The sequence below is a fragment of the Erythrolamprus reginae genome, chromosome 2 (assembly GCF_031021105.1).
Source record: "Erythrolamprus reginae isolate rEryReg1 chromosome 2, rEryReg1.hap1, whole genome shotgun sequence".
NCBI lineage: Eukaryota > Metazoa > Chordata > Lepidosauria > Squamata > Dipsadidae > Erythrolamprus > Erythrolamprus reginae.
The window spans coordinates 242370359-242442447 of NC_091951.1; the positions used below are offsets into that span (position 1 = coordinate 242370359).

Genomic DNA, 72089 nt, shown 5'->3' on the forward strand with positions numbered 1-72089 from the left:
ATGATCTTCAAATTAGATAGCATCCACAAATGAATTAAGGAATGGGAGAAAAGTTAACCTATGGGATTAGGGGTCATTTTTGCTTCAATTAATAAATCTAAGGCCTCCTTTTCAGGGGGGGGAAAAGTGGAAAATGTACTTACTTCTTCGCTTTTGCTTCCAAATCCTGCCCTGCGTGGTTTGCGCAGCTGGAAAGAAGAAAGATATAGATGTATGACTAAGTGATCACAAGAAGAGAATTACAAAATAAAATGCAACAAAATGTTTGCTTCTGAAATACTCACCGGACCAGCAGAAGACATGCCTACAAGGCATAGATATAGGAGGATTAGCTTCATCCTTCAACTTCTCCACTAAACAGAGATAAATACAACGAACGGTCCATTACACATTTATTTTACATAGTGGTTTTAGAGATCAAATCGGGAAAGAGTATCTTCACATATTCCTCATGTTATCATCAGATATAGTATTGTGCTTGAAACAGGCTGGGGAAAATGTTTTAATTCTTCTCACGAGTGCGACTACAACAGATTTTGTGCAAAGCAACCACAGATGACATGGGGAAATAGGAAACCAAGCCTTTAAATAAGCTATGTATTTATTGTGAAAAACTAAATTTACCACAGTGAGAAAACCCCAAAGGTTCCTCTGCTGTAATTTCTGCTGACACAATGCTTGAAATGTAACCTAGAAAGGTGTTAAATTAAGGGTATCCTATACAATTTTTGGCTGTTTCTTAGATCAACTTCAAAACCTTCAAAATTATTGATTGTTCAGTAGTCCCAGAGCCTTTGCTTTGCTTTCCAGATGTTTGCATGCATGGATGCGTTCATCCCCATCCCTTTCCCATATTTATTTTTTTGACACAAAAAACAGCCTTTTTTCTTCTCTTTCTCCCTGATTGTATCATTGTTTGTGTGATACAACAATATCAAATATATAGGACACAGGTTGTTCTTTTCTTCCTATTTTCCAAGGTAAGTCAACAAAAAACCACAATGGTGGTAGACCCAAGTGACAAAATTGGATTTTGAGGAGCCAACATTAGAATATCAACATATACCTATGTCAAGGGTTTTTTTCCTGCCTGAAAGAGTCAATCATTATGTAAAGCTCATTAAACTAATCTGGGTGTAGTATAATCTGAGCATGTGCAGGAATGAAGAGGGAGAAGGGAGGAGTTTAGCTCGAGTTCTCCCCCATTGCTCTTGATGTTTCTGATGAAGAAGGATTCTGTTGAAAGTGTTCCTGTAAATAGGGTACTGTAATCTTTATTTGTGCACTTATAAAGTTTGTTCTGAATCTCAGCCACATGCAGTCACTCTTTTCTCAAGCTTCTGAATTTAATGTACTCTCCGACAACCTAGAATAAAGAGTTATATGTATAGAAATGATCTTTAAAATAATGACTTTAGAAGAGACGTTTAGAAGAGAAGTTTAAAGATATATGGGAATATATTATCAGCAGGGGCAGGTTCCACTTACCTTTCACCACCAGTGTGCATGCACACGCTTGTTATACGTATGTCCTCTTTGGTCCTCTTCCACAATTTCAGCTCTCTGCGCATGCAATTTTACTTCTGGCATGCACAGAGAGCCAAAAATGTGATTTTTTAAATAAAAAAGATGGCGGTGCCCATGGCCCAGCAAAGCCGTTGTGTGTGAGAGTGCTGACTCATGAATGAGTCAGCATTTCTTGAATGATTTAGCATTTCCTGTGCTGAGTGTCTCAGGGGAAGAGGAGGAGCCTCTTCTGGATGCCAGAGTTCGGAGGGCATCTAGGAGATACAAATGGTTGGCTAAGAGGTGATTGACCAATGAGTAGTATTTCTGACTATTGGGTCATGCTCTCACACTATTTAAGGGTGAGCCATGCTTCACCTTATTGCAGAAAACAACCTAGTTCATTTCAAAATGAAGGATGTCTTGATTCTTGAATTCAGTTTGGGACTTTTGTAAATATTAAATCCTTTTATTTGATAGACAATTTGTGTGCATCTGATTATTGGGGCTCAAATGGCACTAAGGCAGAACAGTGCCCATAGTGGCAATGAGTCAAATAGAAAGTATGGATGTGCTATTTGCTACAAAGTGTTTTATCTTCTAGGTAAATATTAAATTGGGTAGCTTTTTAAAAAAAACACACCAGGGAAAGCACAAAGATCATGGTTTCTTTCCAAACCCTGAATAGTAGCTATACTCTGGGTCATATGACCTGAAGAGAGAAGAGAGGAGGTTAAGAATGAAGGTAGAGGAAGATTGGGAGAATTTCTTTTCCCTTTCATATGCTGTGGCAAGATTCGATGTTAACTTCCTTATGCTGGTTTCTTCTGCATACCAGATTAAGTCAAATTCATTTTTTAGAAGGCTTTGTCCTGCTGACAAAGAAACCTTTCCAACTTTCTGTTAGTTTTGAAGGAATTAAAAAGAGTGAAACAAAAACCTTTAAGAAAGAGTGGATGTGAACCTAATTGATACTGCATACAATTCAGTTTGCATTTGACCAAGAAATATTTTGCCTCAAATATGTCTGCATTTGACTGAGTTATATCTCATGGAAGAGCTCTGAACAAAAGTAAAAAAAACTGTACTATAATTATAGTTGCTTTGAACAAATGCCACCTTATGTTGCTACTCATTGTATTTTTAACTCTAACCTTTACAAGAAGTCCAGTACATGCATGTACTAAGAAAACTGGAAATTGTATATTTTATTTCAACTTCCAACTTTCTATGCATTCACTTTAATATATTTGGTTTCCTGGGATTTTTAGTCTATTATTGACAAATAAAAAAAGGAAAAAGATAGTTCCAGGATGGGTTTTTCATCCTATTGTTCACAGTGTCCAACCAGGTCCTGAATGTCTATCACAGTGAGTGATATGATCCAGAAAATAAACTTCCTAATATTAAAAAAGAAAATTTCATTCAGCTGGAAAATGACCATGGAGGTATAAACCAAGGGTCAGCAAATTATGCTCCATGGAAATCCACCTGTTTTATATTGCTCACAAGCTATGAATGGATGGGCAGGTAGAAGGCAAAGATCAGGGAAAGCACAAGTTGAGATGATGTGGCAACCTTACTCCAGTACTCTCCAATGGTTGCCACATTCCTGGACTTGCCAGCTGCAACTTTGGAAATGGAGTAAGATTGAGATCTGGCTTTTTAGAGAAAAAAGTTTGCCATCCCCTGGTATAGATTGCAACATTCTGTTCCAGTTTGGTTCAATCCAGTTGAGTTAAACTTCAGGAGATCTGCTAGTTACTAGGCTTGGGAACCTGTCTAAGATTCAATGACTGGATGTATGGCTGCATATCCCAAAGTTGAGCAGACCAACCAGATCAGATGTTACACAAACTCTATATAAAAAAGGAATGGGGGTGGGGAGAGAGAAGCCATATGCCCTAGCGTTATAAACCAGGGGCCACCAAACATTTGGACCTCAGGGACCACTATTTCATAATTTTAAATCTCGTGGACCACTAATATGAATTAGTGATGGGATGGAGTTTTTCAGGCACTTAAATTGGCCACCTGTTAGTGGAGAGAAGTGCCTGGGGTCAACCCTAGGTTTGCTGTCCATCATAGCTAGGAATCAAAATACAGCCAAGAATAAATGTTTGTCTTATAGCCAGCCTGAGTGCTAGATCAACCCCCTGCAAACTCTTGTCTTTCGAGGAGCTCGGCCAAAATTTTGTGCACCACTGCCTGGACTCCCAGGGAGAAAGAGAGAGAAGATCTGGAGCTACTAAACAGACAACCAAGCTAAGTACCTGAAGGACCCCATCAGTGAATAGAAGTAATTGCCATAATTTGAAAAAAATCAAAGATTTCTTTGCGGACCATCAAAATTTTCTCATGGACCACCAGTGGTCCATGGATCACCAGTTGGTGACACTAGCCATGATATCTGCAATTTAGAATGACTAGCAATGAAAAAACATGGGCATACCTGCTAGTGATTCTATTTTGCAAGTGTTTCCACCTTCTCCAAGAAGCTACCACATTACAATAGGCAAAAAGGTATCTCTCTAGGGTTGGGAAAATAAATTGTTTTATTTTCACTTGGGATATTCAAGATAACAAATCTTTATTGATTTTACTGATTCATTCATTATCTCAATTTATATATCTGTCCATCTCAAATACGTGACTGGGCAGCTCACAATAATTAAAATTATAGCTAAAAGGTATTGGAGGATAATACGAAATTTGATGCAGGAAATAGTAGGAACAATAATTGAGTATACACCTGAATTTTTCTTATTAGGAATCATTAGGAAACAATATCCTAAAAATATCAATTTTTTATTGCTACACATCAGGACAGTGGCCAGGATCACATATGCACAAAGATGGAAAGTCTCAGATACCCCAGGAGAAGGAAATTATAAAAAAGATGTATGATTGTCCTGAGATGGACAGATTAACAAAGCAGTTAAATGGATAGAAAGACTCTGAGTAGCACAATATATGGACACAATCTTTACGGGTCCTTGCTTGGACCACCAGCTTCAGCTTTACACTTTACACCACTAGAATTAGTTCAATCTAAATTTATTAGAGCAATTCTCCAGATGCCACACTGCGTCTCAAACGCACTTCTGTGCCTGGAGACTGGACTGATAAAAGTCGAAGCAAGAATCTGTATACTGTCTCTAAATATGTGGTTAAAGCTTAATTTTTTCCCGCAAGGTCTTGCTCCATTAATCCTTCACGATGAATTTTCCTCATCATGGATTAAGGCCATTGAGTTCAATCTTCACAAATTGGGCTTCTTCCCAGATTTAATACTCGAGATGAACTATGATCTAGCAGGATAGACCTTGCGACAAAGGGTGGAGGACATCGAGAGGCAGGAGGACTTGGGTAGAGCTCCGCTGTTTCTGGCCCCAGATGCCACTAGATATGTTGTGGCTCCTGCAAGATACCTGGGGCAGCTACAGTCAGCAAGCCATCGAAAGGCATTTGCTCTTGTACAGTGCCGTGCACTTCCATCTGCCATTTTGTACGGCAAGTACAAGGTAACTCCAGCCACTGAAAGATTTTGCCCTTGTGGCTCAGGAGAGGTGGAGACTGAGGGACACATGCTCCTGAGATGCTCCTTTTACACTGACCTTAGGAGAAAGCATATTCTACCACTTATTGAGGGATATCCTGGCCGCTCGGACGTTGCCTATCTCTGGTGGTTGCTTGGGGATGTGCAGGCCAGGATTACGGCACAGGTTGCCAGATTCTGTGCGGCAGCAGCGGGGATTCGTCGCAAATGTGTGCCTTCATAGCGAGATATGTACATCTCTTGTATAGTTACAATGGGTCAATCTTGGTTGCTCAGCCAAAAGTCCTGTTTCCTGTTCTTTTTCCTTTTAATTATTATTAATATTATATTGATGGTCTTTGACCGTAAATAAAATTTATATATGGACCAAATGGTATGAATGGATAAGGAAAAGAAAGACTAAGAGATAATATGAGATGGAAATGGACAAGGAGACAATAGGGAAAAGCAATGTACAGTATAATGTATAATTAATATAAATATTATGAATGTATATATGTGGATATAGATCTGCTTGGAAATGTTAAGACATGGAAAATGTGAAAATTAATAAAAATAAATGCATAATAATAATAATTAAATTTATACAAAAAAACACACAGAGAGAGTTAGTATAGAAACATTGTTTTAAAAAACCCTTTACAATACAACACTGAGGTTTAGCTAAATTATGCCAACAAGGATCAACAAAGCCACTCACCATGCTATATACACACCCAGATCACCAAGCTCAATGTAGACAGTATGCATTTTTACATGGAGTTTGAAACATGTTTTATTCAGAAATGTCCAAATAAGTGGAACAAATTAATTATCTGGATCATTTACAGTGTAATTGTCACCATGTACAGTATACATGTTTGCAGTACAGTGATCCCCCGATCGTTGCGAGGGTTCCGTTCCAGGACCCCCTGCAATGAGCGGGTTTTCGCGAAGTAGCGCTGCGGAAGTAAAAACACCATCTGCGCATGCGCAGATGGTGTTTTTAATCCCGCAGCGCTAGCGAGGAGCCGAAGATTGGGGTTCCTGTTTTAAAACGTCGCCGGCGGCATGGGCGGCTTGCCAGCACCCCCCCGGACCCCCAACCTGGGTTTGGGGGGCTGCTAGGAAGCTGCCCATGCCGGCGGCGACGTTTTAAAACAGCCGCGTGACTTTCCAATGAGTCCCGAAGACAAACGTCAAACTTCCGCGTTTGTCTTCGGGACTCATTGGAAAGCCGCGCGGCTGTTTTAAAACATCACCGCCGGCATGGGCGGCTTGCCAGCACCCCCCCGGACCCCCAACCCGGGTTTGGGGGGCTGCTAGGAAGCCGCCCATGCCAGCGGCGACGTTTTAAAACAGCCGCGCGGCTTTCCAATGAGTCCCGAAGACAAACGTCAAACTTCCGCGTTTGTCTTCGGGACTCATTGGAAAGCCGCGCGGCTGTTTTAAAACGTCGCCGCCGGCATGGGCGGCTTGCCAGCACCCCCCCCGAACCCGGGTGAGCAGCGAGCGAACGGCGGGTGGCCGGGCGAAGGGCAGGCGAGCGGGTGCTGGGGAGGGCTTCTCGCCCTCCCGCCAGCAAGAGGGGGAGCGAACGGCGTGGGCAGGCTGCGGACAAGCCGTTCGCTCGGGCCGCTTCCCAGCTGAGTACTCAGCTGGGAAGCGGCCCGAGCGAACGGCGTGGGCGGGAGAAGGGCGGGCGAGCCGCGGGCGCGCGGGCAGGCAGGCTGCGGACAAGCCGTTCGCTCGGGCCGCTTCCCAGCTGAGCAAACGGCGTGGGCGGGAGAAGGGCGCGCGAGCCGCGGGCGCACGGGCAGGCAGGCTGCGGACAAGCCGTTCGCTCGGGCCGCTTCCCAGCTGAGTACTCAGCTGGGAAGCGGCCCGAGCGAAGCGGCAGCAGCGAGGAGTTTGCGTGGGCGGTGGGGAAACTCCTCGCTGATGCCCGCCAAGAGGGGGAAGACCTAGGGAAGCCGCCCAGCAGCTGATCTGCCCGGCGCCATCTACGCATGCGTGCCCATAGAAAAAAAGGGCACGCATGCACAGATGGTGTTTTGACTTCCGGGTTCAAAAATCGCAAATTAGCCTGTTCGCAATGGTCGGGAACGCAATAACCGGGGGATCACTGTATATAAATTTAGGAGTGGGGGTGGGGAAGTCCCTGTAGTTTCAACCGTACCATGTTTATAGATACTTCTGTTCCCAATGTCTATTAGATAGTGATAACATCTAGCTGGCCTTGGCTGATTTTGAAAAGTTAAAGTAGAGTTGCACTTGTCTAATATTTGGCACATTACTAGGAAATCCAAAGTTATTTGCTAGACTGGAATACCAAGAAAACACCCCTGCACACTTTGCTGTTGTTGCCAAGAGAACCACAGTGTGCCAGTGTCACACATTCACCATAAGGTGAGGTCAACTTGAGTCTATCTTTATCGTGAACTCCTCCACCATGGAAAAGACTCTCCCTGAATCCATGGAACTTTCACCGTTGCAAGTTTTAAAGAAAAAGCAAATCAAAAGTGAAGCCTAGACTTTGGCTGATGGTCCATCTTCCACTTTAATTAAAAAGGATGCCCAAGAAGGTCACAGCAACATTCTACAGCTCTGCCTTATTATTATTAATCACAACAATGTGAAATCACAGCTGCCAGTTCTTTAGCAGATTTTGGCTTTTATACACATCAAGTTCTTCCCAAGAACGTAGGATGTCCTAATGTATTGGCCTAATATATGCAGATCCAAGCAGTTGGCTTTTTGCAATTGACAAATGGAAATTTTGTGAATGGGCATATTTTCTAAATTTTCTGGTGTGGTGCCCAGTTTACTGATGATCCCTGGAACCACCATGACTGGTGTGCGCCATAATTTTTAACTTCTATTTTCAGATCTTGATCTTCTTGATTAAGTATCTTGTTGAGCATAGTCTTCTCCAATTCTTTGTCTTCTTTTCTACTATCGCTTGGCATTGTACATCAATGACCCATACTTATTAGTTCATCTGAAAAGTCTAACAACCTCCCTTTAAAGTAAAGAATACTTCCTGGTATTTCAGTTATACATCTTCAGATTGTAAATTTTGAAATGGTTTATTTATTCATGATTTCTTAAATCAAATTAACTTCTGTAGAGATGATTAAACCCGTAGATTCTGCAGATGACTTTACATGTAAAAATCTAGGGAAAATTATTTTTGCTTATAACTTTCAATAATAACAAAAGTAGATTTTGCTATTATTGAAGTACACAAAGAAAAACTACATACAGTATACATATACATATGCACATACACACATACACATACACCAAGCGTTGGGCTGCTCCCAGTTTGGCCCGATCCTGCCAAACACGGAAGTCCGGAGGTAGGGATTCGAGGACTTCCGTGTTTTTGCGATGCTGCAATTTCGCTGAAGCTCCCCTGACTGGGAAACCCCACCTCCGGACTTCCGTTGCCAGTGGAGCGCCCGTTTTTGCACTGCTGGGATTCCCTTGCTGGGATTCCCCTTCAGCACCACAAAAACACGGAAGTCCGGAGGTGGGATTTCCCATGGAGGGGAGCCTCAGGGGAATCCCAGCAGCGCAAAAATGGGCGCTTCGGATGGCAAAAGGGGTGAGTTTTTGGCTTGAATGCATTAATCACTTTTCCATTGATTCCTGTGGGAAACATTGTTTCGTCTTACAAACTTTTCACCTTACGAACCTTGCCCCGGAACAATTAAGTTTCTAAGACGAGGTATCACTGTATACATATACATATACATATACATATACATATACATACGCACATACACATACACCAAGCGTTGGGCTGCTCCCGGTTCAGCTCGATCTTGCCTACCCACCCCAGATGCTTCTGAGCATGCGGAAGAACCAGTATCAAAACCATTTAGAATCCACTACTCAAACACACCTACACACACACACACACACACACACAGATGATATAGATACTTCAAATAACATATGAGAACATAATCATCTGTCTTCTTATTTCAATTTCCTTTTGCCTAAAACTTGCAGGAAGCATTCCATTTTTAAAATTAGCATTAGATTGCAAATCTCAATGCAAATAGGAAAATCTCACCAAGCAAAAATCAATCTTGCTTAGATTATTGAAACTAGTGTCTAACATTCTTGCAAGTTATATCTTACAAAATGGACATTAGGATGACCTAAGAATATGTAGTAGGAATTAGCAAAAAACATCAGATGACCAATCATTTTTGTTCTGTAATAACAGAAGAAACAAGAAGCCTATACAGCCACTATTAAAATGTCAATATTTGTTACAAATTTGGTAGGATCCGCAATGAAGAATTAATTTGCTATGCTTCGGCTTCATTTGCATATATCACTGGTTTACTAGTTACCTACTTCAAATTAATAATTAAACATTTAGTGTAATCATACTGAAGTTAAGCACATTCAGTTCTTTTCTTTATAAAATAAATGCCTGTATTTAAAGTTTATAGTTTAGAAAGTTTTTTAAAAAAAATTAAAAATTCAATTTTGGTTGGATTATGATTTAAATTTTTAAATAGAATGCAAAAAAACCAAAACATGGGATTGCAAACATATATATTTGCCAGATAGAAGAATCAGTTAATGCATATACTTGTTGAATAATATTTACACGCATCAGAATAAAGAGTAAATGTTTAGGTTAAAAATAAACTATAGAATAAAACTATACAATAAAAAGTAATATAATATAACAATATAATAATACCTCTGAAATGTGCAATAATAATCTTGGGATCTTCGGAGGAGTTGAGGAAAAAACCACAGATAAGAATGAAAAATCAAAGGAATTGGCTCTTCATTCTAAAGTCATTGGCAGGACAGGTTTTAAATGTTGTTTTAGAATCTTAGAACCAATCAAGGCTTATAAGACATTTGACGTCATTCTGAACTCTAGCCTCCCAACTGATACAGTCCATGTAAAGTTTTGGATATGTTATTATAAGAGCTGAGAGAGCTCAGTCTCTTATTATGTTTAATAACAAGTTGGGAGGGGGAGCTTACACTGCAATCCTTTCTGTATACCTCTATGTCACTCTCATTCAGCCAGGTGTTTTTATTTTTTATTTTACTTTTTAAAATAAGTATCAAATAAGGATTCATTTGAATCCTCCTTGTACTGGACTTGAATCTGTCCAGTTGTATTGGACAAACACTTTGAGAACTGTATTCACACAGGCTCTAGTATCTTGATGGAAAAATCACTTTGGTAAGAACACCATAAATGTATAACATCTTTCCTACAGCACTGCACACCAAGACAACTAGACACAAGAACAGTTTTTCACTCTACTAAACAAATAATTCCCTCAACACTGTCAGACTTTCTACTAAATCTGTACTTCTATTCTACTAGTTTTTCTCATCATTCCTATCACCCATTTCCTCCCATGTGGACTGTATGACTGTAACTTGTTGCTTATATCCTAAGATTTTTATTAATATTGCTTCTTCATTGCTTATTTGACCCCTATGACAATCATTAAGTGTCGTACCACACGATTCTTGACAAATGTATATTTTATTTTATGTACGCTGAGAGCATCTGCACCAAGACAAATTCCTTGTTTGTCCAATCACACTTGGCCAATAAAATTCTATTCTATTCTATTCTTAATATGATACTTTCTGGGTATTCACTTCATCCACCCACTTTCGCATGATCTGCCTCCATAGAATTCTAAAGATCTCGTGGCAGGATAAGGTGCCAGATACTGAAGTCCTCTCCAGAGCACCATTCAATCCACTCCCACCCTGCTGATGAAAGCCCAGACACCCTGGGCAGGCCATGTTGCTAGGATGTCAGACCATCACACCCATAAACAGCTCCTCTATAGTGAGCTGTCTAAAGGAAAGTGATTGCACAGGAGACAAAGGAAGCAATGCAAAGACATGTTGAAAGCCTCCTTTAAGTCCCTCAATATCAACACCACCTCCTGGGAAACCCTGGCACAAGATTGATCAACAAGGCACATGCTGATCCACCAAGGCTGCCAGATATCTGAGGACAGAAGAACAATCATAGCAGAAGAGAAGTGAGCACTCCGCAAAACCAGAGCTGCAAATGTTGCAACAATGGTGCCCACACATGTCTGCCCAATATGTGGCAGAACATTCCCAAAACCTGTTAGATGTCAAAGTCCTCTTCAAACATGATGGATGAATATCATCGCTTTCTGTGTGTTTAGATGACAATTCCAGACTGTTCTTGGTCTGAGATTTGTAAGAATTCCAACTTATTCATAGTGCTTTTACAGCCCTCTCTAAAAGCGATTTACAGAGTCAGCCTATTGCCTCCAACAATATGGGTCCTCATTGGAAGGCAGGATGGAAGACAGAGTCAACATTGAGCCAGTGGTGAGATTTGAACTGCTGAACTGTAGCTAGCAGTTAGCTGAAGTATCCTGAAGTGCTGCAATCTAACCACTGCACCACGCTGGCTATGAATGAATGAATGAATGAATGAATGAATGAATGAATGAATGAATGAATGAATGAATGAATGAATGAGTGAGTGAGTGAGTGAGTGAGTGAGTGAATGAGTGAATGAGTGAATGAGTGAATGAGTGAGTGAGTGAGTGAATGAATGAATGAATGAATGAATGAATGAATGAATGAATGACATACATTACATACTAAGAACATAAAATGTAATTGGGTGTAATGTAATAATACATGACATAATCCTCAATATGAATGATTGGCTATTCTACACACAGATTTGTCATATTTTAGTGTACCAGTTTAATTTGGAAGGATAGAAGTCAACCAGCTTTGTTTAGCCCTACAGAGAGAAGAGAAGACTCAGTGATATCTATGATGATTAAATTTAAAAGTAATGAATTGTGTTTTTTTCATGAGACAGTTTACCTTAAAGTTAATTTTGGAGATTCAGACTTCAGAATTTAGAAACTTTTGAAATGGAATAATCTTGACCACAGAGGTAAGCAAAGTAAGAGTATTTCACTCAGGTCAATTTTTACCATGCTTTCCACATATTATGCAGATCATTATTGGTGAGTCTCTCAAAAGAAAAAAGCAGTTTAATGTTTACATTTGATACACATATGTAAAAGATTGAAATGAAAGGAATGACGGCCCCGGACTTACCCGGCAGCAGGCTTTGCTGGAGGGACCGGGAGACACCGGACCCTCATGGCGGACGCCATCTTGGATCCCAAGCGAAGTCTCGCGAGACGAGACTTCGCTCGGGATTATGATGCCTGATTGGCCCGGCTGCTGATTGGTCCGGGCGGGGCCTGCTTGCCCTATTTAAGGGCGAGCAGGCCCGAGGCTCAGCTTCTCGCCCGGACAAGCAGCCACGAGCAGACACCCACCCACCCTCCCTATTTTGCAGTGTGCTTAGGGGTCGCCCTTAGGGGGCCGAATGGGAATTTTTTGCAGTTCTGCCTCTTAGCCGGGCTGTTTTTTCGCCCATTCCACACTGGGGAGATGGATGTGCGGTTAGGGGGTGCTTGCATTTATTAGGTTAATTGGCTTACCTTTGGTCATTTGGGTAGGCAGGTTAGGGGCGGAAAACTGGGTGGTGGTTTAGCAACCGCGCGTTCTCCCTTGGGCATCTTTGGGGATGATTGACAGGTTCTCTGCAAGCTCATGGAGGGAGCGACTGCCTGAGCAGCTGGGGGGAACCTGTCTTTGGGTCCTGCACCTTTAAATTCCCCGATTGGGGTTAGCCGGTGGGACCCCCCTCATGCAAAGCATGGCAGGGTCGCAGGTGATGGAGTGGTCCCTCACCTGGACTTGAATCGAGTTACGCCCATGAGTTGCCCAGGAAGTTTTTTACCCTAACGTCATTTCCGCCCCGGAAGTATTTGTTTGACCCTGCAGGTCCAGTTCCGGGTCATAGTTGATTATGCTAATATATGCAAATTTAATGAATAAATTATGCAAATTTATGTTAATAAAAATGACCCAGTTTTAAATCCAGCTCTTGTGTCCGTGTCGTTACTCCGTCTCTCCAGCAATAGATTTGTCTACTGAGACAGAATTCCAGAAAGACAGTTTTGTTGTCATATATTTCAAAAGAGATTTCATGATATTAATATTGCCTTTCAGCATCTGAAAATCACCATGCGCTTGACAATTACATAATTTGAAAAGCTATAGGTCCTTTGCTGAAGTTTGTTTCTCTTTGTCACAACAAAAATTAGGAGTTTCCATCAATACTCGGTACCCTTTAGCCAAGTTCTGTAGTCCTAAAGAAGCCCATCACTGGATGGAAATTCACATTGTTTTGTAACTTAAAAGATAATTTTTATAAAATGATGTACAGATGGTAGATGATGACAGGGAAAATAGCCAAGAACGTGTACAGTTACTTTGAGTTTGTGTGGGAAATGTTGCCAATATGTGGACAGTTTTATCATGCCTAATGGGCTTGTAAAAAAGCACAACGTTTCGGATTTAAATAGACAATGATAACAAATATACCGCCCCGAGTTTTCGGAGAGGGGCGGCATATAAATCCAATAAATGAAACTTTAAAGATCAATTGAAACCAGTTTTTCTTTTTGGGTTGGGATTAATGGAGAGTCAATTAGAAAGCCTAGGGTATTATTTTTAGATACGATATTGCTGCAAAAGTACTATATGCACAGAAATGGAAAAACTTTGAAATACCCACAATTGGAAGAATGGTTGATAAAGATGACAGAATTAGCAGAGAGGGCAAAATTAACTTGTTTGAAAGACTATACTACATTTATTACTGTCTGGAAACCTCTGATGGACTTTTTTGCTGAAAAAAGAGAGAAAAACGAACTTGTGGTTTATAGGTATGAAGATTGGAAAGAGTAGCGTACAGAAAGAAAGAAATTGATATAACCTTAGAGGGGTTAAAAAATAAAAATACACAATTACTGTTAAGAAGATTGCAAGTGATTCTCCTTTATGATCTTTCTTCTATTTATTTCTTTTTCTGTTGTTTGTCCTTTTTCTGTTTTCTCTATTTTTCGTTATTCTTTTTAGAGGAGGAAGCAGCTGTGTGTGTTCTTTGACAATTTATTTAAAAAGTGGCAAACCATCATGTATTTACTTGCACCAAAGTCAAACTATAATTAATAGTACAAATCTCAACGCATTCCACTCTTGTAGGGGAAAAAAAGTAGATGGAAGCTACCAAGATTTTTATGGTTATTTCATAGACTGATACTTGATGTTTCAAAAATTTTTATATGATATGAACTGTTACTATGTCTGTACTATGTCTGCCAGAGACATATTTTATGAGTTGGGTGGCTATATAAATTTGCTAAATAAATCATTAAATATTTATTTACTTACTTACTTACTTACTTACTTACTTACTTACTTACTTACTTACTTACTTACTTACTTACTTACTTACTTACTTACTTATTGGATTTGTATGCCGCCCCTCTCTGGAGACTCGGGGCGGCTAACAGCAGCAATAAAACAGTGTACAATAGTAATCCAATACTAAAAACAATTAAAAACCCATTAATATAAAAACCAAACATACATACATACATACCATGCATAGAATTGTAAAGGCCTAGAGGGAAAGAGGATCTCAATTCCCCCATGCCTGACGGCAGAAGTGGGTTTTAAGTAGCTTACGAATGGCAAGGAGGGTGGGGGCAATTCTAATCTCTGGGGGGAGTTGGTTCCAGAGAGCTGGGGCCGCCACAGAGAAGGCTCTTCCCCTGGGTCCCACCAAGCGACATTGTTTAGTTGACGGGACCCGGAGAAGATCCACTCTGTGGGACCTAACTGGTCGCTGGGATTCGTGCAGCAGAAGGCGGTCCCTGAGATAATTTGGTCCGGTGCCATGAAGGGCTTTATAGGTCATAACCAACACTTTGAATTGTGACCAGAAATTGATCGGCAACCAATGCAGACTGCAGAGTGTTGGTGTAACATGGGTATATTTGGGAAAGCCCATGATTGCTCGCGCAGCTGCATTCAGCTCACGATCTGAATTTTTCGAACATTTTTCAAAGGTAGCCCCATGTAGAAAGCATTACAGTAGTCGAGCCTCGAGGTGATGAGGGCATGAGTGACTGTGAGCAGTGACTCCCGGTCCAAGAAGGGTCGGAACTGGTTATTACGTTAGTTCTTTTATTCTTTGTTTATAAAATTTGTACACCACCGTTCAAACTCAGATTTTCTCCAGACAGCATCCAACAGTTTAGAACAAATGCCCAAAGTATTAGTTAATTATTTCATTGTTGTTTGCTGCCCAGAGCTAGTTTTGTGAGATGGTTGGCCATATAAATTTGCTAAATAAAATTTACTTTTATTATATAATTAAAATATATTATGACAACAGTGAATAAAGCAGTACACAGAGTATTGTGAAGTTTCCCATATTAACATACTAAGTGATTAAAGTGCCTCAGAGAATACATTTTATTTATTATTGCTCTATAAATTCCAGATTACCTTATGATGATAATAACTACCATCATAAGGTAGTTAATAACTACCATATTTTTCGAAGCATAAGTTGCACCTTTACCCCTCCCTAAAAGAGGGTGGAAATGTTGGTGTGTCTTATACATCAAATACAGCCATTGCTGGTCTCCTGAAGCCCCAACCCTGTGTCCTATTTTTGCAAAAAATAGACCTGTTTTTCACAAAAATGGAATGGACAGAGGGTCTGGGAAGCCTGCAGAGAACTCCTGGGGAATGGGGGAAGGCAAAAATGCCCCTATTTTGTGAAAAAAGGGGGCAAAAATGGGTCATTTTTCAAAAGAACAGGGGCATTTTTGCCATTCTGTACACAGGCAAGGATCGCACATGCACCACACACACTACACATGTATGTGTACCCTTGCATGTGCCCTAGCCCCCATATGCCTGCACATCTCCTGGCTGTGCCCTGTCTCTGCACATGCATATGCACCCCGCATATGCAATAATGGACAGCCAAACTTTTTACTGTCACACTGTGGGTGTGGCTTAATTTGTGGGTGTGGCTAAATGGTTATGTGACTGGATAGGAGTGGCTTGCCGGCCATGTGACCAGGTGGGAGTGGCTTGAAAAATCATCATCGTGCAAGTGAACTGTTAAGTCCTCGACTTACAACCTTACCAGTGTCGCTCGCTGGGGTGACAATTTGCTTCGCGTTTCCCGCACTCTCCTTCCTGGGTCGCCCACCACCACCTCAGGATGGATAGCTAGGCAAGCGGGTGCTGCCAGAAGCATAAATGCTGCCAGCTCCGCTTCCACCCCACCTTCTGCTTGCACCTCAGGCATGAGGTGGCCATGTGGGATGGAGACGAGCCAGGCAGGAAAGAGGGAAGCTTGTTCGAGGAAGGAGGAAAGAGGAAAAAGCAAGGAGCACAGACGCAGAGCCAAGCTGAGACCAGTAATCCAGGAAGTGACCGCTGCCGATCAGCTGGAGCTGCGCATACATCTTCATTTCCACCGGTGGAACTGTGTTTCACTCCATCATGCCTGCTGCCCACCCCTGCCCATACACACCCCACCCACTGTGCATGCACAGCAGAGATCTGCTGACCAGCTAGGAGGTGCACATACATGCACGATGGAGATGAACTGGGGTGACGGCTTGCATGCCCACAGAGAAGGCACTGCATGCCACTTGTGGTGCATGTGCCATAGGTTCGCCATCACAGGCATATACCACACCCCTCTCTCCTAATGCTTGTAAAACTGCAGAGATTTCTAGATAGACATGTTGGCCTGGAAATTTTCCCTAGAATTAAAGCTGTGGACATAATAATGCAACTGTTAGCCATGCTACCTGAGAATTATAGGCGATGTAGTTCAGGATTCTGTGTTGAGAGAGTTTGGCATTCTACAGTGAATAATGTAATACTTTTAAAAATCAGGTTTAATGACTAACAGATGTATTATGACATCGAATTTTGCAAGTTAGAGGTCTTATGGTTTATGTTCCTAAAACGTATATGATGAATTAGTTTGCATTTTAAGGCACAGCCAGACTGGGATCACATTTATTGTTTGTATAGTATAGGAAGTAGTAGCAGGCTCTACTGCAAAAATAGTAACGCAGCAGATGGATTCGGGGAAAAAATTAAATGGTGCATTAATCATTAACTGCTAACTATGATCAAATATTCACTGTCAAATATTGGACGTGAACTAAAGCTACCACTGGGAGTCAAAGCCAGGGACCCAAAATACAATTGCACAGTGACAAGGGAATATCCACTACGATCAATACAGCAAAATGTACCATCAAGGAAAGCAAATCTCTCTCAACACAACCCCAAGGGGTTCCTAAAATCAGCTACTTTGATATGCTGCCCCATCAGTTGCTCCCTTGCCCTGATCTTGCAGAAGAAAGCCAAAGGTGATAATTGCAGTGTCTGCCACGGATAGATATTACAGCACTGGTATATCATTTTGCTCTGCCTACTTGTGTAAAAAAAAGCAAACACCCTTACATAAACAACAAATCCTCCAGCCTTGAATGTGTTGGTAACGCTTTATGTAGACCACATCTTCTATAGTAACAACTCCCTTCAGCTTGTTAAGCCTAGGTATAAAATTATCCATCCAAGAACAAAGCAAAATAGAAAGGTTGCTGAACTGTAATGAAAGATGAAAAGCAAATATGGGAATCATCAGCAGAATGAGTGTAAACATAGTATTTCATGATTATTCCTTTAGGTTCTGGGGGTTTGGCACCACTTTTGGCCTGTCTGAATTCTATTCACGTTTTCTTTGTTTCGCTTCTTCCAACATATATTTAGAGCAAGGATCAGAAAGTTAAACATCATTGAACATTTTGGGGCAAGGTTCTGGTCTGGACTTTCACTATCATGTGATGTCTGGCATTTAATGGAAGGCTCAGTGTTTTGGGGGGGAAAACACGATTCACAGCACATTTTGATTGCGGGGGTTGCTTTCTTGTGAAAGGCAGAAAACAGCATGGAAGTAGACGTGCAGATCAGAGGTGGGTTCCTCCCGGTTCGGACCGGTTCTATAGAACCGGTAATTAACTTGGCAGCTTGGGTTGCTGGAACCAGCAGTGATCCAGGCCTGCCATGCCCCCGAGCCAGTTCTCTCAGCAGTGCCATAGGCACCACCAGCGATGGGCTCCTATCGGAATGGTCAGGAACGCAGTTCCAGTAGCAAAATTTGGAGCTCCACCCCAGAGCACCCAATTTGCACTGAAAGATGTTGAAACAAAATGCATAAGCCATGCCTATGGTGTGATAGTAAAAATTTTGGTAGCCCATCACTGGGCACCACCATCTAGTTTTTTGCTTCTGCACATGCATGGAAGTTTTGTTTTGTTTTGCTTTGTTTTGCTTTCTTTTGTGCATGCACAAAACAAATATGCCCATGCGGCAGTTCCTGAGCGAACCGGATGTGAAGAAAACGGGAACCTACCAGTGATGGGCTGCCAAACTTTTTACTGCAACAATGTGGGCGTGGCTTATTTTGTGGATGGGGCTTGCTGGTCATGTGACTGGGTATGAGTGGCTTGCTGGCCATGTGACCAGATGGCAGTGGCTTGACAATCATGTGTCTGGGGATGGGAGTGGCTTACCGAGTGACTGAGTGGGAGTGGCTTACCGATCAAGATAGGTTTTCAAATAGATGCTTGGACTCTTTTTCAGTTGATTAAGTCACATTATTTGAATAACCACAAAAAGGACAAATGAGAGACAGCATTATTTGTTGAGGAGCACAGTAACATTTTATGGTTTTGTATTGAACCCACAAGGTTCAGTATGATAACAGATTAGGCAAGTAGCTCAATTTTCTTTAGTTGCTATAAAAGTTCAGTTCTAGATAATGATTACAATGATTAAAGCATTTATGGGTGAAACATACTATTTAATTATTTCCTATTTTAAAAGTAATTATTTCCTATTTTAAAAGTAACTATTTCCTATTTTAAATGTAATTAAGTAATTAAGTACTAAGGTACTAGAGAAGGAAGGACAATAAAAATAACTATTAAATATTCAATAAATGGTGCATAAACTTACAACCACCATTACATACCCGCCCTCGTGGGGGCAGCAGCCCATTATTGGAACCTGCCCCTGGTGTAGGTTACCAGATGACTAGTTCAGGAGCTTCAGATTTGCATTCTGGAGAAAGATAGGGTCCTTCAATGAGAACACTTGTCCACTTGTGATGGACAGACTTCTTTACTGCCTTGGTGTTCCTCTGAAATAGGAAGACTTGGGGAGAATATGGAAGAGACCATGTCTTAGTAACCTTTCCCTAGTTACTCTACTGCTTGGGAGTGATAGATATTCTTAGGTATGATTTCTATTGCTTCTGTTAGTCAACAACTCAGTGGTTCTAACATATTTTAAAAATCCTTGGTTTGACCAGACTGGCTTAGTGTATGAGCAGGGAAACAAGAAACAAGAAGCTTTGCTAGAAGCAGTGATAGGCATTTTGTTTCAACATCTTTCAGTGCAAATTGGGTGCTCTGGGGTGGAGCTCCAAATTTTGCTACCAGAATTGCATTCCTGATCATTCCCATAGGAGTAGTGATGGGCAAACACAACAGTGTTCGGGTTCGGCAAGTTTGGACGAACTTTACGCAAAATTCGGCCAAACCCGAACTGAACCCAAACCCAAACGGGGAATCCCACCAAGAGATTCTGGGGGCGGAGCTTTGATGTCACATATACCAGCAGGAAGTGATCACCTTGGCGTCCTTAGCAACCTGCCAGTGACGTCAAAGCTCCAAACGCCGAATACGAACCTGAACTTTGCCTGAAGTTTCAAAAAATTTCGGGTTCGTGTTTTGCATACTGAACACTGCAAAATTCGGTACAGACCCAAATTGTGTGGGTTCGGTTTGCTCATCACTACATAGGAGCCCATCACTGGCTAGAAGTATATGTTTGTTCTTTGTTCCCAAGCCAAAGACTTATTTGCAGTTCTTTGCAGGAAGCAAAAGTTTTGAACATATAACCTAGGGATCATAGGTTTTTCACTCTTATAAATCAAATCATTAGAGCTTGAGGTTTTCACACCTTTAAATCAATTAATTGATGCTGTTCAATTATATATTTTGAATGGTAATTCTTCATATTAAGGGTTACATTACATTAAGGGCAGAGAGTGAAAATGTTTCTTTTTCATAGCATTTAAGACAAAACAATAAGGAATTATTTGGGGATAATTCATAGTGATTAGATAGAAATTTTGAAAGCACTATTTTCCATAAATAAGTATAGAGTATATAATGTATATGATCTAGTGATTAAGGCACAAGGCTAGAATCTGGGATAAAGTAGGCCTTATCTTAAGCATGAAAACTGGATGACAATAACAATAGCAATAGCACTTAGATTTATATACCGGTTCATAGTGCTTTAGAATTATTATTATTATTATTATTATTATTATTATTATTGTTGTTGTTGTTGTTATTGTTGTTGTAGTTGTTATTATTATTATTATTATTTATTAGATTTGTATGCTGCCCTTCTCTGAAGACTCGGGGCAGCTTAGTTCTCTCTAAGCATTTTACAGACTCATTATATTGGCCCCAACAATTTGGGTTCTCATTTTACTCACCTTGGAAGGATGGAAGGCTGAGTCATCATTGAGCCTAGTGAGATTCGATCTGCCAAACTGCTAGCAGAGGGTGATCAACAGCAGTAGCCTGGAGTACTGCAGTCTAAACACTGCACTATCGTAGCTCACGTAAGATGTAAGAGAAAGAAAGAAAAAACACAAAAGTCTCAAAATGTTACTAAAAATGTTGGAAATGTGACTAAGGTAATACATTTGCCATTGTGTTTTAATGAAAACATTTCATAATATCACCTTTGTTGATATTTGCTGGATTTCATGAGTCCGTGTCAGTATACAAAATTTCAATATTTATTTTAAATTGTGATGATGATATTTTCATACATGTATGCACACATACAGATGCACACACATAGCACATTGGATCTAAGATGGCACCGATGAAGGTATAATGCTCTCAAGTGTTTTTTTTAATTTTCCATTATTCTCTGAGATCCTCTACTGATTTCATATTCACAAGACCATTTGCTAAGAATTAAGGAATTTTTCTTTAAGGAGCAGCTCTCTGTAACCTCACCACCACCAGGAGATTCTAATACAGGAGGAAACTAGTTCCCCAGAACTATGGATCACCAAAAGCAAATGCACACAACAGAGATGAAGAGATAAAAGGGAAGGAATTTTAAATAAACTAAGTGAATTAAAAAAAGCCCCACTCCCTTCAATCTTTCTTACCAATTTACATTTACTTGCTAACAAGATAGATGAAATACTTCTTTTAAACAGCTGCAATTCTGATTTTTACAACGCATCTTCCCTATGCTTTATTGAGTCCTAACTAAATGAGAAAATTGATGACAATAACATGCATATACCAGGGTTTCAGACACTTAGAGCAGACAAGATTGTAGAACTATTGGGGGGGAGGGAGAAGGCTTATGTATATATATCAACAAGAGCTGGCCTCAAGACATAACCATAAGACACAATTCTGTGATGAAAACTTAGAGTATTTACTTATCAACTGCAAACCTTTTTATTCTCCATGTGAGTTCACTTCATTTCTCCTAATAACAGTGTATATCCCACCACAAGCCTGTGTAAACTTATTGCTTATTTGTACTATATGACAAACAGTAAGTGTTGTACCTTATGATTCTTGACAAATGTACCTTTTCTTTTATGTACACTAAGAGCACATGCACTAAAGACAAATTCCTTGTGTGTCTAATCACACTTGGCCAATAAAGAATTCTATTCTGTTCTGTTCTGTTCTCTTCTCTTCTAGTCTAGTCTAGTCTAGTCTAGTCTAGTCTAGTCTAGTCTAGTCTAGTCTAGTCTAGTCTAGTCTAGTCTAGTCTAGTCCATTTCATATCATTCTGGCTGTTCTTAGAGTGTTATTATCTAGTGAAAAGTATATGCTGTTTTGCCAAGATAAACTAAAATAATCATTAATATCAGATAGAGAAAATCATACAATTTTTATTCCTACATATCCTTATTTAATCATCTGAAAGGGGATTTGTTTGAAAAATTCTGTCAGAAAAGAGGTTTGGAAATATTCTATTGGATGTAATATTCATGCATTGACTTAATAATGAGAACTACAAGGGGATTGTATAGACAGTGAATGTTCATTACAAAGTCATCTTTTCAGTGAGTATGTCACTGAACGCCTTGGGAGTTCAACTGAATGCCAGCAGAAGAACAACATGAGGGAAATTTCATGATTTGTTTGTTTTCAATAATAATGTTAACAAAGAAGAGTCTGTCCTTCAGAATGTGTTTGGAAAACCTCTCCTTCCCTTAGGAAATTTCCAAGAAATCAACAAGCTAATTTCTCTGCCCACAGATTAGTTGGATAATTTTGAAAGGCCATCTGGGCCTTGCTCTACAAATTGCTATTTCAAGGAGCCCACTTAGCTGTAAATAGAATTGTGAGAGCACTTCCTGAAACAGGGCAATCCTTGGAATGAAATGAAATCTATCTTGATTATAGATTTCATTCTAAAACTTAGATGTTTTTATCTCACTTGCCTGAAATGACAGTGTATGCTGGCTTGATCCCACCAGTGACATGATTCGCTGCCGTTAAGATAGACAGTCTTATAAACTGTCCAAATAAATAATTTCCCAACTTGGGTACACTCCAGAAGTTCTGTATAACCTCCATCTAAGTTCCTCCACAGCCAAGAAAGACAAACTGATGGATTATTGAAGAAATCAACCCAGATTTTTTCATTGAACACACAAATTGGGGTTTTAAATTAACTTAAACTTAAATATTAGATTTGTTTACATTGTATTATTATTGCTGTGAGCCGCCCCGAGTCTGCGGAGAGGGGCGGCATAGAAATCTGATTAATTAATTAATTAATTAATTAATTAATGACCAGGCTGAAATTATCCTTTTTTGAACACCTTAATGAAAGGCGCAGCTCTCTGTAAAAGGCTCCAATTTGATGAAATGTGGAAGGAAAAAGAGGAAGAACTTGATCAGCAGCATGTCGATGGATTCAGTTGTGTTGTTGATGAGTGCACCTTTGAAAAACCTGAAATAATAGGTCATTGATGGAAGGGAATATTTGTATTTCAGGGTGTGAACTGTAGGGTCATTGATGCTCTCTAAGCTTGGTTATTTTCTTGCAGATGTTTCATTACCAAACTAGGTAACATCATCAGTGCTAGAAGGGAGTGGGTTTGTTCTATTTTTATATACCGTACTTGTTAGTCGAAGTTTTCTTGATGGTTCCTTGTTTGTTAGCTTGTTTGTTCTGAGTTTGTTCTTCCAATAGGCACATAAATATAAACATCTGTGTTCCATTCAAAAGAGACAATCAAAATGCCAAAAAGGAAACAAAACCTAAAACATCTCTTTACCAGAAATCAACATTCAGATGAGCAGTGATGAACCACAAATTTAGAACTAGACCAACAATCTAGAAATAAACAATACAGTAGTACCTCTAGATACGAGGCACTCCACATGCGAGTATTCCAAGTTACGAGCCACGAGGGGAGAGAAATTTCTGTTCCAGACCCGAGCTCAAATTCGGGATACGAGCCGAGCATCCACTAGGTGGCGCAAGAATCCTTGCTTCTGGTTATCTCGGAGGGGAAAAACAAAGTCTAAAGCCATTTGTTCCAGATAGGAGTTGTTCGACATACAAGCTCCCTTCTGGAACGAATTAAACTCGTATCTAGAGGTACTACTGTACTCCAATGAAATAAATATACAAGGGTTGCCCAGAAAGTAATGCACCACATTTTTTTCTTCAACAATTATTTATTGAACACAATGAAACTTACACACAAGAAAGAATGATGTTTCTTCTACACTCCCTATTTTTCCACATAATCTCTGTCCCATTCTATGGCCTTCCTCCAGCGAGACACAATGGCATGTATGCCCTGTCGGTACCACTCCCTATTCTGGTCACAAAGCCATTTCTGCACTATGCAAATCACCTCTAATGGCCTCACCCTCTGTGCTCAGTACCTAACCATAGTCGACTGCAGATTCTCCATAAACTGCACACAAACGTTTGTGAATGTTCCCAACAGTTTCTTTCTCCACATTGAGAAATTCAATGATGACATGCTGCTTGTAAAGTACATCACTTACGCTATCTGTCTTAAGAAACACAAAATTTACACACTCACTCCTAACAATTCAAGTAATGTATATCTAAAGTTTCACATTTATACCATTATTGTAGGCTGAGGGAAAAAATGTGGTGCATTATTTTCTGGGCGACTCTCTTGTTGGGGATGAAATGATCACTTACCACAAATTTATCTTCAGAGGCCAAAAGCAACGAGGAGAAGCTGACTTTTCAACATAAAATTGGTGCAATGCCCCACTCTAGATCAAATGAAAGCTCCACACCATGACCCATATCTCCTATTTTCTTTATGATAACCCATGTTTGAAATATAGGACTAATGTGATGTATGGCTTAGAGCTCAATATCAGATGCTGAAGCAAAATGAGGAATGACTGTAATTTTTATGTCTCTGCTTTGCAGAGGCATTTCCCTGGATTTTATTGGAAATAGAAGACATAAGAGATGTTGAGATAGTACTGATGCTAAATTCTGGGGAAGGGCAGCAGTTTTGGAGCTTTGTAATATCAGTCTTTACATCCCAGTTATAAAACTAGATATTAAAGGCAAAATTCATCTGTCCAGAGGGGGGAAGGCTGGGGACATGTCATGAGATCATTTGTTGCACAAGATTTGATGTTTCAATTTTTCAAGTAAAAAGATGAGTAGAGCAATTCAAAGCATATTTTTAACCATCCATTGTAGGGAGTCACCAGCTCCATAGTGAGTCTATGTTTGTATCCATCAGAAGATAAGAGCTGTCTGGGTAGAAACTACTTCAGATCTAATATACCAGGATCCTTGGGTGCCAAAAGCATATGTGTGTGTGCTATTGTGCATAAGCAAGTACCCACACCCATAATCCCAGCGACCGGTTAGGTCCCACAGAGTGGGACTTCTCCGGGTCCCGTCAACTAAACAATGTCATTTGGCAGGCCCCAGGGGAAGAGCCTTCTCTGTGGCAGCCCCAGCCCTCTGGAACCAACTCCCCCCGGAGATTAGAATTGCCCCCACCCTCCTCGCCTTTCGTAAGCTCCTTAAAACCCACCTCTGCTGTCAGGCATGGAGGAACTGAGATATTCTTTCCCCCTAGGCCTTTACAATTTATGCATGGTATGTTTGTATGTATATTTAGTTTTACAAATAACGGTTTTTTAACTGTTTTAGTATTGGATTTACATGCTGTTTTGTACTACTGTTGTTAGCCGCCCCGAGTCTATGGAGAGGGGCGGCATACAAATCCATATAAATAATAATAATAATAATAATAATAATAATAATAATAATAATAATAATAATTCAATGCCTGGGGAGGATGAAAATGGCCTCCCCCGCCCTCACCTGGAGGCCCTCTGGGGGCCGGAAATGGCCTGTTTCCTAACTTCTGGTGGGCCTTGTAGGCCTATTTTTTGGCTTCCCAGGCTCCAGAGGCTGTGGAGGATGAAAATGTTCTCCCCTGACCCCCAGAGGCCCTCCAGAAACTGAAAAAGCCCTCCCAGGGCCTTCATGTAAGCAGAAAATCAGCTGGCCGGTGTGTACTTGTGGGCTAAGGCTGAACTAGGGCAACGACTCATGTGACAGTAGATATGGCTCTGCTTGCCACCTGTGGCACCTGTGCCATAGGTTTGCCCTCACTGTAATATACTTTCTTCCTACCATATTTTGGGGGTTGTGTAGCATATCATGAACATTCCTCCTTTTGGTTTCTTCCCCACCACATGCCCATCTATTTTCTAATTAATAGCATGATATATCTATTTTATTTTTTAGCATTACTGGGGGTGACGTACAGGTGGTCCTCATTTAGTGCACACCATTGGAACTGGCAACTTGATCATGAAGCAAAGTGGTTGCCAAGAAAAACTGCAACTGTGCTTACAATTTCCGTTACTTCACAGGTTTGCGAAGGTCATAAATGTGATGATCGATCACCCAAAGTTCCTTATTTCATCATTGCTGTAACTTTGAATGGTTGCTAAATGAGGCATTTACTAAATGAAAATTGCCTGGAAAGATACAGCAGCAAAGCAGAAGAGGATTCCATAGCTGCAACCAGAAGAGTTATGAAGCTAGATCTTCCCACATCTAAATGTCAATGGAGATTCTCAGTCATTTTGTCATGTCCCAGAGGTGGGTTCCTCCCGGTTTGGACTGGTTTGCCCGAACTGGTAGCAAACTGCTTGTGTCATCATGATGATGTCATGGAACAAGTTCAGTTAGTATTGGTCCATGGGCACCACCAATTTTTTTAAAAAAAATAATTTTCTTTAAAATATTTTTTTTCTTTTGCGCATTCACAAAAGCCCAGTTTCCCATACTGTGCGTGCATAGCCATCTTGTTTTTGGATTTTTAAATTTTATTTTTCAGTACCATGTGCACACGCATGCCTCATGCGTGCCCACCCATGAGGCGTGGCCATGTTGTGTGGGAGGAAGCGAATCCACAACCAGGTAAGTTAGAACCCACCCCTGGGCTGCTTTTTCAAAAGGCAACTGGAGTTTGTTTTTCCTTTAATTTTTTTTTTTAAAAAAAACTTTCATAGAAACATAGAAACATAGAAGTCTGACGGCAGAAAAAGACCTCATGGTCCATCTAGTCTGCCCTTATACTATTTTCTGTATTTTATCTTAGGATGGATATATGTTTATCCCAGACATGTTTAAATTCAGTTACTGTGGATTTATCTACCATGTCTGCTGGAAGTTTGTTCCAAGGATCTACTACTCTTTCAGTAAAATAATATTTTCTCATGTTGCTTTTGATCTTTCCCCCAACTAACTTCAGATTGTGTCCCCTTGTTCTTGTGTTCACTTTCCTATTACAAACACTTCCCTCCTGGAGCTTATTTAACCCTTTAACATATTTAAATGTTTCAATCATGTCCCCCCTTTTCCTTCTGTCCTCCAGACTATACAGATTGAGTTCATTAAGTCTTTCCTCATACGTTTTATGCTTAAGACCTTCCACCATTCTTGTAGCCCGTCTTTGGACCCGTTCAATTTTGTCAATATCTTTTTGTAGGTGAGGTCTCCAGAACTGAACACAGTATTCCAAATGTGGTCTCACCAGCACTCTATATAGCGGGATCATAATCTCCCTCTTCCTGTTTGTTATACCTCTAGCTATGCAGCCAAGCATCCTACTTGCTTTTCCTACCACCTGACTGCACTGTTCACCCATTTTGAGACTGTCAGAAATCACTACCCCTAAATCCTTTTCTTCTGAAGTTTTTGCTAACACAGAACTGCCAATACAATACTCAGATTGAGGATTCCTTTTCCCCAAGTGCATTATTTTACATTTGGAAACATTAAACTGCAGTTTCCATTGCTTTGACTATTTATCTAGTAAAGCTAAATCATTTACCATATTACAGACGCCTCCAGGAATATCAACCCTATTGCACACTTTAGAGTCATCGGCAAATAGGCAAACCTTCCCTACCAAACCTTCCCCTATGTCACTCACAAACATTTCTCCACTTTTTCCACTTTCTCACATACAAATTAACATGTATATACCTTCCAATGTTGCAACCAACATACATAATTACACATTTTTATCCATTGTTCAAAACTCCATATCTTATTCCACCTTCTTCTTATCTAACATCAGTCTCTTCTTGTTCTTTTTTGCATTCCCCCTCTCTCTCTGTCTCCTCCTCCTACCTACATTTCCCTCACCCCTCCTCTATTTCTCTCTCCTTTTCTTCCTCCCTCTCTACTTCCTCTTCAACTCTCTTTTACCTTTCCCAGAATGTCTTCCATCCTAACACACCTCATAAGTAGCAGACTGATGCTATATCTTCAAATTTAAAAAAAGAAACACCAATGGTTCTTCTAAAAAATTTCCCTTGACGAGGTTTCATTTCTCAACCAAGACACTTTTTCAGTTCAGAATTGAACTGAAATAGATGAGAAGTGAAAAGTCTTCAAGGAAAAACAAAGTCCAGTTGCTGTTTGAAAAAGTACCTTTGGTGCTTCCCACACCTTACTCTTTCTAAGAGTAAGCAATTTACAGTATTTTTCAGTGTATAAGATGCACCTTTTTCCTCCCTAAAAGAGGCTGATAATTGTTGTGGTTGGCTCTGGGCCAGCTCCTGCTCCAAGGACTGTGGGGGTTGATGTGAGCGAATCCTCCCATTGTCAGAGGTCTGTTTTGCTGCCAGCTTCTTCCAACAGTGAAGCATCTGGGGAGGATTCTGAAAGTGAAGTGGGGTCAACGGAGGAGGTAAGGACAGGTAGCCCATTGGATAATTGTCCCGTTAGTGAATCATCTTCCTTATCATCATTAGATTCTGAATGGGACACATTCATAGATGTGTGCAGACGCAGGGTGATGTCAAGGAAAGAACAACTGCATAAATATTACAGGAAATAAGGGAGATCACCTGTGGCCAGGGTAATTAGGTTAATGCGGCTGCTGTTAAATAGCCAGTGTTGCTGCCTCTGGGCGTGGAAGTTTATCCATTTGATGATAGCGAGAACTGCATTTTACATCAGGATTTCACAAGGACTCTTTGACCTGTTTCAAGGTTTTTCCAGGACTCTTGGACTAATTCAATTAAGTTTTGACACAAGGACACTTAAGGGGGGGGGGGGGGTAGCTGTGACATCTTCACAGCTGTCTTTTCTCTGCTCTATTTTTGTTTTGTGTTCTTCACAGCGTTCAAGGCTGTTGACTTGTAGGAGAGCACTTTAACTGACTAACAGAGTGTTTGGAAGTATTTTCCTTTCGATAAAACCACTTTAGTTCCTTTACAAACATGTGTGTTTGAATTTCTCTTTTTTGGATTTAATTGGGGACTCACAATGAGAAGCACGGCAAAGCAATAATTAGGGTGCATCTTATACTCTGAATGTAGCTTCCCCCCCCCACTGCTACCTAGCTGTTAACGATCTTCCCAGATCCTACCTTGCAGGGTCTTTCATTGTTTCTCTCTGCAAAGAATGTTTTCCAAGCCCTAAGTCTTTGCATTACTCTAACTTGCTCTGAGTAAGTTTCTTTCTAGCCCTAACCAGGTGCTAACAATGTTCCCAGCTTTTACCGGCTTGTAAGCTCTTTCATTGTTACTCTCTGCCAAGAATGTATTCCAAACCCTGTCTTTGTAGGTTTTTTTCATTGCTTTACTTGCTCAGATGTTTCTTTCCAGCTCTAACCAGGTGCTAATGATGTTCCCAGATCATACCTGCTTGCAAGCTCTTTCATTGTTACTCTCTGCAATGAAGAATGTTTTCCAAGCCCTAAGTCTTTGCAGGGTTTTTCCCATTGCTCTACTTGCTCAGACTGTTTCTTTCCAGGTGCTAATGTTGTTCCCAGCTGATACTGGCTTGCGAGCTCTTTTATTTTTAGTCTCACAGAATAATTTTTTTAAAGCCTAAAATAATGTGCTGAAGCTGACCAGACTAAGGACGCTAGCCAGATGAATACCTGGTAAGCAGATTCTTTTCCCTATTTTCCTCCCCCAAAACTAAGGTGCGTCTTATATTACGGTACATCTTATACTCTGAAAAAGATGGTACTCTGTTGTTTGGTCGCTGGTTCAATTGCCAAAGAATCATAACTTAGCTATCAAATAAATGCCCCAGATTTTTAAAATGTATATATGTTACTTGAACATACATATTTTGGTGCAGGATGGAGGTTATTGAAAAGAGGAAATGTGAAAGCAGCAACAGATTTGGCATAATCTTCTCTCGTCATTATTTTAATTTTTTTTTTAAAAGGAAGCCACAAGAATCAGTAATGTGGTTGAATAAAAGTTTATTTCATGCTGCCTAAACCACTGAATGCAATATAGTGAGCCATCTAATCAGAATTAAGAGAGACAACCTCCATATCAGTGAACCTGTTTGTAAGTCTTGAATGGAATATAAAGCCAAAGGGTTCATAAATAATTTGTAATAACAAACATGAGTCAGACAAGGACTTAAAGCATAAAAAATCTAGAGAGCTTAACAGGCAATGGATCACTTAAGCAAGCGGGAAGCAAATTTAGTTTTTAATCATTGATCGTCTGGCTCCTCCAAAACTTTCTCGAAGATAAAATATTAAAAAACTGAAGCAAAGCTTATGGTATCCCTGCAATGAGCTACAGTACATCCATTGATTCACCCATTGGCCGTTTTGGCTCTCACTGAATAAAAGATCAACTCAAGCCCAAGAAATACCTAAAGAGTAAACAAGCAGCAAGTGTTCTTCAAGGGTTCTCAAGGCTCTTGCAAATACCAGCTGCTTTGACTGACTTGTGGCTGGCCAGCCTCATTTCCTGCACTGGTTGAGTAAAAGGAATCAGGAAACATGGTAGAATCCAAAGGCATGGGAGTGCTAGTTGCGTCTAATGGGATGAAGCTATCAGGAGTTGCTGGAGGCAAGGCAGTGGCTTGAGGCGCATTTGGCTGCCCTTGACTCTGACCAGCAGGGTTTAACATATTATTATTGGGATTGGGCAAGGCAACCTTTGGGTTGATATCTACAGGGATAACATTGTTCCCTCTGTCTGGAGGGTTGGGCCCTAGGTTGGCTCCTTTTGGAACTTCAGGCTGTTCTGTAATGCCCAGTTGATCATCTTCGACTGTGTAATCTCCTGGTTGGCCTCTATTCATTGGCATATTTCCAAATCTGGCATCCATGGGAAAGCCATGGGGGCCTGCTGCCCGATAGGCCGGTGCACCAAATCCTCCACCCTGGAAAAAACAGTGACAGTACATGAATGGCCATGAACCCTCTGAAGATCCAGATGACAATCATATGGAGAGAGAGAGAGAGAGTGATGTGAGTGGAAAGTGTTGGCTTTGGTGCTTAGCAAGCTGTCCTAAATGCAAACTTGAGGAATGAAAATCTAAACTGTTTTTAATGCAATGGGAAATGTCCCAGAAAATAAATACTATGTTGACATCGAAGCCTTAGAGGATAAATGACAGATGACATAGCTAGGCAGAGATGGAGTTTGAAGTCGGGCCATCGATCAGCTAGAAGCTGGTATTTGGGCAGGGGTAGGGGGCAAGGAAAGGACTGAACATTGATAGTAGCAGGAGGAGAGCAAAAATCAATATCAGAATCTGGATTCATTTCAAGCACAGCCAAGTCCTATCAAATCAATTCTTGAGAAACAATTGCATGAATTAATGCAGCCCTTCTCTTTCTGTGAATAAGTAAACTTAATTGTGCACTCCTTATTCCTACATTAGGTAGCATGCTAATTTGGGGGGTACAGTATATTTTGGGGGTCTTTTTATCAGGCAAAATGAATAGCAGTGAAAACAACAACAACAACAACAGAAGCCAGCCTCATAGATGCTCAGTGTTTCAGGGGTGAATCTTCTCCCTATTCTATAAAACATCTACTTGAAACTCCTGAGAGAAATCATTCATCTACTCAGGATGAGGTATCATCAATGACTATACCTAGTTCTATAGCTCTATCCTGAACCCAATGGAAATTCCTCAGACAGTGCCTAGAGACTTTCAGGACTTGAATAGGGGGAAGAAAATGAAGTCCACTTATCTGACTCTTTCTAAGATTGAGACCACTGGGCTACAATATGCCTACTAAAGCATTCCCACATTCCTGGAGGGTCCCAGTGTTTGTTTATTAATTTTTTTATGCCACCCATCTCCTATATAAGCTGACTCCAAGTGTCTTACAAGTTATAAATGTGAGAGGTTCTCAGTGGCATTTCCTCTACTATGGAATACTTTCTGCCTCAAACAAGTCTCCATGCTTTTAATGGTAAAAGCGTAGGTTTTTTAAAAAAATCAAAAGGTTTTGGAAACTGATTCTATATCGTGTGTGTGTGTGTGTGTGTGTGTGTGTTATGGACATGTATATTTTTATTCAATATTAACCGGTGTAATTTTGTTTTGAAGTTTTAAAATATAATGTTATTATTATTGTAATATGCCTAGAGTTCATGAGGTTTGAGAGAGTAAATAAATTGCATAAATAAATACATTCTGGACCTTTTTTACCTTGACTATGTTTATATCACTTTTATTTATTATTGTTTTATTTGTTCTGTAGGTTGCAAATCACTTCCTTATAAATCAACTCTAACTTTCCTGACCATTATATCCATCTATCGATCCATCCATCAATCCATCCATCTTCCTCCCTCCTTCCCTCCCTCCCTCCCATCCATCCATCCATCCATCCATCTATCCCAAGGCAACAAATACTTTGGATCCCATCAATTTCATTAGAAGAAATGAGCATGTGCTAAATTTTGCACAAATTGATGTAATGTAATAACGTTTATCAATGCTTGATCCTACATATGCCAAGGAAAAGCTTGTCTTGTACAAGCTTTCTTATCAATGCTGACTAGGGAAATATTTCATATTTATAATACTGTGGCTCAGAAAATCTTCGAAAGGTGAAGGACAGAGGCCATTCTTCAAGGATCGCCAAGTGTATGTTGTATAAAGTTCCTACCACTTTGGAGCAAATTTACCTTTGCTTTTCAGAATTATTTCCACTTATCTGTTTGTTTGTTTGTTTGTTTGTTTGTTTGTTTGATTGATTGATTTCTATACCACCCTTCTCCTGGGACTCAGGGTGGCTATTCTTGGCCATAATATCTTCCCCTCCATCCACTATACTTTATGTTTATGTTACTAAGGCTAAAAACCTTGAAGTTTGATCTGTGCATCCATTTCTCAGCCTTGGGTTGTATGATTGGTTATCTTTAAAGAAAAAGACAATTTTTATCCCTTCTTAACTCATAATGTAAATGAAAATGATGTCCACAACTTACCTGCATTTCTTCTGAGCTTACTATTCCTAATCGGGCAGGAACCTATGGAATATATAAATAAGCAAACCACATATCAAGAATGAAACATGCCAGTCTAATATCAACAGAGTCCTAATTTTTCAGGATCTATTGTTTTGTTGCATATACCAGTAATAGTGCATAGTCCTGTATTACCAACAACAACATCAATGTTAAAACACTTTTTTTTCTTTTTGAAATATTATGTTATATTTTTTGGGGGGAAAGAAACTTCAATATTATAGTAAGTTCAACTGCTCTCCATTTTAAAAGCTGTACATTAAAAAATTGAAATATGAGTCTTCCAATGGTCACAATAAGTTGGATAATAATCATTACCTTTGCCATTTGAACTTCTGGATTCAAACATATTTATATATGTTATATATGAACAGAAGGGAAAGGGGGGACATGCTCGAAACATTTGAATATGTTAAGGGGTTAAATAAGGAGAGAAGTGTTTTAATAGGAAAGTGAACACAAGAACAAGGGGGCACAATCTGCGGTTAGTTGGGGGAAAGATTAGAAGTAACATAAGAAAATATTATTTTATTGAAAGAGTAGTAGATGCTTGGAACAAACTTGCAGCAGATGTGGTCGGTAAATCCACAGTAACTGAATTTAAACATGCCTCGGATAAACATATATCCATCTAAGATAAAATACAGGAAATAGTATAAGGGCAGACTAGATGGGCCATGAGGTCTTTTTCTGCTGTCAATCTTCTATGTTTCTATATTAATATATAGGTCATGTATTATAGCTTTCCACAACCTGACCAACTTCTAAATGTATTAATTAATTTCCAGAATTCTGAACAATGGATATTTTGGCCAGAAAAATTATGGGAATTTAAATGCACATGTAGTACAGTGAACCCTCGAGTTTCGCGTCCTCGAGCATCGCGAAAGGGCTATATCGCTAGTTTTCAACCCGGAAGTAAACTCCACCATCTGCGCATGCGTGCCCTTCCACGCATGCGTAGATGGTGGAGCTTCCCCGCCGGGCAGAGGCTTCCCTGGGTCTTCCCCCTCTTGCCCCGGTAAGACCCCAGCGGCGGCGCGAGCAACGGCGTGGGCTGGCGGGCGGCACGCACGTGGAAACCCCAGCTCCGCTTCCCAGCTGGGAAGCGGAGCCGGCAACAGCGTGGGCGGGCGGCGCGCGCGAGCCTGGGGACACCCCACCTCCGTCTCCCAGCTGGGAAGCGGAGCTAGGGTGTCCCCACGCGCGTGCGCGTTGCTGGGGAAAGCGCGCGCGCCTGGGGACACCCCACCTCCGCCTCCCAGCTGGGAAGCGGAGCTAGGGTGTCCCCACCGCGCGCGCGTTGCTGGGGAAAACGCGCACGCCTGGGGACACCCCACCTCCGCCTCCCAGCTGGAAAGCGGAGCTAGGGTGTCCCCACGCGCGTGCGCGTTGCTGGGGAAAGCGCGCGCGCCTGGGGACACCCCACCTCCGACTCCCAGCTTGGAAGCGGAGCTGGGGTGTCCCCAAGCGCGCGCGCACCCCAGGCGCGAGCAACGGGGTGGGCGGGCGAAGGGCGGGCGGCAGTGGAAGCAAAAACACCATCTGCGCACGCGCAGATGGTGTTTTCACCTCCGCACCGCTACTTCGCTAAAAATCGATCATCGCGTGGGGTCCTGGAATGGAACCCTCGCGATAATCGAGGGTTCACTGTATTCTGTGTCTTAGGATGAATATAAGCAACTCTCTTGACACACATCTGTAAATTAATGTATAGTAACATTATTATTATTGTAAATAAAAGTTAGGTGGGTCTGTGCCTATGTTGAGAAAAGTGTGATCTATAAGTCACTTCTTTTTATTTTTTGCTTATTTTTAGTGTGACGTACAAAATATTATGTGGAAACACATAGAAGCATATTAACAGATGGGAAGGAAACTGCAGAAGAGGGCCAAGTTTAAGATTCATATAATTCTTTCCATCCCTATGGGGGGTTGTAGGGAAATGATTTGTTGCACTTAAGAATATTTTTCAATGGAGTTTTAATCTATTCCTTAGATCTAATTCTGGGTGTTCAAAGTTCAATTGTGATGGCACTGGTTCCCACTGGTGCCTTTTAAAAAAACCCACATATTTTTTATTTTACTCAAAGGGCAAAATATTAAAAAACAAAAGAAAAGAAAAAACCACAACAAAAAAGACATTAACAAAAAAAAATGTCCTACAAAAAACCTTAACACATACACAAATAACATCCTCCCTACTTGAATGCTGATTAGTATAGTGCAGCAATGTTGGTTTGTAACCACTTGAAAAACAAGCTAAAAGAATTTTAAAAAGTTAAACCACTATATCTACCTACAAATTGCTAGCCTTTCATCTATAAACTATATTAATAACAAAAAACATAACAGAAAAAACAATAATAATGGCTATATTATCTAAAAATATAAAAGTAATAAAAATTGTGAACGGTAATTGAAAAAAACAGTGTTGAAATTCCAAAAAACTGCTGTGAATGAACCGTTATTAATTCCACTGTTAATTAACTATGTTAATCCCAGAAGCCGCTATTAACGAATTGTTATTGTAATCAACTGATTCCCACTATTTCCATGTGGTATTTTATATGGAATATACAGGAATACATGATAGGTCTGAAGGTTTTCATTAGGGGTAAATTAATATTAAGTACTTACTCCTTTATTTGCTATGTAAGACATATATTGCAAATTGGGATACATCTAGACAGCAAAGAAAAGAAAGAATTACATTGATTTTAAGATGCTTGTTTTGTTTTAATCATTATAAAAATAGGCTGGAAAGGAACTTGCCTTTTTAGACAGAAAAAGCATGCATCTTTATCCATATCTTGGCTTTAACAGGTATCATATAAATATTTATTTTTATTTATATTTTGAATATATTATTTTTATCAACAACTCAAGGCAGCTAACATATCTAATAATTATAATAATTTATTAGATTTGTATGCTGCCCCTCTCCAAAAACTCGGCTCGGCTCACAACAATAATAAAAACAATATTATAGTAGAACAAATCTAATATTAAAAAACATATAACACCCTATCATTATTTAAAAAACCAAACAACACATTCATACCAAACATAAAACAAAGTATAAAAGAGCCTGGGGGAAAGGTATCTCAACTCTCCCATGCCTGGCGGTATAAGTGAGTCTTGAGTAGTTTACGAAAGACAAAGAGGGTGTGGGCAATTCTAATCTCTGGAGGGAGTTGATTCCAGAGGGCCGGGGCCGCCACAGAGAAGGCTCTTCCACTGGGGCCTGCCAAACGACATTGTTTAGTCGACGGGACCTGGAGAAGGCCAACTTATAAAACTAAGGTTATCTCTATGCTCTTGCATGTAGCAGAAGTTTTGGGTCTATATGCAGTCCCAGAACAGACATAGTCCCAGCTTTTGAGATGTACTTTGGGTGCAGATACAAGGATATCTGCTGTAGCAATTAGAGCTGAATTGGGAATTTATGCAATTCATACACTATCCAAAATTAGAGCATATAACTACTGGTGTAAAGTCAATGAAATGGAGACTTATAGACTCCCCTAGTTATCTCTACTGGAGCAAATAAAATTACAATTACAAATCTCCTGGATCACCAAACTAACACATTTTGCAAGAAGCTCTGGCCTTCCTGTCTCTTGCGTAACAGGAAGACAACTGAAAAAAAGAGCTGCCCAAACAATTAAGGATATAAAAGCATAAAATGATATTGCTATCCTTAGTAAGGTGGGTAACTTGAAATGGCTGAGTAAAGCCAAAGGTACTTTTCAAGTAGACAGCTATTTGAAGTTACAGTGGTACCTCATCTTATGAACGCCTCTTCTAACAAACTTTTCAACATACGAACCTGGTGTTTAATATTTTTTTGCCTCTTCTTCTGAACTATTTTCACCTTACGAACTCAAGCAGCTGCTGCTGGGATGAAGGGGGTTCTTTTTTTCCCCATTTTTGAAGAAAGAAAAGGGAGGGGCTGCTTGGAGTAGGAAAGATTTTGCAGAGAACAACGTGCTTGCAAAGGCACTGAAACTGTGTCTTTTGAAGAAAGAAAAGGGAGGGGCGCCCCCCTTGCCTTTCTTCCTTCCCACTCACCCTTTAGCCTAGCCTTGCTTCTTCCACCCGCCCCCTTTAGCTGCTCCTCCCTGCCCTCTGTTCGCCTCCCTTCTAAAGTTTGGGATTTTCCTGAAGGATTTGCAGGCATTATTTGCTTTTACATTGATTCCTATGGGAAACATCGTTTCATCTTACGAACTTTTCACCTTACGAACCTCCTCCTGGAACCAATTAAGTTCATATAATGAGGTACCACTGTACAACTGCCAAAACATCTTAGGGAAATATTTATGTGAGCAAGATTCGAATAGCTTGACACAAGGGTCAGATATGGGAGATTCCATTCTATACCCTGCAATGAGTGTCTCTGCATTTACGAAGTGGCAGAAGTAAAAGACTCAGCTCACATCCTATTTGATTGTTGCTTGTATAAGGGATATCTATATAGACAGATACCTCTGTCTCAGTGAGCTCCTACGAGTACGGTCAGGTACGCCGAACCAGTAGAAAACTTTTGGTCAGGTATGCAGAACCGATAGAAAATTTTTGATTTTTTTTCTTTTTTTCCCTTTTAGGTTCTGGTTATGTTTTTCCTATTGCAGTAAATGAGGTTGAATGTCTATAATTTTAAAAGAGCTGTGCGTGCATGTATTTGTGTACATACACATACAGTTTATATAGTACATACACATTATTAAGATTATGCCATTTTTTCAGGAATCCATAAGAACTGGGAAACTATCAGGATTATGTTGGAATCTCTTAATAATTTAATAAACTCATGGTTCATGATCTTTCTAGGGAAGAATCACATTTGGGGGAAAAATGTTGCTGTGTTAAATATGTTTACATTTCAGAGAACTGAAACATTTGAGGCAAAAGCTAATTTTCAAATAACACACACACAAAAAAAACCATTTGTGTGTTAAGATGGAAATGAAATTCCAATGAACAGTTTTAGTTGGGGAACCAACTTACAGATCGTTGCTGTGGCTCTTGGGCTGTATTTTGCTGGGTTCCAAATAAGCCAGGGTAGATCTTTGCAAAAAAGAAAGAAAAAATTGAATGGGGTATCCGGAAAAATATGAAGGATTACAATATATACTGCCTTAGAAAAAAAATCTAACGAACTCTGTGTGTGTGTTTCTAAGCAGTTGTTTTGGTCAAGAAGATTTCTTTTGGTCAAGAAGGTTACGCCTGTTATAATTCTCATAGTTAAAATATACTTACTTGGCCCAATGTCCCTGAATAGTCTTGTAGGGAAGGTAACTGTAGTTAATAAAAGAAAATATTTGATATCATTAGCTTGAAAACATATAGAAAATAAAGAATAAACGAAGCAAATTTTTCAATCTAAATATAATTGTGTTAGATGTTATAAGTGTTTAAATTCTTGGAAAAGGCTTAAAATCTAGAAGAAATGTTTATTTGTATTTTACAGAGAAATTTAGAAACTGATATATAAATGAACCGGCATTTATTTATGAGGTTAGATTTTTAAAATAAGGAATTTATTCATAGTGTAAATTTGAAATAAATTGTCGCAAAATCACATTCGAAGAATTGATATCAGTCAAGTTACATTCCAAATAATCTACATCATTCGATTTCTTTACTAAATACTATTTTCTAATATTTTCTTTGCATTTCATTACGAATGTGCGTAATTTTCTTTTTCTTTTAAAAAGTTTATTAAGGAAATATCTGCTGGAAAATGTATATATTAATTAAATTAAAAATCCAAAATGTATTATATCAGGAAAGTCTCTTTGTAAAAAACTTTATATGTGGTATAAAAAAAGGCAAATGAAAATGAGAAATGTGCATTAAAATACACACACATGGTGTTCCCCACCCTGCAAACAATGTAACATGGAAAAAGTGAGAAAAATTAAAATGGAATGATTCATTTAACCTTAGTTAATCTTGTACCTTCATATTCTTTATAACTTCCATACCAAAGATTAGAGCTTAATGATTCGATCACAAATAGACCTTGACTTACAACTAATTGCTTAATGGCCAATCAAAATTATAACATATTCCCCAAAAGCTATTTATGACCCAATTTTGAGATTGTGATGGCCTCCCTCTCCCCATGGTCACATCATTGCATTTTGGTACTTTGCAACTGGATCAGCTTTATGACCATTTGTAGTGTCCTACGGTCAAGTGCAGTGTTCTCTCTAATTTTTTTTTTGGGGGGGGGCGGAAAAGTATAGTGTCTGAGCGGCAGTCCCTTCTGGACTGGGCGGCACAGAAATAATAAACAAATAAACAAATAAACAAATAAACAAATAAACAACTAAACAACTAAACAACTAAACAACTAAACAACTAAACAAATAAACAAATAAACAAATAAACAAATAAACAAATAAACAAATAAACAAATAAACAAATAAACAAATAAACAAATAAACAAATAAACAAATAAACAAATAAACAAATAAACAAATAAACAAATAAACAAATAAACAAATAAACAAATAAACAAATAAACAAATAAACAAATAAACAAATAAACAAACAACCCTGTTTTGCCTCAGAGAATTTCAAAATAAAATACTATACTGTGTGTCTATAACAGTGAGCTCATAATAGGGCAACTCTATCAATATCAAAATGCCACTTAAATAGTTGAGCTAGTTTCAAACTAGATTTTGATTTCTTTCTCTCTTCCTTACTTCCATTCTTTTTCTTTCTCTTTTCCTTCCTCTCTTTTTTCTATCTGTTTCTCTCTCTTCCTCTCTTCCTCTCTTCCTCTCTCTCTCTTTCCCTCTCACTCTTTCCCTCTCGTCTTCTGGGTAGGTTTGGAAAACTCTGAGTTGATGATGATTTTTAAGTGAGCAATTGCTCACTGCTTAGCTTAGAGGGAACTATGGTCAAGTGAATGTGATTTTCAACTCTTTTTTTTGCCATCTTTTATTTTTACCCACTCGAATTCACTTCACAACTGCCATAAATAATATCAAAACTTCAGATCCAGTTACATGATGTCTTGACTTAAAACCAGTGGTGGCAGAAAAACTGGTAGCGGCGACTGTGGGAGGCTGTGCCCACCCTCCCCGATGTTATGCACATGTGCTCATATTTGTGAAACCGGTAGGGAAGCAAAGTGAATCCCACTTCTGCTTACAACTACAATGACTTACAACCATAATTACGGGCCCAATGGCAGTCATAAGTCAGAGGCTATCTGCACTGGTGATGCAGAGAATTCCCAGTCATATTAGAAAAATCTCAATTGCCTGTGAAAACTGACCTGTTGAGTTTGTCTATCCATTGTTAGCTGTTGTTGAACATCTGGCTGGTTTCCTTCTGATGGAGAAAACTGTTTTGGATGAAATGGCGGCTGGACATCATAATGTTGTATTTGGACTTGCCTTGTAGGAAGGAAATGTGCATAATGGTAATGAGGTTGCTCTTGTACCCCAGGTTGTTGGATCAGAGTGGATGTTTGAGATGGCAATGGAGGAGGGTGCACTGGCATTGTATATTCATACTATGGAGTGATAAAAGATGAGTGACCAGAAGAGAAAAGTTAAAATCATGAATGGATCATTTTCAGGCATACTGAAAAGTTGCATGTACAATGAATTTGACAAATGAATGTCCAAATTACAAAATCAAGATGCTCAATTCTTAGGGCCATCCAAGTTTCCTGACAAGTGCCATGTCCCACCCAATATTATTATCGATTCTTTTAATACAAGCATGGCTCAGGAAGCCACCATGTTGCAGAGAAATATGTCAACATCTAGCACCTCACCAATTTTGAAGAAGGTCCCAAAGATACTTTTATTTTATAGGCAACGGGGTTTCTGATTTCCTTTAAGACGTTTAACTTCTGATCCAAGAAACTTCTTCACTTCTAACTAACTGATGGAGTTCCAGAACTAAAGAAGCTTCTTGGATGAGAAACAAAATGTCTTAAAGAAAAACCAGAAAGTTGCCTTTAAAATAAAAGCACCTTTGGGACAATCCTGACCCAGATGAACGAGAGCCTCCATAGACAATTTTGAAAAATGTATGATTTCAAAGCTTTTCCTAGACATTGAATAAGAAGCGAAGTGCAACTCAGTGCTTTGTATAAAGGTGAAACACAAGTCCAGTAAATAAATAACTATATACTGGATGAAGTGATGGAACGCATTTGGGAAAGCTGGGCTAAAGGAATAGATTCAATACCTCTTAGAATTTTAGTAAATAGAAGTTTTGTGATTGGTCATGCCATGCAGCTATTCTGGGGGAATGGACTGAGACTGATGTCACCTATTGCATGCAGAAGATAAGAAGTCATGCTGCTGAGAATCCAGGAAATTTCCAAAGGTGCTTTTTCAAAAGGCAACTGGACTTTGGTTTTTCTTGAAGATGTATTGCTTCTCATCTAAGAAGCTTCTTCAGTTGAATTGAAGAAGCTTCTTGGGTGACAAGCAAAACATCTTCAAGGAAAAACAAAGTCCAGTTGCCTTTTCAAAAAATCACCTTTGGGACAACCATGACCTGGATAACTGAGTATCTCTATGTGTTGTGGTTAGCTGTGGCCCAGTTCCTGCCCCAAGGAATGTGGATGTGGGGGAGACATCCACATGCCGCAGGCCTGTTTTGCTCCCAGTGGAATCTGCCGGCAAAGTCTCCTCTGACCAAGGAGGTGTGAGTGATAGGGAGGAGGGGAGTTTGGCAGACATCCCATGAGGAGATCAATCATCTGTATCATCCCTGGATTCTGAACAAGAATTAATGACACATCCACGCATGCGTAGAGTGATGCATAGGAGACAACAACTGAAGGATTATTACAGGAGAAAATGAGGCCACCTGTGGTTGGGTGGGGCTGCTGTAATTAGTGCTACAGATAAAAGCGCAGCCTGGTGTTTTAGCTTCATGGCAGTTTATCTGATTCGTTGTTTCGTCAAGATCGTGGTTTTTGTGCTCTTCAAGATTGTGTGTGAACTTTCTGGACTTTAGAATTAGACTCAATTTCCCAGTTATTGGGTGAGCAATTGGACTGCATTTAACCTGTGCCTTGTGTGTACCAGAAAATCCCTTTGACATTTAAAAAGGGAGCTGTTTCTGTTTTTCTGTTTATAAAAACTTTTGGGTTTTCCTTTTATCGTGTGGTGTGTGTCTTCCTGGACTAATTACCCTGTAATTACGGGTGGTTGAAACATGCCGGCAGAACACTATGGAAGATCCAGGGAATTATAGTTCCCATGGAGGACAATAATGGGTGTCATGGAATTCTTAAAGTTGTAATCCAAGCATATTCAGGAAAAAAAACCAGTCTAGGGAAAAATATATAAAAAGCAAAAAAAAAAAGTTTTTCGTCAATATTGTAATGTTTCTGAGGTGATAACAGCTTAAATTGCTTACCTGTTGGGTTTCATGTTGAGGTCTCTGCCGTATCAAGTAAAATGATGAATGTGATGGTAGATAATTGTGCATCCACATCGAATTAAATGGATCAGCATAGCTGTATGTCTGGCCATACTAAAAGTGGTATGATTAAATACATTTATTCTGAAGCCATAATTCAGAGGCTAATAAATTAGAACAGGAGTTAAATTCAAGCCAATATGACCAATCAGAATTAATTTGTAAATGATAGATGTTGTAATGGGTTTTCCACTTGATTCCTTTATCCTTTATATATTCCTATATATACAACCAATTTCCTTTCTTTAATAATAGATCCATAAATTTAGCTAGAGAATAAAGGGCTGAGGAGAAGGAAGAGGCACTACATATCTTGCCTTTTGACAAACACAAGTCTCAATAAGGAAACAAATGAAGTCAATTTGGAACACTTTCAATAAATATTATATACAGTCAGTTTAACAAATACCTTAGAAAATCACTACAGGATATTTAATACAACAATAACATAAAATTCCAGAATGCCTTCAGGATTGCTATATAAGTAAGTGAAAGGTTTTTAATAATCGGCATGATAGAGTTAGGTTATGATTAAAATCAAACTACACTGCATAGTTGTTAGACAGTAAGAGTCACTGAGTCTAGTAGTACTTTCTATTGAACACAGAGTATTAAACTGAGATGCATATAGGAGAGAGCAATAGGACAGGGGACGGAAGGCACTCTAGTGCACTTGTACTCGCTCCTTACTGACCTCTTAGGAATCTGGATAGGTCAACCGTAGATAATCTAAGGGTAAAGTGTTGGGGGTTTGGGGATGACACTATGGAGTCCGGTAATGAGTTCCACGCTTTGACAACTTGGTTACTGAAGTCATATTTTTTACAGTCAAGTTTGGAGCGGTTAATATTAAGTTTAAATCTGTTGTGTGCTCTTGTGTTGTTGTGGTTGAAGCTGAAGTAGTCGCCGACAGGCAGGACATTGCAGCATATGACCTTGTGAGCAATACCTAGATCTTGTTTAAGGCATCTTAGTTCTAAACTTTCTAGGCCCAGGATTGAAAGTCTAGTCTCATAGGGTATTCTATTTCGAGTGGAGGAGTGAAGGGCTCTTCTGGTGAAGTATCTTTGAACATTTTCAAGGGTGTTAATGTCTGAGATGCGATATGGGTTCCAAACAGATGAGCTGTATTCGAGGATGGATCTGGCAAAATTTTTGTAAGCTCTGGTAAGTAGTGTGAGATTGCCAGAGCAGAAGCTATGCAGGATTAGGTTTACAACTCTTGAAGCCTTCTTGGCTATATTGTTGCAGTGGGCTAAGTAATAGGATAAGAAAGTAATAGGATACTTCTGACTTATCCACTCTTTGTTGTTATTATTTTAAATTTATTGGCCCCTGAACTCTGAGGTTTATTTGGAATTACGTCATACTTGGTAGAATTTCTTGAGAACATAATCTGTAACTTGTTTATTAACAAGCATGTCTTACTGAACCCAATTGAAATAAGTGTACATTGAAACATAGTCATTTCTTGTTGCTCAATAAGCAAAGTAAATATTTGGCCTGATTGTAAACTTGGTCAAGACTAAGTTTATTCATCAAGATAAGATTGTTGCTGTTTTTTAGAATTTGTGAGGTTTGGTCCTAATTCCCTAATCAGTGATCATTTCAGGACAGTTAATTCGTTCCAATTCTTTCTAAAGTCAAAGGTTCCTTGCTTTGGAGGTAAGTAAGTTAATAAATAGAATAAGTCTGGAATAGCATCATTAGCTTATTCTCATCAACATTTTAAAAAAAGTCTGCAAAGAGGATATATGGAATAACTGTGATTACCTGAGGGAGTACCTTGGGCCCAGTTGGTCCACCCAGCTGTCTCATGCCCTGTAAGACAATATTTAAAATCCTCAGTGTTATTGTAATCAGTATTTTCTATTTTGCGATGTTTACACATCTTTCCATGGAGCTCACAAAGAGTAGTTAAAAATAATAGCCTCGACTCACTCTCTACCTAATGCAGCTTGTATTCAGAATTGTATTGCTTCTGGAACATTGTGTCTGATCACAATCCCATCTACACAAATTCTATTACATTCATCCAATCTCCTTTTACAAGGCATCTTAGCTCTTTGCAGTCACCAGGGGTTAATTATGGACTGTGTGAAAAAGCACTTTCTTTTGTCTGTTTTGAATCTGATGCCGACTCATTTGTATGGATACCTCTACTTTTATGTGTATAAAAGAGGGAGAAAAATGTCTTCCAGCTTTTCAACAAAACTGACTCAAAAGGTAGGTGCTGAGGAAGCAGAGTTATCAGTGAAGGGCTACCAAAATTTTTACTACCACACTGTTAGTGTGGCTTATGCATTTTCTTTCAACATCTTTCAGTGCAAATTGGGTGCTCTGGGGTGGAGCTCCATTTTTGCTACCCCATTGTGTTCTCCCCCCCGTCCGGGCAGTAGCCCACCCCTGAGAGTTATTCATATAGAGCAGTGGTGGGTTTCAATTTTTTTTACTTCTGGCTCTTTGGGCATGGCTTGCTGGGCATGTCTTGGTGGGCGTGGCAGGGAAAGGATAAAATCTCCATTTCCACTGCAGGGGAAGATACTGCAAAATCTCCATTCCTTCCCATCTCCCGGGGATGTATACTGTAAAATCTCCATTTCCTTCCAACCAGCTGGGACTGAGGCACAGAATAGATTTAACCACTATACCAACTCACTCTTATTCAATGATATAGAAACATTTTAACCAAAATAATTTAGAAAGGTGTTTTTTGTGTTTGTGTGTGTATTCCTTTTGCCTTTCAGCCCCACTCTAAGGCCCATCCTGTCTACAAACCATATTATTATTATTATTATTATTATTATTATTATTATTATTATTATTATTTAGATTTGTATGCCTCCCCTCTCCGCAGACTCGGGGCAGCTCACAACAACAATAAAAACAATGTCAAACAATGTCCACAAATCTAATAATTTAAAACACTAAAAAACCCTTATTAAAAGCAAACATACACACAAACATACCATGCATAAACTGTATAGGCCTGGGGGAGATGTCTCAATTCCCCCATGCCTGATGGCCAAGGTGGGTTTTAAGGAGTTTACGAAAGGCAAGGAGGGTGGGGGCAGTTCTAATCTCTGGGGGGAGCTAGTTCCAGAGGGTTGGGGCCACCACAGAGAAGGCTCTTCCCCTAGGTCCCGCCAGATGACATATACTAGTCTCCCTTTATTTCTTTATCAGTTCTTTGTAAGTTTGAAAATATGGTTTGTAGCCTGGATGGCCCCTGGAGTGGGGCTGAAAACGTCACATTGCGACCAGTGGGGAAGGTAAGTAGATGCCACCCAGTGAGATTTTGCTTCTGCACATGTGCGGAAACAAAAAAAATCACCGAAATCTCTCTCATGCGTGCATCCTCTCACAAAACTTTGCTTCCTGTGCAAAACCTCACTGAGACATGTGCGACCGCCTGCAAATCAACTGAAGCCAGGCACGCATCACCATTTTTACTATCAGTGTGCAGTGTGGCCTGTACCAGTAAGGAACCCAATACTGGTGTGTGTGTGCATATCTGTGCGTGTACATGTGTGTGTGTGTGTGTGTGTGTGTGTTTGTGTAAGTCACACAAATATATATAAATACATACCTCAAGGCTTATACTACCCATTCCAGGAATCCCAGCATGACGAGGCAGTATCTGTAGATATGCAAGATTAAGAATGGTTTATGAGACCAGAGGTGAAACTGTTTCAAAGAATCTGAATAATATTACTGAAAAATGCTGTGGTGGTTTTGGTGATGACATGATGACTTCATTGGAGGATTGGGGTATGACATTGAATATGATTTCTTCTTTGTTATTCTTACTCCTCCTCGGTTATTGGAAGAAACTGCTGTCATATTTCAGCAATCTTGAGTAATTTGTGGGGCACCAAAAGGGAAAGCTGGCAATCCAATGGCTCGGTTTAAATTACCAAATGCCAAGATGATCTCCGTATTTTTAAAATAAAGGACTTCAGGTTTCCAGCACGAGGATGAAATATTGTAGGCTAGAGATTCTCCAGCCTTCTCAGTAGATCTTTATTAATTAAAACAATTAGAAAGGCAAAGCACATTAAGAAAACATATAGAAAACAATGGATGGAAATTTCAAGTAAACTATTCTAATGTAGAATGGTGGTTCAAAAGTCCTTATTACAGGAAATACAAAAAACATAATTAATGCTAGAGGTACAAAAGAGCAGGACATTGCTGCAAAGTGCCTTTTAAAACAGTTTTAAAAAAAACAAACAACCATGGCTATATACAGTGTTCCCTCGCTTTTCGCGGGGGATGCGTTCCAAGACCGCCCGCGAAAGTCGAATTTCTGCGAAGTAGAAATGCAGAAGTAAATGCACTATTTTTGGCTATGAACACTATCCCAAGCTTTCCCTTAACACTTTAAACCCCTAAATTGCAATTTTCCATTCCCGTGGCAACCATTCAGATTATTACTCACCATGTTTATTTATTAAAGTTTATTTTAAAAAATATTTATTAAAGGCAGATGAAAGTTTGGCGATGACATATGATGTCATCGGGTAGGAAAAACCGTGGTATAGGGAAAAAACCAGCAAAGTATTTTTTAATTAATATTTTTGAAAAACCGTGGTATAGATTTTCCGCAAAGTTCGAACCCGCGAAAATTGAGGGAACACTGTATTGTAATTTTGATATGAAAAAGAACCCAAAGCTGGGATTTAGGAACTATAATTGGAGATTACTAGATTCAATTTAAAAAAATTAATCTCCTAGCAGAGGTGGGTTCCTCCTGGTTTGGACCAGTTCACCTAAACCAGTAGCGACCCACTAGTGACATCACAAAGATGTCACGGATCTGGTTCAGGCAGTGTTGGTTCGTGGGCGCAGCCATCTTTTAAAAAAAAATATTAACATTTTTTTCATTTATTTATTTTTACTTCTGAGCATGTGCAGAAGCCAAATTTCCAACAGTCACTATCTTGTTTTTGACTTTTTAATTTTTATCTTTTTTGGATTTTTTGGCACATGTGCAAAGCATGCATGCGGCCATATGCCATGGGAGGAAGCGAACCAGCATCAAGGTAAGTTAGAATCCACCCCATCTCCTAGCACATTATTTCTCAGCAATGGCAATTTTAAGATACATGGACTTCAACTCCCAGAATTTCCTAGCCAGCATTCTGACGAAGGAATTCTGGGAGCTAAAGTTCACACGTTTTAAAAGTTATCAAAGTTGAGAAACACAACCTAGCACAAAAGGGATGACCACATAATATTCTTTATTTCTGGTTTGTTTGTTTTTTATAGAAACTGATTCGTTTTAACTTTATTGGTTATAAGTAATTGTTTGAGATAAAGTTGTAAGAATTACCGGCAAAGCAGAACATGTTCCTAAAAGGCATAAGACAAATGTCCATTGTTTCATAATTGGAAGGTGGCCCATAAAAGAGGACTAGAAGGATCTGTAGAGGGTGATGAAATCCTGGAAGGAAGGGAAAAAGACAATATATAATGAAACAGTAACATCACCAATATACAAATGTCCTATTATTATGTCTCCCATTCTTGCTGATAATTTGCTAGAAGGATGGAAGATGAATTTGTCCCATCAGCTATTTATCCACATTAATATTCTTAACTGCAATAATAATTCTGTCACATTAAAAATTACAATCGAATGGCAAGTTTAGGGTAACTCAGTTGGTGCATTTCTGATGTCCATCAAAAATGTTTTAAGTATTTAGTGGAGGGCAAGTGCCATGGATATGTTCGCAGTAGGTCAGTTTTAATCAGTTGTGTTAACTTCTCATCACCTTAACAACAACCTTAGAAGATGAAGCAGGATTATTATGTCCCATAATGTTACTGACATGTAGGGGATGCGGTGGCTCAGTGGCTAAGACGCTGAGTTTGTTGATCAGAAAGGTCACCAGTTCAGCAGTTCGAATCCCTAGCACAATGAAACCCTAGCACCATGAGCTTCTGCCAACCTAGCAGTTCTTGCAACCTAGCAATTGGAAAGCATGTAAAAATGCAAGTTGAAAAATAGAGACTACCTTTGGTGGGAAAGCAATGGTTTTCTGTGCGTCTTCGGTATTTAGTCATGCCAGCCACATGACGACAGAGCTAGCTCTTCACCTTTGAATCTGAGATGTGCACCACCCCCTAGAGTTGGGAACGACTAGCACATATGTGTCAGGAAAATCTTTATCTTTTAATATTACTGAGGGACATTGGACCCAAGAAAACAGGTCCTCTACAGAGGAAGATTTGTCTTTGTTGTCACCTAAACTTGGCAATTAATAAAATGATTGGTAGGATCTTAAGAAGAAAAACAATTAAACCATGGTAGGCATGCTCTGGGTATGCTTTGTTCCAACACTGATGCAAACACACCAGGCCTTTGGGGAGAGACCTTCCAAGGCCTACTTGACTCACTGCCACAAATTGATAGGAGGTGGTAGAGAAAGTAACGGCAAGTCACACAGGGCTATATGACCATGTGGTTATATTGGTTATATGCAAGCTACTTTTGTTGATCACTGTCTGCCAGCAGTTTGGCAGATCGAATCTCAGTAGGCTCAAGGTTGACTCAGCCGTCCATGGTCGGTAAAATGAGGACCCAGATTGTTGGGGGCAATATGCTTACTCTCTGTAAACCGCTTAGAGAGGGCTATAAAGCATTGTGAAGCGATATATAAGTCTAAATGCTATTGCTATTGCTAAATAATGCTATCTCGAAACAGTTTGACAACAGCTGAAACAATAAGTCAGTATATTTAAGTCTGCTCATATCTCAAAGCTTGAAAATTGCTCAGAGACCAATAAGTAGCAAGGAGCAGAGAAGCTGGTGGAAATAATAGGTATAGGCAGTAATGGGCAGCCAAAATTTTTACCTCCACACTGTGGGTGTGGCATATTTTGTGGGTTTGGCTTAATTGTCATGTGACTTGGTAGGAGTGGCTTGCCAGCCATGTGATCATGTGGGAGTGGCTTGAACGATCGTCACCATTCAGGTGAACTGTTAAGTTCTCGACTTACAACCTTATCAGTGTTGCTCGCTGGGGTGACAATTTGCTTCGTGTTTTGCATGCTCTTCTTCTTGGGTCACCCACCCCATCTCAGGCTGGGTAGCTAGGCGAACGGGTGCTGCCAGATGCATAAATGCTGCCAGTGCCACTTCCACCCACGCCTTTTGCTTGCACCTCAGGCGGGAGGTGGCTGTGTGAGGCTGGAAGGGAGCTGGGCAGGAGAGAGGGAAGCCGTCCAAGGCCAGGAAGGAGGAAAGAGGAAAAAAGCAAGGAGCCCCCACGCAGCAGCAGCAGGGGAAAAAAGGAGAACCGAGTTGAGACCAGTAATCCAGGAAGTTACAACGGCCGATCAGCTGGAGCTGCACACGCATCTTGATTTCTGCCGGTGGAACTGCATTCCACCCCGTCCTGCCTGCTTCCCACCCCTGTGTATATGGCAGTGGTGGGTTTTTTAAAAAAAATACTACTGGTTCTGTGGGCATAATTTGGTGGGTGTGGCTTGCCTTGGTGGGTGTGGCTTGTCTTGGTGGGTGTGGCTTGTCTTGGTGGGTGTGGCTTGTCTTGGTGGGTGTGGCTTGTCTTGGTGGGTGTGGCTTGTCTTGGTGGGTGTGGCTAGTCTTGGTGGGTGTGGCTAGTCTTGGTGGGTGTGGCTTGACTTGGTGGGCATGGTGGGGAAAGATACTGTAAAATCTTCATTCCCACTCCACTCCAGGGAAAGGATACTTCAAAATCCTCATTTCCTCCTGATCAGCTGGGACTAGGGAGGTAGAGAACAGATGGAGGTGGGGCCTGTCAGAGGTGGTATTTACTGGTTCTCCAAACTACTCAAAATTCCCATTACTGATTCTCCAAGTCTAGTCAGAACGTTTTGAAACCCACCTCTGATATAGTGTGTCCTGCTTGAACAAGGGGTTGGACTAGAAGTCCTCCAAGGTCCCCTCCAACTCTATTATTCTGTATTATTTTCTGTCTGTAAATAGACACCCCTACTGGCCAAGGTAGAATCATTCAGGAACCATTGGTTGGGACCAGTAATGGTCTGCTGCTCCCATGACCCACGGGTAAGTTTATGCATTATTTATTGAATATTTAATAGTTTTTTAATTGTCCTTCCTTCTCTAGTACCGTAGTATGATCCTTACTTACTTTTAAAATAGGAGATCATTAAATAGTATGTTTTTACCCATAAACGCTTTAATCATTTTAATCATTATCTAAAACTGAACTTTTATAGCAATTAACGAAAATCGAGCTACTTGCCTAATCTGTTATCACACTGAACCTTGTAGGTTCAGTACAAAACCTTGAAATGTTACTGTGCTCCTCAACAAATAATGCTGTCTATCATTTGTCCTTTTTGTGGCTATTCAAATAAAATGACTTAATCAACTGAAAAAGAGTCCAAGCATCTATTTGAAATCTTATCTTAGTCGGTAAGCCACTCCTACCAGTCACACTACCTTTAAGCCACCCTTGATCCCATGACTGTCAAGCCACTCCCATCTGGTCACATGGCTGGTGAGCCACTCCTACCCAGTCACATGACCGTCAAGCCACACCCACAAAATAAGCCACACCCACAGTGTGCCAGTAAAACGTTTGGCAGCCCATCACTGGTTGGGGTACTGTTATCCGACCTGTATTAGCACTAGCCTAAAGTATGTGATGGGCTAATCCAATCACACAAAAAGTCATCTAACAGTATCATTAACAGAATAATTGACAGATTTATATGTGGCAAAATCTGTATCGGAGTTAATCTGTATCGGAGAAAACATTAGTTTAACACAGGAATGCAGGATATCTTTAAGGTGGTCTCAGGTATGGTTCTGGAGTTTAATGAATGCAGGAAGGTTCGGCATGAAAAGAATTGGCGTAGGTGGATGCAAGGAAAAGCTCTTTAAATGATAATGTGCATGACTTAACTTCAAAATGAGATGTGGCATCTTTATTAAAACTAGTGGTCCCTTTCCTAAACAGACTCCTGGTTTTCTGCCACAAGGCTTACCATAGTGACAGCACAATTCCTTCCATAATTGATGGTCACCTCCTTTCGGTTATTAGCAAGCATGGTGATTTCCCTCTCTTTTCCCCACCAACAGACAACTGTCTCTACTTCTGCTGAGCTTATTGCTTCTGTACAATTCAGTTATGCTGTAAAAAATAATTCTGGAGTTTTTTTTCCAGGCATTTAACACAGGAAATGAACTTTGAATGAATGTTATTTTGGATAAAATCAAAAACTCATCATGCCATGTTCATCCTGTGCCTAGGATATTTTACCCCCTGCCCTGTAGCAGTGTCTCCCTCGGATGTTATTAGGCTAGCAACAAAAAGAGGAAAAAATGTTTTGAGTTTCACAAGCTGCAAATATAAGAAGCAATAATAATAATACTTAGGCCTACCATGGTTGGGTCGCAGTGATCCAGATAATTCATTCATAGGTTCTCCAAATGGTGAAACATAGAAATTTTACATGGTAGACATAGGAATGAATTAATCTAACCAAACCAAATTCTACCATGTAAAATTTATATATTTCACCATTTGAAGAGCTTATGGAAAAAGCCAAATTACCCCCAAATTCACTCACAGTAGAACCAAAGAGTTTGGCAATTCTTTGACATACTGTTTGACTTTAGTCTTAATGCTAGCAAGCTTACTTGTGGATCACATTTCAGTAAGCATGATAATCTTTGCAGCAAACAATAGAGTTATTTGGAACTCTTTTAAGATTAACATACTAACTGAAGCATTGTCACAGATCCCTGGGTTGTTTCTGTACATTTTTTAACTTGTGGCAGCAGAAAATTCTGGAAGTGCCATGTTTCCAATTACTGCAGTGAGGAGAAGAAATGAAATATCCTCATTTCTGAGTGGTTTTAAAGAGGTAGAAGCCCATCTGTGACAAGGTAGGGTCATTGTAAAACGAAGCTTGTCCAATGCAGAATAATGAAATAAATTTTACCTTCAAAGCGTCTGGAAATTTCCTCCCAATACTTGTTGAGCAATTCAAGAAATCTTCACAAAATAAAACTTTCACGGGCACGAGAGCTTTTTTCTCCCACTCTAGAATATAAACCTGATTGAAAAGACTGGTTAGCCAATCAAATCAAGAAAGAGGGCAAGGGAATTACATACTTCTCACTTCAACCCACCCATCCTTTCTGCGCTCACAAAACCTGTCACTGTAACATCTTATTATGTATAATTGGATTCTTAGGCCTGTATTTAGAGAAACTATTTTCTGGCAGATAAAACACGAGCATCAGAATAGAATGTGCAGCAAAACAACAGGGTGATAGTCTGTTTATGACACCATGTCTCAAGATAGTCCTCTACCTGCTGACAGAGGTGGTACATTTTTTCATAAATCCCTAAAAGGCTAGAATTTCACGTGTAGGTGCCTGGCATTTCTAGAAGAATTATCCAGTAAAATAAGTGCCTGTCATGTCATGGTTCAGTAACAGAGCTTGTGTCAGGAGAAATATGAATGAGGGGTCACCCTGTAGCTCTGAAGGCAGCAACAGTGTACCCCCTCCTCATCTATCATTAGTTATAGCAATGTTAAACAATAGCTGATCAGTCTCCAGTCTGACGGTCAGGTTTCAGAGACTCCTGAAAGAAATCTATATACAGTGGTACCTCAAGATACGAACCCCTCATCTTACGAACAACTCGTGATACGAACTCGGGGTTCAGAAAAAATTTGCCTCTTCTTACGAACTTTTTTCGAGTTACGAACCGGCATTCGGAGACTGCTGGGAAGCCGCGCGGCTGTTTTAAAAGGTGACAGCCGGGCGGCGGGGCTTCCCAGAAGCCTCCCGAACGCCGGTTCGTAACTCGAACAAAGTTCGTAAGAAGAGGCAAAATTTTTCTGAACCCCGGGTTCGGTTCGGGAGGTTGCTGGGAAGCCCCCCCAGCCCGGCTGTCACCTTTTAAAACAGCCGCGCCGTTTCCCAGCTGTCTCCCAAAGCCGAATGCGGAAGTTCGGCTTTGGCGTTCGGCTTCAGGAGACCGCTGGGAAGCGGCGCGGCTCTTTTAAAAGGTCGCAGCCGGCCTGGGGGGCTTCCCAGCACCCCCCGAACCCCGAACCCGGGTTCGGGGGGTGCTGGGAAGCCCCCCAGGCTGGCTGTCACCTTTTAAAACAGCCGCGCGGCTTCCCAGCAGTCGCCGAAAGCCGTTTTTTTGCGGGGGTTTTTTTGGTTGCACGAACCTTTCGTCTTACGAACCTCCTCCTTGCACCAATTAAGTTCGTATCATGAGGTATTACTGTACTTTTTAGTCTGCTTTAATGCCTGGTTATAACAAAGATACTGCATTGATTGTACTTGTAGATCAGGGGTGCTAAACACATGTCGTCATGGTGGGGCCCTGTGACATATCACAACTTCTTTCCTCTTCACTAACTGGGCATGGGTGTGGAAAGAGCGTGACACATCTGGCCCACCAGCTGTGAGTTTGGTAGCCCTGTTGTAGATGGTCTTAGTGTTGCTGAGATGGATGTGATACAGCCTACAACAGGGGTCACTAATCTTTTGGACCTCAGGGACAACTGAATTCATAACTTTAAATCTCACGGACTACTAATGTGATCGGCCTAATGACCGATTGGGTAGGCATGGCTAGGTGGCCATGTGATTGGCTGGGCGTGGTCAAAATATCAGTCATGTTGAAGGGCTGGCCTCTACTCACCCCTCGCCAACCTGTTCTCACCCCTACCAGCCCCTCCTCTCCTGCCCACTAGGGCTCATAGTGTAGTTTTCTACAACTACACTACAGGAAGCAGTTGTAGAAAAAAGATGAAAATATGACAAAGAGGAAAAAGTGGTAAAAATCATTTTTTGATTATTCTTTAGAAAAGAAATGAAGTAAGATATATTCATTCTAGAAGTATACAAGGTGGACATTTCTACGCTGGCAAAAGAGATACCATGATCAAGACACTTATTTCTCAATCATGATTTGTCACCTAATAAGCAAGCGTTGAGTATGTTATGTAAAATAGCCCCAGATTATTTATTCTTATCCATTTTATTTACATATTTCATTCATTTTAAAACCATTCATCCCCTTCATAGAGAGAGTCTGGGCAGTGTACAATAAAATATTAAATACATAAAAACAGTATATAGAGCCACAGCATGCGGGGAAACAAAAAACCTCATCAAAATGCGCCCGCATGAGCATGCCCATGTGAAATTTTGCATCCTGCATGGGACGCATAATTGTGTTCGATCCCACACTCACATTCCAGAGCTGTGAAGTTGCGCGCAATTAGCCATTACAGCAGCAGTCCACCTCTGCCTTCAACCCTACGATGTGCATTGGGTTGAAAGGCAGCAGCTGGTTTCAAATCCAGATTTTACAGTATACAATAATCCAATATGAGAAATTTGTCCAATACTTCTCTATTACCAATCCAATTCTTTAGTTATTCCAAAGTGACCGATTAGGTCCCACAGAATTGGCCTTCTCCGGGTCCTGTCGACGAAACAATGTCGTCTGGTGGGACCCAGGGGAAGAGCCTTCTCTGTGGCGGCCCCGACCCTCTGGAATCAACTCCCCCCAGAGATCAGAACTGCTCCCACCCACCATGCCTTTCGCAAACTCCTTAAAACCCACCTCTGCTGTCAGGCATGGGGAAATTGACTCCCGGGGCCATTTCGTCTGGGATGTATGATTGTTTTATTAAGGGTTTTAAACTGTTTTTAATCATTGGATTTGTTCTGTGTTTTATTGTTGTGAGTTGCTCCAAGTCTCCGGAGAAAGGCGGCATACAAATCTAATAAACAATAATAATAATAATAATAAAGTATAAATTCTATTTATCTAAAACTCTTACCAAAATACTTTGAAAGTCAATATGCTATTCTAAAGTCAATTCCTCAGGAAGTTTTACATTTTCTTTTCTTTTCTAGAATATAGTAGTCCAAAGATGAATATTTCTGTCAAGTAAGTTTGAAAAATACATGCAGAAAAATGAATAAAACTTAAAACTGTCTTACTATATAATCTTTTGATGTCTTGAAACTTTGAAATATAATTTTGATTTTAATAAGTACTGTGATGGATAAATAATTCTATTTCAATAAATAAATTAAACTTCTTTTACAGAACTATTTTTCTTTTCCTAAACTTTGTACTATATGTCAGAAGAGACAACCAAGCAATCGGGTTTTTGTCCTCCAATGTGGTTTGATTGGGTTGGCATTTATATTTCATATTTTTTATTAAAGAGTTAATGTGTAAATTACTTTCTGTCATAGCCGGATTCTCAAAGGACACTTCAAAAGTGCCAAATATACTTGAAAACTGAAAATTTAGAAGATCTGGGATAGCGAATCTCATACTCTTCAGATTTTTCTATCAATCCAACTGTTATGGTGCTCATAAATTAACAAGGCCTTGTAGAAGTCATAGTACAATATTGTGACAGTTATTTGGGTAGCTTACAAAGATGCAAAATGATAAAAACTATAAAGGCTCTAAGAAATACACTTTTTAAAAATATCTAAGACCTTTTGAGCTTTCAGATCATGGAGGAATTGATATCATCTTCCAGAGTTTCACTCTGGTGATCTTTAATGCCACCCAGGGGTGGGTTCTACATACCTTCCCCGCCGGTTCGCATCTTAATGGAAGTGCATGTTTTGCGTACAAACACGCATGCGTCACTTCCCAAAAATGACCCTCTGCACATGCACATTACTTTAAAAAAGCTTCTACACATGCACAGAAGCAAAAAACAAGATGGCAGCAACTACGGCAGGGGTGGGCTGCTGCCCGGATGAGGTGGAATGCAGTGGGGTAGCAAAAATGGAGTTCTACCCTAGAGCACCCAATTTTCCCTGAAAGATGTTGAAAGAAAATGCAAGGTGTTATGTCTTTAAAGAAATAAACGGTTAAATCGCTGATTGGTTAAAACGCGGCTTGGCTTAAAAGAACCGCCAAAAATAAACTGCTGTCTGTAAAATGTTCCCGCCTAAAAGAAATGTATAAATAGGGCAACGGATTAGCCGTTGCCCTTGTTGGGAGTTGGTTGTTGCAGAGAGCGTTTCCTATGACTATGATGAATAAAGAAAACCTGTTGAATTGAATAAGTCTCTGAGTACAGACTTAACACAGGGCGTCCTGCATAAGCCATGCCACAGTGTGGTAGTAAAAAATTTGGTAGCTCTTCACTGGGTGTCGGCAAGAAAACCAACTTAGGGGCATGGCAGGCCTGAGTCACTGCTGGTTCCAGTGACCCAGGGCACCAAATTACTACCAGTTTTATAGAACCTGGTGCTACCTGATTAGTTTGTTTTAGTGGAGAGCCATTTTGGTCTAGAGCTAGGTGACATTGATCCAGTCTCTCTCTCTCTCTCTCCCTCCCTCCCCCTCCCTCCCTCCTTCCCCCCTCTTTCTCTGAGTCCCACCCATCTCATAGGGTTGTTGTTGTAGGGAAAATAGGAGGAGGAAGGTATGTTTCAAAGTGCTGGTAATGACCTTTAAAGCCCTACATGGCATTGGGCCAGAATACATCCGGAACCGCCTTCTACTGCACGAATCCCAGCGGCCGATAAGGTCCCACAGAGTTGGCCTTCTTCGGGTCCCGTAGACCAAACAATGTCGTTTGGCGGGCCACAGGGGAAGAGCCTTCTCTGTGGCGGCCCCGGCCCTCTGGAACCAACTCCCCCCAGAGATTAGAATGGCCCCCACCCTCCTTGTCTTTCGCAAATTACTTAAGACCCACCTTTGTCGCCAGGCATGGGGGAGTTAAGTTATCCTTTCCCCCTAGGCTATTACAAGTTATGCATGGTATGTTTGTGTGTATGTTTGGTTTTTTATAATAAGGGTTTTTTAGTTGTTTTTATTAATTGGATTGTTCATGTTGTTTTACCACTGTTGTTAGCCGCCCCGAGTCTGCGGAGAGGGGCGGCATACAAATCCAATAAATAATAATAATAATAATAATAATAATTAAAAAAAATAAAAATAAAAAAAAATATTGGATATGTTTGGTGTCTTGGGTTATTTTTAAAAAGAATAAAAGGTGGGATGAAAATAAATCAATACTGCATCCTGAGGCTCTCGTAAATAGGAGGTTTCCCATAGCAGCTCACCCACTCGTGAGAAGCATATTTCAGAAATACTTGGGCGAGCACAATAGCCATATTATTGGCTCTAGTTATGTGGTTAAAGAAGAAACAATGGCAAGTGAAGAATCTAGCAAGATCTTGCTTTTAGTTAATCTTGAATGCAAAATAAACAAGATTTATCCTAAACTATTTGGGGAAGTGTCAGCTCTGTTGGAAATCAACAATAAATCGGCTAAGAGTGAACTGGCCATTTGATATTTTGTTTGAACATTATGAAAAGAAGCCAGTCTTCTACACACTGAAAATGGGCCGTCACAAGCTTTGGGTTAGGTTTCTCTGCCATCTGAATGGCTCTTATATTCATTATGGAAGTTATAGAAACTGCTGAACCCATGTGAATATCTGAATTAGAACAGAATGTCTGCTTGTCTTAATCTCTGGGTAACTTTTAGAAGGTTGCATTCAATATAAACTGAAATAGTGTCTCAGATCAGAATGATGAGCTAAGGATTTCTGCCGCTTTGGCAATATTTCATCCAACCAACTGTAATTAAAATGGGAGCAGACAGGGAGCACGAGGTGAAATTGCTTGTAATGGATGTTGCACAGCTTGCAGTTACAAACAAGGATGATCTATGGTGGTTAGAAAACTATCGGTTTGTACGTACAGCACAGCAAGTCAGGCAAAGGACTGGCTAGACAACGGAACAATTTGAAGAACTTGTGGCGTTTGCGGCTGTCTGGTTTCAGGTGAAAAATCCCTGGAAATAAGTGAGATGCTGACTGAGAGATGAAATTATAACATATTCCAATTGCTTTTCAGGGGGAAAAAAGCTTCAGCCCTTCACCTTGTACTTGCTTGGTTTGAAATGAACTCTATTCCCACCAGTTAAATTTTGATGGAAAGTGGCAAGGTGCATACACCACTCTTATGATCCTATGTGTAGCTTACTCCTGTGAGGCCTCAATTCAATGGAAACTAGGGACAGAATATGACACTTGCCGTGCTAACATTTGATGATAAGTTCTTTTCTTGTCTTATATCTTCTTTATATACTGTTGAGTTCTGGTACTGAAGAGGCAGGACTCAGGAATAGCAATCACAGCTCTTTATGTACAACAGTTATATCCAGCAACAGCAAAGGAGCCAGGCTGACAGCTTTCCCTTTTATACAGATGGCTTAAGCAATCCGAGGTCTCCATTTTCCCGCTTGAAAAGCAGACCTTGGAGTAAACAGTAATGCATAAGACATACCATTAGAGGTACCCATCGACTTACAACAGTTCATTTAGTGACTGCATTGGTTGCCGGTCAGTTTCCGGTCACAATTCAAAGTGTTGGTTATGACCTATAAAGCCCTTCATGGCATCGGACCAGAATATTTCCGGGACCGCCTTTTGTCACACGAATCCCAGCTACCGATTAGGTCCCACAGAGTTGGCCTTCTCCGGGTCCCGTTGATAAACCAATGTCGTCTGGGGAAGGGGAAGAGCCTTCTCTGTGGTGGCCCTGACCCCCTGGAATCAACTCCCTCCAGAGATCAGGACTCCCCCCACCCTCCTTGCCTTTCGCAAACTCCTTAAAACCCACCTCTGCTATCAGGCATGGGGAAATTGATTCCCCGGGCCGTTTCGTTTTATGCATGGTTTGTCTGGGATGTATGACTGTTTTTATATTAAGGGTTTTAAACTGTTTTTATCATTGGATTTGTATGGTGTTTTGTTGTTGTGAGCTGCTATGAGGGGCGGCATACAAATCTAATAAATGAATGAATGAATGAATGAATAAATAAATAGACAGACAGACAGACAGACAGACAGACAGACAGACAGACAGACACATAAATAAACAAACAAACAAATAAATAAAATCCAAAGTTGCAACAGCACCAGAAAATGTGACTTATGACCGTTATGACTGTTGCAGTGGGCCCATGGTCATGTGATCAAAACTCAGATTCTTGGCAATTGACTCAAATTTATGATGATTACAATGTCCCAGGGACATGTGGTCATCTTTGGTTAGAAAAGATGATAGGGAAACATGTAGATTTTAAACCTGAACTGTTTCCATTAGGCATATTACTAGAAAAATTTGATCAGAAAACTATATATTTAAATATTGCATGTCTTAACAGCAGCAAGGATTATATTTGCACAATATTGGAAAAATGAAGAGATTATTAGGAAGATATTAGATTGTGAACAAATGGACTTGCAATGAAAATTAAACAAAAAAAAATACAGAATATCATCAAACATCAAATTTATTTTACCAGTGATTGGAAAAAATGGGTGGAGATTAAGAATGTAATCAGTATTGTTAAGCGAATTAAATACCCAGACAACACAATGTTTATTAAGCACTAACACATATAAACAATAGAAAATTAATAAAATGTATTTTTAAAAAACTCAGATGCTTGGCAATTGACTCAGATTTATGACCGTTACAGTGTCCCAGGGACACGTGATCATCTTTTGTGACAGATTCACATATCAACTATGTTACTAACATAAAGTGTTAATGATTCACTTACCAACTGTGATAAGAAAGGTCATAAAATGGGGCAAAACTCCCTTAACTGTTTCATTTAGCAGCAGACATTTTGGGCTCAATTGTGGTTGTAAGTTAAGGACTATCTGTATAATTAAGGGAGATTCCTGGTGGTTCACAACCATATAAAGCATTAAAACATTCACAGTAAATAATAGATCAGCAAAAAATCAATTTAAATATAGCCGTCTTCAATTCATTCATTACTTCCAACTTCAGTATATAACTTTATTCTATGTTACCAAATTGGCCTAAAACGATGGTTTTTTTTTTTAATGTTTTGATCTTAGCAGCCATTCCAAAAGTCAAAAATACTCAAAATATATTCTCTGAATGAGAACAATATCTCATGGTATGCAATGGAATAACACATTATTATGTAATTCCTTCATGTTTATTTATTATTTATTTTATTTATTAGTTGGATTTATATGCCACCCCTCTCCAAGGACTCGGGGTGGCTTACAACATATGAAATACAATGTACATATAAATATCTTAAAATCCAATTAATTTGGCTAATTATTTTAAACCCTAATAACATTTAAAAACCACTCATGTTTGCCATGTTTATGGAAAATTCTCAGAATCCTGACCAGTTATTAGTTTCATTCAAATGTTTTGATATTATTTTATTTATTTCATCTCATTTTGTTTTGTTTTATTTTATTTATTAAAAATATGCTGCCAATCTCCCCTACAAGGCAACTGCAAGGAAGAATTTGTAAAGTTGAGGGGTTGCCATAGAGAGGAGGGGGTCACTCTATTCTCCAGGGCACCAGAGGGCCAGACGAGGAACAACGACTGGAAGCTGACCAAGGAGAGATTCAACCTGGAAATAAGGAAGAACTTCCTAGCGGTCAGAGCAATCAACCAGTGAAACAACCTACCTGGGGAGGTTGTGAACGCCCCAAATCTGGTCACTTTCAAGAGGAGATTGGACTGCCATTTGGCTGGGGTGCTGTTGGATTTCCTGCTCAGGCAGGGGGTTGGACTTGATGACCTGCGTGGTCCCTTTCAACAATCAATCAATCAATCAATCAATCAATCAATCAATAAACAAACAAACAAACAAACAAACAAACAAACAAACAAACAAACAAATAGAAACATAGAAGACTGACAGCAGAAAAAGACCTCATGGTCCATCTAGTCTGCCTTTATACTATTTCCTGTATTTTATCTTACAATGGATATATGTTTATCCCAGGAATGTTTAAATTCAGTTACTGTGGATTTACCAACCACGTCTGCTGGAAGTTTGTTCCAAGGATCTACTACTCTTTCAGTGAAATAATATTTTCTCACGTTCCTTTTGATCTTTCCCCCAACTAACTTCAAACAAACAAACAAACAAACAAACAAACAAACAAGAAAGAAAGAAAGAAAGAAAGAAAGAAAGAAAGTTAGTTAGTTCTTCCCCATGCAGAGACATTCAATGATGTCAAGTCCATAGAATTAATTCATTCAGATTCTCATTTGATCTTCCCCTTATTTGAAAAGACCAGTGATGCATTCACAATAACAGGCGAATAAATGAATTTTGGCGGAGAGGGGGAAGAACTCAATGAGCGAATTCTCTCATCAATTTATGAAGGAGTGAATAGTCACAAACGCTTGGATACTTTCTGAACCTCTAACATTCAAATAAAGTATTTTACATAAGATATTCATCAAAATTGTCTTTTGTTGCTAATAGTACATTATTTTCAGATAGATTCCAAAATTTAATTATTCATTGTGTAAAAAAAAAATCCTTTTGCCTGTTCTGATTCTTCCTGTATTCAGTTTTAAAGGGAAAATAATTTCTCCTTGTCCAATTTATACCCAGTATGCGTAGCTTTTCATTGGCAAACCTTAGTTAAAAGCATGAGTGGGTCATCAGATAATTTCGGCTAGCAGTTAAAATGCTCATTAATATTGCAGTATAAGAGGTCTGATCCTCTACCAACATAAGATTCACAGAAACATTCCCTTTGACTTTGAAATGGAAATAATTTAACCACTAAATTAGTTCATTTGCATATTTCCTTGTAGTTCTACATACTAGATACAGCATGTTAGCAAGTTCCTAAAGAGGAGCAATTTATTTTTAAAAATAAATAAAGATCACACTAGATTCAGCTGCACTTTGATTTTTCTAATCAATATTGATTAGCCAGGGGACATGGTGAAGCAAGTATTAATTATAAAGAGCAAAGATTCTAAAGATGAAGAGCTGCTATTAACAAGTTAGAATATTAGCACTTATCCAGAAGACATCCCATGGGTACCCAAGCAACACATGTAAATGGTTCTCAGACAGACCAGATGGGAGTATGGGAGCAAATTGGAAATCATATTTAGCATTACAATGACCTTAGAATCACTTGCATTTGAATTCCAGGAAACATTTCCAAGGCAGGCAGTTTATAAATCGCCATGATCTGCCAGTATTTCATAGGTTTCACACATGAAATGAGTTTAGGAAAGAAGAATGAAAAGAATGAAAGGGTCATTCAAAAATAAAGGGGGCAATTGGGGTTGCTCAGGAATTTTCTTCTTCCAAAAGAAGTTGTCTGTTATTAAATGGTGCTATTCTCCTTCTCCTAAAAACACTACATTGTTCCTTTGGAAACATATGGCTGGAAGCTGAGTAATGTGACTTGTAGAATAAATATGAGATTGGGGAAAATCTGAGGAGAATAAATGGGACGCAGGTGCAGACAGATGGTGAGATGGCAGACTGAATGCAGCACCAAATTGCTTGTGAGGAAAAAAACACATGAGTGAGCAGATACAATCTCCCTCATAAATGAAACCAACTGGATTGAGGATTTTCCTTCCTCCTCTCTGAGGCTACTGGCCCACTCCCTGAGAGGAAAAACGCAGAAGCAAAGGCTTTGGAGGTGGTAGAATAGTATAGACCAGTGATGGTACGCGGAGCCATATTGGTGTGTGAGCTCAGGTCCGGCATGCAGGCATACACTGGCCAGCTGATTATCGGGCCTCCTGGGCCCACTGGGAGTTGGGAAACAGGCTGTTTCCAACCTCCAGAAGGGGTGGGAAAGGCCCAGGTTTTGCTCTCCCTAAGCTCCAGAGTATTTCTAGGACCCTGGGGAGGGTTTTAAGTTGGGAAACAGGCTGGTTCCATCCTCCAGAGCAGTGTTGCCCAACCTTGGCAACTTGAAGATATCTGGACTTCAACTCCCAGAATTCCCCAGCCAGCATTCGCTGGCTGGGGAATTCTGGGAGTTGAAGAAGTCCAAATATCTTCAAATTGCCAAGGTTGGGAAACACTGCTCCGGAGGATTGGCTGTTTTTGTCCTCCCCAGGCTCTTAGAAAGGCTCTCGAACGTAAGGAGAACGAAAAATGGGTGTACCATTGCATGCCAGGAGCAGGGGGGGGGGAGGTCATACACGCATTTGTATGCCGTCCCGAGTCTGCGGAGAGGGACGGAATACAAATCTAAATAATAAATAAATAAATAATAAAATGTGTGGGGAGCCACATGGAATGATAGGCATGTTAGGTGTTAAGGTGTGCTATCCCTGCACAGGGGAAAACGTGAAGGCAGCAGATATCCAGCTAATATTCCAGAGATATGAGCAGTGCTTCAAATAACCAGACTGCATACATTAAAGGTACAAATATTATCTACATTAGGCAAATAACATAGTCAGTAACAGTCCTAGTCATTCACAAATACATCAGTCAATATTCTCAATACATGTACAATACAAGTCTTACTCATTACATATACAGACCAACATTATTATGACTTATGAAGCCCTACATGGCAGAGGACCAGATTATATCCAAGACTGCCTTCTGCCGCACGAATCCCAGCGACCGGTGAGGTCCCACAGAGTTGGCCTCCTTAGGGTCCCATCGACCAAACAATGTCGGTTGGCGGGACCTAGGGGAAGAGCCTTCTCCATGGGAGCCCCAGCCCTCTGGAATCAACTCCTCCCAGAGATTTGCACTGCCCCCTCCCTCTTTGCCTTCCGAAAGAGCTTAAAAACTCACCTTTGCCGCCAGGCTTGGGACTCTTAGATCTTCCCCTGGCCACTGAATGCCTTAAGTATGATTGCTGAATGTTTGGTTAATAAATTAATTTTTTAGGTTAATCTTCTCTTTCTAATTGTTTTTAATATTGTAGTACTAATTGGATTATATTACTGTTCTTTTTTTATATATGCTGTGAGCCGCCCTGAGTCCTCGGAGAGGGGCGGCATACAAATCCAATAAAATAAATAAAATAAAATAGAACACATAGTCTTTACTATGCATAGTACTGTAGTCCTTACAATGGAATAGCCATGTAGACAAACCAACATAGAATCAGAGAGATATCAGGGAGAGTCTCATTAAAAAGAAAGTCTCAAAGCTTTAGGCTCCAAGAAAGAGAGACATTGCTGACTTCCTCTTATAGCTGACTGCAACACCAGCATTTAATTCTACTATGCATTAACTGTATATGGTTATCATGTGGATGTTTGTTCAAATCCAGTTTAGCTTTATGTAATGGATTATTCTTCAATACAAACCATTCTCTAACCTTGTTGTAACATTTGTATCCCGTTTTTCTATCATAATCTATTCTTCTTAAATGTTACATTATATCCTTCCTTAACCAGAACTTTAACAGATAGCAAATTGTATTGTAGCTGAGGCATATATAACATTGGTAGACATTCCTTTAAATATACATTTCACTCTACTTTCTCCAGCTGCCTTCATCTTCCAGTCATTCGCTAATGACACATGCTGGTTATTTCTAGCCATGTTTACAAACTGTTTTCTATAATTAGAACTGAAGGAAAAATCCATTATATATAAAATAATTTAAGTTTTATTTTAAGAACATCAGTTGTTCTTAAAACTCTCTGCTGTTTCAGCTTCTGTCTTCAACAAGATCAGAATTTCCTGTTTTTCCCTTAAGGAGATCAGTGTCTGCTGTTTTGGGTTCTGTTTTTAACAAGATAAATGTTTGCTGTTTAAGTTTTGTGATAAGAAGATAAGCATCTTCTGGAAGGGACTGTTTACCCAATTTGTACCTGTTTAGGGCATATGATAAACCATATAAGGTACTATTCATGTTTAGAAGAAAGGAAACAGGATGTAGACCAGACCTGGGCAAGATGTGGCCCGAGGGCTGGATGCGGCCCGCCTGCTGACTGTGACCGGCCCGCGGAGGTCGCTCCAACTTTTCTAGATAAGAACCGGATGTTCAAGATATAATATATAATATATAATTATATATATAATATATATAATTTATAATTATAATATAATTAACTCAGTTATAATTATACAGTATTGGGTAGAACTGAGTTAATTATATTAGTCCTGCCCTCTAAAACCATCCCAATTTCTCATGCTGCCCTATGGCAAAATTAATTGCCCACCCCTGATGTAGGCCATATTTAGGCAAGGAATTCTGTGTACCTCTGTGATATGTTGAAACCCACCATGCTAGATTAGCTAGCATAGGATTGGGAGGTCTTGTAATAATATATTAACCCACTCTTTAGCTTCTGTACAGTGTCTCTTCTTATGAAGAATACCACATTTTGCAAATCATTTTTGGTATACCCAGAGAGAATAAAAATTTCTGTTCTCTTTGTTCAAATGTCTTGTGTGAACTTTTTCATAAAATTTCATCGCACAAGAAATACATTGAGTTTTTCCATGTATTTGGGGAAGAGGGAAAGAAGTGCAGAACCTAGAACCTTCACACCCACAGTTTATAGTAGAGTTCATGACTGATTATCTGAGGTGGAGCTCAGGTGTTGATACAGATGAAGTTTTGCTCATTCGCCTGCTGCTCGTTTCCAGCTGTGTGTCCCTGTTCTTAACAGGCCACAGACTGGTACCAGTCCCTGGCCCTGAGCTAGGGTACCCTTGGTCTAAACAACCCACAAATTATTATAGGAAGGCTGATGCTCGCTTTTCTTTTCCTTCCTGTTATTTTTTCTGTGCTGCATCAGTGTAGCTTGACAGCAAGAGCTATCTATACTTACTATACCGAAATAATGACATGCATATGTGCTTAGTTACTGCCATAAGATTATGTTGGCATCTGTGGGATGAATTAATTTGGTCTTGTGGTTAAGGTACCAAGCTAGAAACCAGGAGTGTATGAGTTCTATTCCCACTTCAGGCATGAAAGCTGGCTAGGTGACTTTTGCCCAGTGCTTCCTTCTCAACCCAAACTACTTCAGGGTTAATATCGAGAAAAATAGGAGGAGGAAGGAGTATTAGTTATGTTTCCTACCATAGAAACATAGAAACACAAGCATTTGCAGATGATGTGGCGTTTATTCTGTAGGATCCAACAGAATCTATTTTAAACTTAATAAATTTAATTGAAGAATATGGGAAAGTTGCCGGATTGAAAATAAATAAAGAAAAGACGCAGATATTAACAAAAAATATGACTGAAACACAAAGAAGGTATTTAGGAGATTTATCAAATATGAAAATTACAAAAAAAGTGAAATATTTAGGGATATGGATGACCCCTAAAGCTGTATCTTTGAAAAATTACAATTATTTTAAATTATTAAGTCAAGTCAAAACAGATTTAGAAACATGGAGTAATCTACAACTATCATTGGTAGGAAGAATCTCAACAATTAAAATGAATTTCCTTCCTAAAATTTTGTTCCTTTTTCAAGTTATTCCAATAAACCCAGGACCGAATTTTTTTGTTGAATTAAATAGGATAATAAAATTTATCTGGCAAGGTAAAAAATCAAGAATAAAACAAAATTCATTAGAGGACCGTAAGGAAAGAGGAGGCTTAGGCCTCCCAAATTGGAAATTATATTATCATGCCACTGCCTTGACATGGATAAAAGAATGGTTGACCTTAGAAAACCAAAGAATACTCAACCTAGAAGGTCATGACTTGATGGTTGGCTGGCATGCACTTATATGGTACGATAAGTTAAAAACGCATTCTTATTTTAGAAATAATATTATTAGGAAAGCATTGATAGAGGTATGGAATGAAATAAAGAAAAACATTTTTTTAGTAATGCCGGAATGGGTATCACCTATTGAAGCTATTACACACCCGAACCTTAAAGAAAAAAGTAAGATGTGGAAATATAGGGATTTGTTAGACGATCAATTTAAATTAAGAACAAAACAAGAACTATATGATTTAGGCATTGACTTAGATTGGTGGCAATATATGCAGATTAGTTCCAGATATCAAACAGATGTAAAGACTTATATTTTTAAAAAAGAAAATAATGTACTGAGTAAATTATTATTTCAAAATCATTCAAAAATAATTGGAAATGTGTATAAATACTTAATAAATTACAGGACGATAGGTTGGATACTCAAAGACAATATGATCAGTTGGTGCAAAAATTTAGGCAAAGAGATAGATTTAGATACATGGGAAAAAATATGGATGTATAATTGGAAAACAACAAAATCAATTTCCTTTAAAGAAAATCAAATTAAGATGTTCTACAGATGGCACCTTCCACCATATAGAATTTCTAAAATGTTTCCGTCTGTATCGCCTATTTGTTGGAAATGTAAAAAAGAAATTGGTATATATTACCATGCGTGGTGGACATGTTCTGAGACAAAAATATTTTGGAACAAAGTAGAGAATTGGATAAATGAAATAACAAAGGAGAAGATTAAAAAATCTCCTGAACTCTTTCTATTGGGTATTTCAAATACAAAGTATAAAAAAGAAACTTATTATTTAATAATACATATATGGGCTGCGGCCCGAATTGTATTTGCACAGAAATGGAAAGAAAAAACAATACCAAAAGATACTGAAGTATTTAAAAAAATTATAGAATGTGCAGAACTAGATATGATGACTAAACGTTTAAATAATCAAACTGAAACAGAATACTATAAAATATGGGACAAAGTATATGATTGGTGGAATTTTAAAAATGGTATTAATAATTAATTATAATATAGAATGAAATGGTAAATAGTATTACTAATAAATTCTTTTTTCTTTTTTCTTCTTTTTTTCTATAAGTATAGAATATTTTAAAATGTAAAGAAATTTAATCAATAAGTTTAATACTAAAAATATAGAGTTGAATTTAACAAGAATGTAACTTGCATGTGTGGTATTTCTGCTTAGATCTGATTAGGATTTTTTATATTTCTGTATTAGATAGACTTCTACGACAAGCGGAGCAATGGTAGCTCCTTAAATGTTTAGTGTTGTATGTCTTTGTTTGTCTTTTTAAAAAATTCAATAAAAATATTTTTTTTTAAAAAAGAAACATAGAAACATAGAAGATTGACAGCAGAAAAAGACCTCATGGTCCATCTAGTCTGCCCTTATATTATTTCTTATATTTTATCCTAGGATGGATATATGTTTATCCCAGACATGTTTAAATTCAGTTACTGTGGATTTACCCACCATGTCTGCTGGAAGTTAGTTCCAAGCACCTACTACTCTTTCAGTAAAATAATATTTTCTCACGTTACTTCTAATCTTTCCCCCAACTAACCTCAGATTGTGCCCCCTTGTTCTTGTGTTCACTTTCCTATTAAAAACACTTCTTTCCTGAACCTTATTTAACCCTTTAACATATTTAAATGTTTTGACCTTGACTTATTTATAAAAATTAAAAAGCTGGGATATAAATAAATAAACTATATGTGTGTGTGTGTGTGTGTGTGTGTATATGTATATGTATATGTATATGTATATGTATATGTATATGTATATGTATATGTATATGTATATGTATTCAGGCTGGTGCTCCTGTCCTTGTTCTAGGGCGAACACAGCGAGGCCTGAGCTGCCTTCCCTCTATAAATACTGGTGGGTGGGTGTAGTTCAATGGCTCAGCAGCTGCAAGCTGTGTTGAAACTTCCTGGTGAGTCAGTGGGGTAACACCTGGAGTCGTTAATGTAATTGATTAGTTGATTAGTTGATGTTTGTGGATTGGGGGTGATATCCTGAGTAGTTGGAGCTTGCAGGATACTTAGCTGTTTTGTTATGTGTGTTTGGGGTGTAACAATTTTTGTTTGGCTGCGGGTTTGTAGTCTGGTCATGTGTTTATGGTATTTGTCGGTTTGCTTTGTATGCAAGTCAGAGGGGGCTGCAACAATTGGGAGCACTGCTGTAGTTTATATATATGTGTGTGTTTTCGTAGATTTTCATGGGTACAGGTATGAAACTCTTGGCATATTCGGGTTTCTTCCTGTGTAGGATTCAGAGATTTCTAGCGATGTTTCAATGATGTCCCACTCATCATCTTCAGGCTGGTGCTTCTGTCCTTATTCTAGGGCGAACACAGCGAGACCTGAGCTGCCTTCCCTCTATAAATACTGGTGGGTGGGTGTGGTTTGATGGCTCAGCAGCTGCAAACTGTGTTGAAACTTCCTGGTGAGTCATATATATACCATGTTTCCCTGAAAATAAGACCCTGTCTTATATTTTTTGAACCCTGAAATAGGCACTTGGCCTTATTGCCTTGCACTCAAAAGCCCAATTGGGCTTATTATCAGGGTATACATCATCCAATCTATTCAAAAAGTACCTATGCACCAATATGAAAGTATAAGAGGAAATGTTATAATTTCAAGAGACCCAACAACACATTTTATAAGACTTCTTGGAAGAATAATACATTCCATTTGTAGCCCGAGCAATGGAAAGCAGTTGGGTAAGCAAAAAAATATGAACTAGTGATCGTACTGTAGCACTGTCTTCATTTTCATGTCCTTTGTGCTTTAAACACCCATCTAACAAATTCCAGGAATAATGCCATAATTTTCTGACTCTCTCCTTTAATTTAGTCACATCCTTCAAAATAAGTTAGCTAGGTGCTCCTGAACTGGCATCTAGACAAATTGTCCCTTCTTTAGTATTAATTCATAATTCTTCCAAGTACATTCTACTTGATTCATCCTTCAGAACCAACTTCAAAATCCCCACCATATTCAGGACAGCTTCAGAAATAACACATTTCCATTCAAATACCTTTGCATATCCATTATCTGTTAAAATGAAAAATAATTAAATGTGTGTCTCTTTCAAAATTCATAGTCTAATTCATGTGGCTTGATGAATACTAGTGGTATAGATTATATGGGGCAACCTATAACAAAGATGATAATGGGCATCCATTATTCCATATATGACCTGCATACTTTATTTATTTATTTATTCATTCATTCATTCATTCATTCATTCATTCATTCATTCATTCATTTATTTAGTCCAATACACAATGAGGGTTTTAGTGGGTATATATCAATATACACATAGTAAAATACATGATGAAGGTTATAGAGGAGATACTCATAGTAAAATATATCTAAGAAATAATAGAAAAGAAGATATAGGAATAGAATATATCAATGAAAGAATAGAAGAAGAGATATAGGAATAGAAGAAAAGTATAGGAGATATAGGAGAGCAATAGGACAGGGGACGGAAGGCACTCTAGTGCACTTGTACTCGCCCCTTACTGACCTCTTAGGAATCTGGATAGGTCAACCATAGATAATCTAAGGGTAAAGTGTTGGGGGTTTGGGGATGACACTATGGAGTCCGGTAATGAGTTCCACGCTTTGACAACTCGGTTACTGAAGTCATATTTTTTACAGTCAAGTTTGGAGCGGTTAATATTAAGTTTAAATCTGTTGTGTGCTCTTGTGTTGTTGTGGTTGAAGCTGAAGTAGTCGCTGACAGGCAGGATGTTGCAGCATATGATCTTGTGGGCAATACTTAGATCTTGTTTAAGGCGTCTTAGTTCTAAGCTTTCTAGGCCCAGGATTGAAAGTCTAGTCTCATAGGGTATTCTATTTCGAGTGGAGGAGTGAAGGGCTCTTCTGGTGAAGTATCTTTGGACATTTTCAAGGGTGTTAATGTCTGAGATGCGATATGGGTTCCAAACAGATGAGCTGTATTCGAGGATGTGTCGAATACGTCTAAGAAAGTTTATGCTACAAAATAACTGCTTGTCTTAAATGAGAATGTAATGATTTCATATTAAGGGGAACAGCTTTTATACATGGCTGAACTATGCCCAAACAAAAAAGCTTATAGAAACTAAACCATGCACAAAATAAGATGCATTAGAAAACATGCAAAATCAGGGGAGAAATGTACTCTTTAATTGGACAAGATAATTGATTATCTTTCCTGAGAAGCAGGTTTTCTGCTTTGGCAGAAAAGACAAGTAAACGACTGTGTAATAACATCTAAACAAATATTTAGAATATTTAAATTCCACTTAGGTTCTAGAACCCAATGAAGCCCATAATTGCAAATAAAATTAAAAGGGTTTTGCTGATTTCATTTGAAATGGTTATTGAGTAGTTATTTTAGTGGCTACTTTGATCATTTCCCAAATAAGCTCTTTTAATGTGTTTAATGCTAAACCTGCATTATTTTGAAGGGAAACTTCTCAAAACAATCCTCACACGATTCAGAAACAGATACTTCTTCAGAGGATAAAGATTTTCAAGCCGCAAGAGCTTGTCCTGACTAGACAATGTACTAAAGAACTGCAGGGAAGAGGGTAAAAAATCCTTTGTCAGGATGTTGACGGATGCCCTAATTAAATCATGTATCTTGAGCCAAGATTCAAAAGAAATCCAGTTGTTTGTTAGGAGCAATATGTCGGCATGTACCCAAGTGAATCCAGCTCTGCCCCACATAATTTGGAGCACAATTATGACCCTATTTCCTCCCCTTCCTCCCAGGGTGTGTCATAAATCACATTCTCCAATGGAGCACTTTTGCAGGCTGTAGAGATCACCCCCCTCTGGCTGTTGTCAGTAACCTGGGATACAGCCTTGAAAAAGGTATGTATGGAATGTGCTTTTGGTTGTGGCTGGCATGCTGCTCCATCAGTTTCCCCCCTTTCTAACTATGGCAATTTGAGAGCAGCCAGAGATGCTTTCCAAGTTGACACCCTTATTGAGATCTCCCCTCCTCAGAACAAATCCAGGGACAGATAGGAATAACAATTCTGCCGCACGAATCCCAGCGACCGGTTAGGTCCCACAGAGTTGG

The 72089-nt window shown here is 39.4% G+C and overlaps 2 protein-coding genes across 2 annotated transcripts in view; both read right to left on the minus strand.

Annotated features, from left to right (window-relative positions):
* ENAM (enamelin) overlaps positions 1–338 on the minus strand; it is a 13213-nt gene extending 12875 nt beyond the window's left edge. The window contains exons 1-2 of the mRNA XM_070736233.1: positions 285–338; positions 144–188 (exon numbers count right to left, since the gene is read on the minus strand). Coding sequence (XP_070592334.1) covers positions 144–188; positions 285–338 — 99 coding nt within the window. The remainder of the gene's footprint in view (positions 1–143; positions 189–284) is intronic.
* Positions 339–30370: 30032 nt separating this feature from the next.
* AMBN (ameloblastin) lies at positions 30371–47853 on the minus strand. Its single transcript, XM_070736234.1, has 10 exons — positions 47766–47853; positions 46020–46070; positions 44204–44251; positions 42368–42484; positions 40257–40496; positions 38222–38260; positions 37970–38029; positions 35597–35641; positions 32918–32959; positions 30371–30847 (listed from the first exon to the last, which is right to left on the minus strand). Exons 1-10 carry the CDS (start codon positions 47835–47837, stop codon positions 30371–30373), a joined length of 1191 nt encoding a protein of 396 aa, XP_070592335.1. The 5' UTR covers positions 47838–47853.
* Between the last annotated feature and the right edge of the window lie 24236 nt (positions 47854–72089).

Excerpts from the sequence above, each read along its gene's own strand:
- AMBN (XM_070736234.1), bottom strand. The coding sequence starts at position 47,837 with ATGGGCCACCTTCCAATTATGAAACAATGGACATTTGTCTTATGCCTT. Across the intron at positions 46,071-47,765 it reads GAACATGTTCTGCTTTGCCG|ATACTGCCTCGTCATGCTGG; the intron begins GTAATTCTTACA and ends GCATATCTACAG. Across the intron at positions 30,848-32,917 it reads TAAGCTCAGAAGAAATGCAG|GGTGGAGGATTTGGTGCACC; the intron begins GTAAGTTGTGGA and ends TGTTTTTTCCAG.